A 56,476-nucleotide genomic window follows, 5' to 3' on the forward strand; every position below is an offset into this window, starting at 1 on the left:
TTTACTCTTAGACAGGGTCTATTCCTCCTCTAAATAAGAGCGTTAACTTAAGTCAATATCCTGGAATATTAAAACAAGAATTAAGAACACATAATTAATAACAAGTCAAATATTTATCATACAATTCAGATAATAATAACAAGACTTGTCTTAGGTTTCATTCCTCTTAGGTATTTATAGGGTTTTGTTCATATTTATGAAAGAAAAAATCTTAAAAGCATAAATATAACAAAACATAAGAAAGCCCAAAACTCCTGAAGGAACTTGAAGGGAGATCTCCAGTCTTGATGATGAATCCGGCTCTTAAGATGGATCAATCGGCTTTCCTTGAGTAATTCATTGCTTCCTACTTTGCGTCCCCGTCCTAAGTGCCTCCTCAAGTGTTTAAATAGGCTTTTGAATGCCTAAGAGCCCTAAAAATTGGCCTTTTCCGAATAGGACTAAACTTGGGCTCGGCAGGGACACGCCCATGTGCAATTACTCCAACCCGTGGTCAAGGCTGTTAAATAGGCACGGGCATGTGGTCTACCCGTGTAAGTCGTGCTTCGATCCTGCCAAATTGACACGACCATGTGACACGCCCGTGTGAGGAAGTCCAGGCCGTGTTGTTTTCCCATGTAGGTCCATTTTCTCTGTTTTCGGCCCGTTTCTCGCTCTTTTTACTCTCTTATGCTCACCTAAGTATAAAACATGAAATTAAAGGATTAGGAGCATCGAATTCACCAAATCTAAGGAGAAATCATCCGTAAATACGCTAAGTATGGGATAAAAATATGTATAAATTACGGTTTATCAGAGTGCACCGTCACCTTAGAAAATGTTACATTATAACTCAAGCTCCTAGTTCATGGTGATTATACTGTCACGAGTTCAAATTTCATGCCACCAAAAAAGGATGCTTTATAAACCCCATACTTAAGTTTGATATCATACTCATAGGGAAAAAATAGGCTTACCAGTATAATTGACTTATTTTTTTCTTTCCATCAAAGTAATATCTTAACCTAATTGTCCAAAACTTATGTCAGAGGTGGAGGCAAGAAGACTTTTAAGGAGGGAGTGACTGTAACAGTGGAGAAAAGCTAAAACACGACTCAGGGCGGCAACAGTTACTGTAATTAAATAGAGTAACCATTAAATCTCATTATCAAATAGAGTAATCAAGCCATTTAAATGACTCATTGCCACGTTTACTTATCACTTATCATGTAATACTGATAAGAAGATATCATTTACCCTTTAGTTGGCTTAAGAATTCCACTATTGTGGAATAATGCTACATACTGCAGAAGTCGTATACCCTTGTACCAGCTTTCAGTTCTTTCTATATTTGAACCGAGGCTTTCACTTACATCAAGGTATACAAGTCACACATACATAGTTCATCATCCAATCAGGATTAAGGTATATCACACTATGAACGTTACAAGTGAATAAATCCATAAACAGATTTAAGATTTCTAGTCTGAGGTACTGTCAGTCCAATTAATCACATCCATGTCTCTATCTTCCAAGGGTCATCTGCTTCGATACTCAAGACAAAGCATCTCCACAATTTATAAATGACATATTAGTCTTTTAATTGGTTTGCTTGTTTCCAATTATATAAAGGGCATGTTAAGGTCTACTAATACAAGTTGTCTTTTTTGTGTTACGATCCAACCACGTAATATCATTTAGTAAACAAATGAGTCAATATTTGCTTTCATTTTGCTTTGCGTGCAAAACTCATTAAGAACAATATACAAATAATATTAATGTAATCAATTAATATTTTATTAAACTAACTTGTTCGAAAAATACAAGTATACATTGACGAAAATATTACACTAAAAGCAATAGGTCCCAACATTAATGTAAATAATGAAATTTTATTAAATCAATATGTTCAAAAAATTATAAATACAAATGACAAATAAACTAAATTTAGGGCACTAGGTCTTAACAATGTTTCTCTAGATGAGATAGTTGTCTCAGCTAAATAGTTGCAATAGTATAATCAAAAGAAGAAAAGAAAGAGTTATTATGTAAGTGAACCAAATTCATCTAATTCACTTATCGATGTTGCCACATTTTTGGGGGATAATATTAGACAAGTTGACCTTAAATTAAATGAGAGCATTGACTCTGAAATGCTCGTTCAAGAAAAGGTACAAATAATATATATGGCTTTAGGTGAAACGGAAGGCTTAACAAAAAATGAACAAGATGTTGCATTTAACAAAATTCCTGATCATTCAACGTATATGCTTGTTTTCTTAAGTCTACCACCTCCTATACGATTAGCATGGGTGAGAAAATTTATTTCTACCCATTAAAGATTATGCTTGTGGTGGTAGGTTAATATAACTTTTTATATATGTAATCTTAGGAATACTATTACACTACTCATTTCATTCCACCCAATCAAACTATTGAAATATTCGTCCTATACAATTATAACTCTATTCCATTCTCACATTATAACATTCCATTATGACAAAGTAAACATACCGTAAGAGTCTTAATTCGAAGAATCTAAATTAAAGTAAACTTGTTGAAAGTTTGGGTTGAAGTAAAACTCTTTCATCAGAGTTTCAGTTAGAATAAAACTTTTCCACTAAAGTCTTAGTGGATTAGAACTGTTTATTCCCCAAATTTTAGTATTTAAATAGAACACAACCCGCATGAGCATGGTTAATCATTGGTTCTTATATTTAGTTCAAGCAGAAGCGTCGCTTCAGCACATCTCTTAACACACTTGTTAATGTGTTGCTTCTAAAACAACTTTATTTGCGTATAAGAAGAGATCGTTTCTTTTTGGGTGAGTTATAGGAGTTATGATTGTAGTTGTGCAATGCGGTTGCTTTTATAGGCAATGAAGCACATCTGAAAACATGAAAGCAAATTGTCTGGCATTTTCATTTTTGGGCTTCACTCAATCATGGGAGTGAAGGAAATGGATTTGTAAATAAGCGAAAACTCCAATCATATCATAATTTATTGGAAGAGAAAGCACAACAAACAGGATGGTTCTTAGTAGGAAAGACTTGGTAACAAAACAGCATAGGTTCATTTGCAAAGCTCAGCGGAGAGGGTATTAGCTAAGGAGGAAATGGTAGTTGCAGACACTCCCCTTGTTCCTCCTAAGTACCATTTCTTGATCATCTCGACCACATTCGCATTCTCTACTTTGATTTTTGCTTCCTCCTTTCCCTCCGTCGTGAATGCAATCTGTTTGAGCACATCCACACATACACAAAAACTATCATATTAAAACATGAATGAATGAATGGTTTTTCTTATGGACTCAAAATATACCTCAGCAGTGGCTGAATTTGCTGGAAAATGGTAAGTGATGACTGAATCCTTCTTGAAATATTTAGACTGGAAGAATTCAACAACTTTTTCCAAGGCTTCTTCCTCTTCCTCTTCGTATTTGTCGTCAGCTGCCAATCGGTCCCTCACAGCACTCTCTAGCTGCACTCCATATTGGGAACCTTTGATCTCCTTAATCACCACAACTCTCAGAAACTTCTCCACTGGAGCTGCAGGTTGTGATTATAGTTGTTTATAAATCACATTGTAACTATGATAGTTCTTACAACTTTGAAGAATGAATTATGGGAATTGGTTGTTTGTACCATTAATAAGAGCCTCGAAGAAGTCATCATCTTCAGCTAGCACGTTCCCAGGCTTCCCCTTCCATTGTTGCAAATGTCCTACAACTTCTGGTTCAAGGTAAACCCCAATTGCTGTGAACTTGATTTGCAAAAAGTGAATCTCAATGTCGGTAATTCCTGTCCCAGCCCCACAAAGTGAAATTAGATTTTAGGGTCTAAACGTAGTGATTGAAGGAAAAGAGACTAGGACTAGTTTTCACGTTAAGGATCATGAAAAACATATATAGTTGAAGTTTAACACAGTGAGTTTCGATCTAAAAACATAGAGTTTAACTCGATTAATTTGTGTAATTATACGAAACATAGAATGAAAAAAAAAAAAAAGCTTACCATGACCCAAAAGAGATAGTGGCTTGGTAGTTGTGATTTGTGGAGGAAAAGGGACTTCATCAACCATCACCATTTCAGTAGTCACTGAAACACCCAAAAAATACATTTGAATTAAGAAAAAATAGATGGTAAACTAAAAACCAAAGCACCATTAAAATTGAAAGATAAAACCACTTACTGGCTATGCTTGAAGGAGGTTTAAGGCAGGCAAGGAAGCAATGAAAGGGCAAAGATGGTTCAGTTTGTAAGTGAAATGAGAAATTAAAGAGTGGTGATGCCTTTTATATCAAAGCATAAATGGCATAGACATAGGACATCAGCATTTCAACATAGCACAAAGACTAAGACTTGGGGCCTCCTGGATGGGCAGATGGTGGTTGGTAGGTAAGTTAAGGGCTTGTCATTTGTGATTCATCTAATTTTCCCCCATTTGACTTGCAGGAAGATAGGATTTATGAATTCTGGGTGATTGCTTTGATTTGGTTTAAGCATAAACAGGTTTAGCAGACTTGTCTGTTTTGCTGCCTTTGTCATATTATTGGGTGGATTTGAGGCTTTGATATTGAGGGCATTAGTGAACCCACGTGATTGAAGTGCTAACAACCTTTCATTTTACCTACCCCCCTTATCTTACATTTACATTTTAGATCATCAAAGTAGGTCCAGCACAGGCAGCCTGTAAGAATCAATCACCCATCAAGAAAAAGCCTTTACCTTAGGCTTCTGTCTCATACCCCAATCACTAATATTCCTCTAATATTATTAATGTGAGTGTCTCTATGAGGAACTGTGTAGCACATGTTTTCTTTTAAGATTCAGGCCATCTTCAACTAATCGTTTACTTTTAGATTAATCTACTCTTTTCAGAATTGGATCGGTCGAAAAATATTGATTTGAAATAAAAGATTAGATCGGTTGACTTGTGAATTGGTTAGATTAGTTAAATTGGTAATCAAATCGGTTGAATTGATTTTTTCTATTTTCTTAGTATTTTTAATAATTTATTCAATCGAATTAGACGAACAAATCGAACTAATTGAATCAAAAATCGATGGTCTAATAAGTTCAATAGTCGATTTTTTTCTAAAAGGCTTAGATTAAACTATCAACTCCGGAGTATTTAAAATATGATTTTTTTCAACAAATGTATTTGTTAATTTTTGAATTTATTTATTTTATCTTTATAAGAGGAAGTTGCTATCACCTCAAACAAGGTTAAACATGTACTTAATTTCCGAACTCTTGTGATTTTTTTGTACATTTGAAATTTAGTCTCTTTATTTTTATTTTTAGGAGTTTAGTTATTTTACTTTTTATATTTCAAAATTGATTCAATAGTCAACACTGTTAAAATTTTTTATTAAATACATTGATATGACATTTTGAAATAAAACAAACTTTAATAGATAAATGTTAACAATATTGACCTAAATTTTAAAATTTAAAAAATAAAAGACTAAATTTCATAAAATATAAAAAAACTAAAATTTAAATGTACAAAAAAAATATAAAGACTTGAAACATATTTCAACAGTAAGGGTGAGTTTGGATGGGCGGTGCGTTTAACTGCGTTTAGTGTAAAAACAGCGGTGACGTTGAGATTAGATACTGTAGCAACATTATAGCGTGAAGCAAAAAGTAAAGTAAACACACCCACCTCCCAACCAAACTCACCCTAAAACAATAATTTGTTAGTGGGGTAAATGTTTTTGTCTCTTATAAAAGCTACCCACCGGGATATCTTAATCTGAATTGTGAATTCATGGAAGACCTCATTTATTTTTAAAAGATAATTTCATTTGCCTTTTGTGGAAAAGGAAAACTCCAAAAAATCCGTTAAATCACTATTTAGGATTTGAATTTTATAATAATTTTTATATTGGAGTTTGAGTTTTTGGGTTTAAGTTAATTTCTAAATTTGGTAAGTGTTTTCATATTGGAACCTGAGTTTTAGCCTTTTTAAGGAAATATTAAGGATTAACGTGGACTAAAAAAAGTTTAAACCCTAATTTAAAAATAATTGCCAAGTTCATGGAGTAACTTAAAAAAAAATTCAAGCTCCAATGTGGGAACAATTGCCGAATTCAGAGACTAACTTAGATAAAAAAAGTTCAAATTTTAATGTGCGAACAATTACCAAGTTTAGGTCCTAAAAAGTGATTTAACCCCAAAAAATGGAAAGAAAAAAAAAGGTATTTTTTTTTCTATTTGCCCTTGTACTTTACGAAAGTTGTGGATTTAGTCTTTATACTTAAATGGTCATTTTTAGTCCTTGTACTTTTTAAAGTTTAAAATTCCAGTACTCACCAAACGATAACTTTAAATTCATTAAGTTAGTTATGTTATTTTCAAAATCTAATGCGGCAAACATACTATCATATGTGTAATATCATCCCAACATATTATTTCCACATATTACTCACTAAAAATCAAATTAATGGATTAATGATTGTCATTTGTGTCAAGGTGGAAATTTCAAAATTCAAAAAGTATAGGGGCTTATAATGGTCCAATAGAGAATATGAACTAAATCTACAATTGTATATAAAGTACATGACTAGTAATTGAATTTAATCAAATGATTTAACTACTATTGTGTGGGTTAGGACTAAAATTTAAAATTTTAAAAAGTATAGGAACTAAAATAAATAGATTTAAAAATATAGAGACTAAAATGATTAAGTTAAAATACAAGGACTAAATTCATAGCTTTCACGAAATATAGAAACTAATAGCAAATTTAACCAAAAAGAAAAAATAGTATATTTGTGTGTTATTATTAAATTTTAATTCAATAAATGTATTTAAGGGATTATATATTTATATGATTTTTAAAATTTTAAAATTTATATTTTACATGTGGATGGGTGTGTGTCATTTTGGTGATATATGTATATATGTATCTATATATATAAAAATAAGTGGTACCTAAATTACTTTTTCTTTTAAATTAGTATCTTCGTTAATCAAACCGTTAAAAGTAGGGGGATACAGGAGGCTAGCAAAAGGAATTAACCAAATTTGCCCGATGTAGAGGCAATCAAGAAAGCCGCATAAACAAATCTATAACCTACAAAAAAGTGGGCTAATCCAACCAATCTTGCCTGCACAATAGAAACAGCCACTGGTTTATCTCTCCATCGAATCAAATTAGCTAAAGATGTGCGTTCATGAGCCCATGTTAAAGTTTCAATCAATTCTTGCCAATATCCGCGCCAAGAAATTAAGAACATAAATCCTGTAACCCAAACAATATGTCCAAATAAGAACATCCATGCCCAGACTGATAAACTATTCATACCAAATGGGTCCCTAGCCCCCCTAAAATGAAAAATTTCTATTTAGGCCCTTGAAAGTTTTTTAAAATTTTAAATTAGTAAAGGTAAAATTGTACTTTAGCCTCCCTAAAATTATAAAAATTCGATTTAATCCTTTAAAAATTATAAAGATATAGACTATAAAAAATTAAAATTTCATTCGGCCCCCCTAAAAATTTGTTCTGCCTTTGCCCCTGGTTAAAAATATATTTAAAAAGAAAAAACTTAACCCACAAATTCATACCTAAATTATACCATTTTTTTAAGTTGATACCAATTTTTTTTATCACAAGTGATACCTAAATTATTCTTTTATTACCATTTTACACCAAAATATTATATTCATTAAAATTCAACTGATTAAATTACCATATAAACTTTAAGAAACAATTTTTATTCTCTTATTTTCTTTTACGTCATTTCTCTCTCTCTCTCTCTCTCTATATATATATTTCTATTTTTTTTTCTTTTTCATTCTTCTTCATTTATAATGTCTAGCAATGCTTGAAATTGCTTACTGATTATTTTGATTATCAAAATTATGCTCACCCCAAGGTTAAGCCTTGTTTTGATTATTTTTCATATATTATACGTAATATAATCATGTTGTATAAGATTGACAGTGTTAAAATGATTTAGGCTTAATAAATTAAAATATAATTAAAATTTTAGAAAATTACAAAATAAATTAAAATTAAAATAAATGGAAAACAAATGGAAAAATTCAAAAAAATGGCTATTGACACTGACTGGTCAATTTTTGCTTTCTGAATTTCTAAGTTTTTTAAATTTTTAATTTTATGAATTTTCTTCTTTTTATTTTTTAATCTTAAATATATTTTATTTTATTACTTTTTCAAAATTGATTGGCCAAATATTTTGACCAGAATACATGACACCAAAGAAAATCCTCCAACTAGATTTAACAAGCATGGTCATCTTGTTTAAGCGAGCTTTACGCGGTCCAAGACCCCCACTCACTTTCGTACGACAGACTTATGAGAATAATCTGTTGACTCTCCCCAAAGAAAATTGCGATTGAGCCTACCCAATTCATCACAAACAGAAGCCGGAAGTAAGGTTGTTTGCATAGAGTACAAAGGAATAGAAGACGTCGAAGATAAAACCTTCCCTTTCAAATCGTCAAGACGTTTAACGGAGCACACAAGTCTTTATTAGCTCTTTGTGGATGATGGGAACCCCCAAATACATACCAAATCCTCAGTGAAGGGGATACCACATCGACTACTCAACATAACCGCCACACTACGGTGAATATTTGGTGACACAAACAGCTTTGACTTGTCTAAATTAGCAACCAACCAGGAGGCATCCCCAACCTCCTTAAGACAAGCTCGAACGTAATCAAGTTGACCAATAGACACATGCGCAAATAACATGGGGTCGTCGACAAACAGTAAATGAGTCAAAGTCGGGGCATTACGAGAAACCTTGAGAGGTTTCCAGAGTCCATTTCAAGGATCATATGAGAAAGCTTTTCCATAACTAAGATGAAAAGATAAGGCAAAAGCGGATCCGCTTACCTTAATCCTCCTTAGGGAGTAAATTCTTTAAGGACCTGACCATTCCAAAGAGGCAAAAGTTCGATTTTTAAAAGCATAGCCCCTTGTCTATCCTGCATCTTCATCATAGAATGCAACGCTTCTTGATTAACACAAATATCATTTGAGGTGTTACGCCCGGCTAGAAAGCTATTTTGGTAGTGAAAAAAAAAACTTAGTATTACGTTCACCATTAGCAATCCAATCAACGAGCAAGAACCCATTGATACTCTTTGAATAAATCCACATCTAATTGTTGAAGAAATAATGACACATGATACCACGAAGCCTCCGAAAAAGCTTCCGTTTCTTTCCATTCTTTGACTACTTTAGTAACCCCTCAATTGCCAACACCAAAGAAGTAGAATTATCCGACGATCTTGACTCATAGATACTAGATAACACGGCATCAGTCAACCTATTTGCCTCGGACAGAAAAGGTCGTTTATCCTTGGGGGGCACACATCCTGCGTAGGTGACAAAAAGAATAGGATTATGATCTGAATATAACCTAGGAAGATTAACAACATTCATCTCAGGAAAATAATGCATGACAGAAGCATTGATCAAAACAGAATCCATGCGTTCTTGCAAAACAATATATAACACCATGAACTCGTTGAACCCAGGTAAACTTGGAACCCGTGCACCCCACATCAAAAAAATTACAAAGATTCCAACGATCCTGAAACTTCATAATACGTTTAAAACAGTCACTATGACCACCACATCGTTCCTGCTAAAATGCAAAGTCATTAAAATCCCCAACAACTGTCCGCGATTGAGTAACATGACCCGCAAAAGTCGACATATTCTCCCAAAATCGATTTTTAGCATCTGGAGAAGGTTGAACATAAACAAAAGAAGCAATCCACCCTTTGTTATCCTTATTAACTTTGCAGTGAATCACTTGATCAGTAGCCTCAATAATTGTTAACTATAAACAACTCTTTTTCCACAAAAGAATTAAACCAACACGAAACCCCATAGTAGGCACCTCAAAAGAACCTTCAAATCCCAGTTTAAGACCAAGGAAACACCATGACCCACAGTCGTCTTTGTTTCTAACAAACAAATTACATTCGGCTTTTCTCTAATCAACATATCTCTACAATGCTGTAAAAAAAATTTGTTTCTTGTCCTCTGCAATTTCAAGTAATTGCACGCATAATTAAATATTGTTAATAGGTTTAGAAACACGGATAGCAGGCTCGTGCAAAGCGTCATCAAAGGCCAACTACTCCTGGTGTATTGTCGTCTCTTTCCATTCCAGCAAGGAGTTAGGAGGATCACCATGATGTTGAGGAAGAGGGATTATTCCAACAGGAACCGGGGATGAGATGGAAGGTTGAACCCAGGCCACATCCAACTCCATGGGGGGGCATTAACGTCCATTCAACCGGTGGGGATAAATGATGGAGCAAGGGAAGAAGATGCATGCTTTCTATCAAAAACTACTCTAGGTACCATCGACTCAGCACTGACTTCCACGTGAGTTTCATTACATGTATTGGCCTGCCCATATTCTCCATAATTCTTACGTTCTTTACCTCCAAAGGGTCAAAAATTGGGCCCACGAGAACCTTAACGGTTTGACTTTGTTGACTAGTAAATCCCTCCGCGGTTGTAAAAAAATCCAGTTCGATAACGATTTTATTATACAGCGGAAAAATAAAACTTTAAAAACTGAGTCAGTCGGTAATATTTTTAGTAATAAATTTTTTCCTAAAATTATACATGTGTTCTGGGTTAGACAGATCCTAAATATTTTTAACTTTCAATCGAACAATCTTCTCTATTATCTCCGTACCACAAACTGCTTCGAGTTTAGGTTTGAACACTTTCAAATCAAATATAGAATCAAAATTTATTTTCTTTACTTTCAATGGGAAAGTAAATTTTTCTCTCAAATAGAAATCAAAAGAATTGTAATTTCCAAAAATAGAATTTATTCTAAAAATAAATTTTATTATTTTCTAGCAAAATAACAATATTGAAAACTTATGAGAGACTTGTGTTTCTCTTATTTTTGAAGTGTGTTTTGAAGTCTACCAGTGCCATTTATTTATAATTACAGATTGAGGAATCCTTGTTGAACTATTAAACCCAAATAATATTTATTTAATAGAAAAAAATCTTAACTTCCTAATATTTTGGAGAGGGGCAATAACCCTAGGTAAAAATATTAGGATTTGTAGTCCTCTTGTTTTCATTAAGAGATAATTGAGTCTCTCTCGTACTGAGTCTAATTATATGTCCAATTATGAACTTTTAACCCCATCCTACCAGTCTGCTCATCTAGCACGTCTCTGTCTGCTTTCTCTGGCAGCTGTTAGGGTTTTATTGTTTTTAATAGTTTTGGTGTGACGGCTGTAATTTTCTTCAATTTTCTTGCTTTAGCAAATTGTTTCAAATGGCTACGTTACGCAATAATATGGAAGTAGATTTAGCGGGGTTAACACTTGATGAGGAGGAAGATGCAGTTCTTCGAGTACAAGTTGGAGTGAATACAGATAGAGAGGAGGGAGGATTTCAATTGGTGGGATGCTTCTTAACAGCATGTATTATTCACTTTCCAGTAATGAGAAGCACAATAGCGAATTTGTGGCATCTAGTACGAAGGGTTCAAATTAGAGATCTGGGGGAGAAAAGGTATTTATTTCAATTTTTTCATCCTATGGATTTAGAAAGGGTTATAAAGGGCTCACCATGGACTTTCAATAATCACTTGCTAGTGTTACATAAGTTGCAGTAGGGGGAGGACCCTTTGAAAATCCCATTAATTTATTCCCCTTTTTGGGTTCAATTACATGAGGTTCCTGTGGGTTTTTTCTCTAAAAGTCTGGCAATCCAAATGGGAAATTTTATAGGAAATTTCATGGAGTATGATGGTTCAAATCTGGGAAAAGAAAATAACAATTTTATGAGAATAAGAGTCCAAATTGACATACGACGACCTTTGAAAAGGAAAAAACAGATAATGTGTTATGGGAAGTGCTCATACGTTCGTTTTAAATATGAAAGATTATCCCTTTTTTGTTTCTATTTGTGGTCGGTTGGGCCATAGTGATTTTTTTTATGAGGCAAAGATGGATTTAGGAGTGGAAATTGCTGAGATGGGATGGGATTTATCACTCAGGGCACAATCCCGTCGAGCTCTAATGATGACTAGCGTGTGGTTGCGGGACGAAGGAGAGAGGAGGTGGGGAGGCAACAGTGGGGTAAGACAAAATTTGGGGAATAATTCATGGGATCTAGTGAAAAATTTGGGTAATTGGAATAACTTGGATCCTGTTTTGGGAATTAATTTGGAAGGGAGAGCATCTAATCCATGGAAAAAAAGAGGAAATTTAAGTCGAACTCAGGGGCATACCTTAATGGAACATGATCTCGAGGATGAAGTGCTTATTGGTGAGGATGGTAAAAAGAGAAATAGAACAGAGATTGAAGACGCCCTCGCCAGAGATGAGACTAGCACTTTGGCTGTAAGGAATAGGAAGGTAGAGGAGGTTAGTCATCAATCATCGGCAGCAGCCAAGAGGCTTGCCGACCGGGCACAATAAAAATCCTAAGGTTGAATGTCTGTAGATTGGGGAGTCCTCGGACAATTCGTAGACTTTGGCATGTGCTGAAGCTATATAATCCCCAAGTGGTCTTCTTTATGGAGACTAAAATTTGTAGTAGTCAGATAGAACAAGTTCGAAGAAGTTGTGGGTTTTTAAACGGCATCGATGTTGACTCAATTGGATCTAGAGGCGGGCTATGTCTGGCTTGGTGTGGAGATAAAAATTTACAGCTTCAAAAGTTTTCAAAAAGACATATTGACGTGATCATTAATGAAGTAGAAGAAGGACACAAATGAAGGTTTACTGGTTTTTATGGATCCCCTTACCCAAATGATAGAACTGATGCATGGAATCTATTACGTCATTTAATTACGGTTCGGGATCTACCATGGATAGTTTGTAGGGACTTTAATGAAATTTTATATGGTTTTGAGAAAAATAGTGGTTTACCTCGGGAAGAAGTACGAATGGAAGCTTTTCGTATGGTATTGGAGGAGTGTAACTTGTCAGATATGGGGTTTACTGGAAACTGGTTTACTTAGGAAAGAGGGAATTTACCCGAGACAAATATTCAAGAACGATTGGCCAATGGTATGGCGAATGAAGAATGGTTTCAATTATTTCTTAAATTTCAGCTTCAACATCTTCCACATACGTTTTCAGATCACTGCCCACTACTAGTTAAAACAGAGGATGAGAACAAAGAGAGAACTTATAAAAGTTTCAAATTTGAAGCATGGTGGGTATTAGAGGACTCGTTCTTTATTGAGGTCAAAAATATTTGGGAACACTCTGAGGGAGACTTATTAAGTAAGCTTGATAGTATGAAAAGGGGGTTGAAGCGATGGGCTAGTCAAATCCGATATACCAGAAAAGAAAGAAAAAAGATGTTGATTTCCAAGTTGGTTACGTTACTAGAAACTGAGAGAGATTATGAGAATTTAGCAGATCTTATTGATACAAAAATTTAACTCAATTTTGAGATTGATAAAGATAAGTGCTATTGGGAACAGAGGGCACGGGTTAACTGGTTGAAATTTGGGGATAAAAACACCGCTTTTTTCCACAAATAAGCAACACAGAAACGACAAAGAAATTTGATCCGTAAGTTGCAGCATGATGATGGGAGGGAGACAGATGAAATAAAGGAAATGGAGCTGATAGGCAAATCATACTTTCAGCAGCTATTTTCAGCTGGAAGAAGAGGAAATTATGAGCATATTTTATCAGGAGTTACTCGGAGTATTTCGGATGAAGATAATTTAAAGCTTAAGGAGATATATACAAATGAAGAGATTCAGAAGGCTTTGGCAGAATTGGGCCCCACAAAAGCACCATGAGAAGATAGATTTTCGACGTTATTTTATCAGAAGTGTTAGGCAATTATTGGGGAAGATGTCACTAATTTTTGCCTAGCTCATTTAAATAGAGGTATGGAAATAGGCTCAATCAATAAAACTAATATAGTGTTGATTTCGAAAATTTCAAATCCAGTGAATATAATGCACTTTAGGCCTATCAGTTTGTGTAATGTCATTTATAAATTGATGGCCAAAGTTTTGGCAAATCGCATCCGAAAGGTGTTAGACAAATGCATTAATCTTACACAAAGTGCTTTCGTCCCTGGGAGATTGATTTCAAATAACGTTATGCTTGCTTATGAAATACTCCACACATTGAGACATAATAGGACAGGGAAAAAAGGATTTATGGCAGTAAAGTTGGATATGAGTAAGGCATATGATAGGGTTGAATGGAATTTTGTGGAAGAAATAATGAAGAAACTGGGATTTGACTCTGATTGGGTGGCTTTAATAATGAACTGTGTTAATACAGTCTCTTACTCAGTGGTTTTAAATGGGTACAGCGGAGAAAACTTTTTTCCTTCTAGAGGATTATGACAGGGGACCCGTTGAGCCCGTTCTTATTTTTATTTTGTGGAGAGGAGCTTTCTAGTCTAATGAAGTTAGGAACGCAGGAGGAAAAAGTGAGAGGTGTCAAGGCAAGTAGAAGCGGGCCGCAGGTTTCACATTTACTTTTTGCAGATGATTGTATATTGTTTGGGGAAGCTACTGAGAGGAGCGCAATTTTTTTGAATCAGATACTGCACGAATATGAAGTATGCTCGGGCCAGAAAGTTAATTATTCAAAATCCACTATTTTTTTTAATAATAATACGCAGGAGAGAGAAAAAAGAACAATAGATAGAGTGCTTGGAGTACGAAGTTTAAGTGATCTGAAAAGATACCTAGGGCTACCTAACCTGGTGGGTAGAAAAAAGAAGGAAGCGTTCCAAATTTTGAAGGATAGGCTAAGGCAACGAATTGATAATTGGAGTATCAAATATCTCTCACAAGGTGGTAAGGAAGTGTTTATCAAAGCTGTTTTACAGTCTATACCAACTTATTCAATGACGTGCTTTTTTCTCCCTAAATCTTTAAGCATGGAAATGGAGGGTATAATTGTAAAGTTCTAGTGGCAGAAAAATAAGGGGAAAAAGGGGATTCATTGGTGTGCTTGGAAGGATGTGTGCTCGTTGAAAGAATGGGACGGTTTAGGTTTTCGTAGTTTGGATAAATTTAATATAGCATTGCTAGCGAAGCAGGGTTGGCGTCTTATTAATAATCCAAATTCTTTGTTAGCCCGTGTTTTAAAAGCTAAGTACTATCCAAAGACGAATTTATTAAATGCTCCTTTAAGTAACTCACCTTCACTTACTTGGAGGAGTATTTGGTCAGCAAAAAGACTATTGGAAGAAGGATTATGCTAGAGGGTTGGTAAAGGGGACCATATTTCAGTATGGATTGATCTCCGGGTGTCGGGAGCGACTGAAGACAGAATATAGAACAACAGCAGTAATGATAATATTAGATTAGTGTCTGACTTAATCGACGAAGATAATTGAACTTGGAAAAGCGGTTTGATAGTCCGTACATTTCCTATAGATATTGCTAGGAAAATACTGCAAATTTCGCTAACAAAGTCTACCCATGAAGACTTTCAGGTGTGGAGAGGAGAGCCATTTGGAACTTCTCAGTAAGAAGTGCCTATAAACTATTACAGGATTCTACAATGAATCCTAGTAATTATTTACAGGTAGAGACTAAAATTTTTTACAGGAAACTGTGGAGCCTATACATGCCTTTGAAAATCAAAATTACAATGTGGAAAATTTCATGGAATTACATGCCCACTTTTTCTAATCTAAAGCTGAGAAGAGTGATGGTCGAGGATCGATGCGTAAGATGCCATCAAGGAGAAGAAGATACCAACCACGTTTTCCGATTATGTCCTACAACGAAAGAAATATGGAATCAATTAAACTTCACCTGGGTTTTTAACAATAGCATTCCAGATCTTTGGAATTGGCTTACCTGGGTTTTCAATCAATGGACGAATGAGCAATGCAGAATTTTTTGTTGCGGACTTTGGCTCATCTGGGCAAATAGGAACAAGGTAATATATGAAGGCAAGTCAAGCACTAGTCACGATATCTCCAAACAAATTAATAGTTACATTTCAGAACTGGACGGTATAAAGAACAAGGCATTTATCTTGGAAACAAATGCGAGACCCAAACAGCAAGTACAAAGGGCGAACGTGGTTATATATTTCGACGCGGCTTTTGACTCACTAAACTTCCGATCAAGGTCAGGCTTAGTTGTTAAAGATGAGGGAGGCAGAACCATAGCAATAAAATCGATCCTTCATGTCAACGTTGCATCTCCGTTCGTGGCGGAAGCACATGCAGGATTCCAAGCAACAAAATTAGGGATTAATATGGGCTTTCATATACTGGACATATTAGGCGACTCGAAGACTGTTATCACAAAATGTCAAGATGTAAATCGCGACAGATCAACAATAGGAGCAATTATAAGTGATATTCAAAGCTTAAAGCCACACTTTCAAGAAATAAGTTTCTACTTCATCCCAAGGTTAGAAAACACAGAAGCCCATCGATTAGCAAAAGAAGCACTCAAGAATGGTGAGGAACAATACCTGGAGGGAGGAACTTCAAGGCCGTTTAGAGGAGAAATAGAGCAAAATCGTCTGGGATCTTCAAGTTAAAAGAAAAGATGAAATGAACAAGTCTATCGGCATGGAAGAGGGAAAATGAATTGTGACTTTTGAAATGAAAGAACTGGTGATGTTTGAAAAGAAGGCAGATAAGCAAAAGATTTTTCAGAAGATCTACTATAGCTTTATAGTGTATTACAAGAGATGAAACTACGAACTATTAATGAGGAACAAATTGCACTGTTTGATCGAGTAAAGATAAAATTTTAATTTCTGTTTGATTTCGTTTTTTGAATTTATGGGCCAATCTGCTGGTAGCCCGATTTCATTCTATTTTCTTAGGACCAATTAGTTGGGTTTAACCCAATGGATTTTTATGTGTTACAGTTTCTAAGTTATATTCCAGTCGAATTTTTCGAAAAAAAAATCTAATATTTTATAATTTAATCTAACCTAGTATATGTTTTTTTTATTTTCTTAAATAAACATTATTTACTAAATTAATTTAAATTAATTAATTTTCCAATTAAATAATTTTATTAACCCAATTCTAATTTTGTTAAAATCATTACAACTTTACCGTAAAAGAACTCACAATAATCAATTAACTTAAATCCAATTTCAAACATCAATTTATTAATAATTTGAAAAGTCACAAATTATTTTTCAGGTTCTTTCCATACTTAGTGAGAAACTACATACATTTCCGAATGTAACACATTTCTCTAACTTTATCATTTTCATCAATTTATGTACATTTGATTCAACATGCAATTCATTTATGGTTTCAATGAGCTAACAGAGGGACCGATTGAACATATGTGATTAGGGTTCAAATGATTTATAATTAAGTTTTAGCTTTTCACCTATTAATTATAAACTCATTATGTCATGAAGTCATTCCATTAAGTATCGTGATTGAGCTCTCCCTAATGATATATCATTATGAAAGCTACTCGATTAGTGCTCGTCTAATGACTGTCATAAGTCTGTTACCCTTATAGAATATCCTTAATCTCTTTGGGATAAATCCATTCTCCCAATACGATTCTATTTTATCTCAAGGTAACCATTACATTTTCCTTCATAAAAAGTCAACTACTATCAAATAGTAATTAAGTCATTCATCACAAAGACAAACGACTCGTGGCCACGTTTACTTTTCATCTACCATGTAATGTCAATGAGAGGATATCATTTACCCATGTATTGGGCTATGAATTTCACTATTATGAATGATGCTACATACTGCAAAAGTCGTACCCAATGCATTAGCTTTCAACTCATTATCTATTCAAATTCAGGCTTTTACTTACATCAAAGTTTACAAGTCACGTATAAATAATCCATCATTCACTCAGGATTAAGGTATGTCATATTATGAATGTCACAAGTGAATAAATCCATAAACAGATTCAAGATTTATTCTACTTGAGTCCTATTTGATGTATTGTCAGTCTAGTTGGTCACATGTATGTATTTACCTTTTGGGAGTCATCCATTCCAATGCCCAAGACTGTTGGAAAATTAGGTTTTGAAAAAGCAACGGAAAATAGGTTTTAAAGGAAAACTAAAGTTTTAATTTTTTTTTCCAAAAACAAATTTTTTTTTGTGTTATTTAAAGTAATAAACACTTAATCAAAATCGTGCATTTATGATCTATCTAAGATGAACGTTTCAACCGAGTAGTATTTTTCACTATCCTCAAATGCACGTCTGCTGAGTGTGGGCTCGTTTTGAATTAAAAAACATTTCACAAAATTTCCAATGGGGTAATTTCGTAATTTCATAATTTAGTAATTTCTTTAAAGTTCTAGGTTCAAGTGGTAAATAAGAAGAATATCTCTAGAAATTTTCTGAAATAATTTCTTTAGAGAATTTTCTTTCTACAACTTTTCTTTAATTCAAGTGTATGAGAATAATGACTCATACTCTCTTTAATATTAAATTAAGTTTAGAGACAGTTCAACTAATATTAGAATTAATCAAATTAATATTAAATTAATATAATTTTATCTAGATAAATATTAAATTAAATTTAATCTCATATTAATATTAAATTAATAAAATACTATTTAGATAAATTTTAAGTTAAATTTAATATCTCATATTAATATCTAGATAAATATTAAATTTAGGTTAATATTAATTCCATTAAAATAATATTATCTTTGGAAAGTTAATTTGAAATCAAGTTACCCAATAGAGTCCCACTAGGAGTCTAATTTTTCTCTTACTCTACATTCGAAGAACCATCGTCACCGACCATCCGTCGGCTGCCAGATCGTCGTCGTTGTAGCCGCTATGCCAACAATGCCATCGCTAGCACAACTCCCTTGGCACCTTGAACAGGCGGCGTTTTGCCCGAATGGGCTTGACTGGTTCAGTTGTTGTCAGTTCGGTTCAGGCTAGTGACGACCCAGTCGGTCCAGTCCAGCCAATGATTGGACTGTCGGCCCAGTTTCAAACATAGGGCCTAGTTCAACCAATTTTTGGGTTTTAGTCTTGAGTTTTGATTCTCGAGTTCAATTTTTAATCTCGGGTCCAATTTTCAAGTTAAATTATCCATTGGGCAATTGTCTGACTTGAAAATTAATTTTCAAAAATATCATAATTATTTTAATTAATTTGATTAATTTAATTTTACTTGATAAAATTATTTTTTTAAAAATCGCAAAGATTTTCCAAATTATTTTTTCAAGAAAATTCTTTAATCAAATTCTCTTAGTCCAACAAATTCTCACAATCGCCTAATTTAATTTCACATAAACTAAATCAACTTAATTAAGTTATTGCCAAAGTTGTAAAATTTTTTCTAATTCAAATGCAGTCCAATCTAACTTTTGTTGAGCTAGCGAAGGGACCAATCTGAAATTTACAATTAAGCTCAAGTAATTGCACTTATGTCCAAAAGTATCGTTCCGATAATTCGCAACTTACTTAATCATGAAGTCAATCCACAATAAGTATCATGATTGAAAACTCCTTATTATATACTATTTACAAAGCAATTCATCAAACTGCTTTGTCCAATGACCTCGTTATGTATGTGTTACCCTCATATGATATTCTTGATTCCTTTAAGTTAAATCCGTTCACTCAATACAATCCTATTTTATCTCATTGTCACAATTGTTTCTTCTTAATGACTAATTACTGTGATAAATTACTTGTTCGAGAACAAGCAACCCATGGCCACGTTCCATATTTCTCAATACACACAATGTCAATGCAAGGATATCATTAACTCTTTAATCAAAATATGAATTCCATTTTTGCTAGTAATTTCATGACATACATAAGCTATGTACCCAACATACCGGCTATCGATTCGATCATCTTTAGAGTATAAACCTTTACTTATATCAGACCACATGAGTTATATATGCATTGTCAGTGAATAACTCAGTATTTAGATAAGTCACACCATAAACGTCACAAGTGAATTAATTCACAAACGGATTCAGAATTATTTCAACTTGAATCCAGTCCAATTTATCATTCTTCCAATTAGTATATCTATGTCTCTACCCCTGGAGTCAATTGCTCCGATAGCCAATACTAGTCATCTCCCAAATTGAAATTGTAGAAGACATAATAATCCTTCTAAGTATTCGAATCAAATATTCACTTTGATTTTTTTGGGGAATTACGAACTCATTTGTATTATCTACTAAAGTAAGTTGTTTTTCTCGCAATGTAAGCATTTTTACAATACCACTTATCATCAATTTGAATATAGACAATTAATGAACTAACATTTGTTTGTCACAATTTCACCATATATGCAAAACATGAAAGTCAGAAAAGCAAAAGATATAATAGTGAGATACAAAATTAACTTTATTTATTTATTCATCATTCAAATACATAGAAAAAGTCATATTTTTACTACAATATGGGTAAATTTCCCAACAAAGACAAAGTATCTACCCAATTGGACTTGATAGATGACATATTAATCTTTCAATAGTTTGCTCATTTCTGATTGGACTAATGACATGTTTAGGTTCGTCTACTAATATGAGTTGTCTTTCCGTATTACGATCCGACCACGTTATATCACTTAGTATTAGTTAAACATTAAATAACTAGTAATCTAATATTTTTTTCTATTTTTCTTTACATAAAAAAACCATGTGAGGATAATATACAAAGGGTATTAGTGTAATTCATAAATAATTTATTAACCAATCTATTCGAAAAAATTAGAAGTATACAAACGAATATGCTACATTTAGGGCACCAAATCCAACAATACCAATCAAGGAATTTGAAGGATCATCCATCACCTTATCTCCCTCTATTACTTCCTTATTTAAAATATTAAATCTATTATCTCCCTAAATTACATTGAGAATTAGATTTGGTCCACAAAAATTTTGAACAACGCGAATTCGCTGTACCAACATCCACATATCGTAAGAAAAGTATTCTGCCACTGAAACTGACATCCCCTCTCCAGTATTCGTCTTCTTCACAGTCACAATGGAGCTTTCCTCTGCCATGGTTATTATTATTTTTTAAAGTAATGCATGCATCAGTCTGATGACCCACAACCCTACAAGAAAAACAGAATGTGTGCACTCCTTCATAGTTAATTTTCTGAACAAAGTTCCCCACTCTAACTTGAGAAATAAGCGGATTGTAGAGATCAAATTCATCGCAAATTTTATCGAATTTCCCCCTCGTTCAAAGGTCGTATTAAAGTCAACCTTAATCGACTTACCAACAAACTTCATAAATTGAGCCAAACAGTCCTCATTGAAGTATTCTAAAGGAAGCCTCGACAAATGAACCCAAACCACAGTAGAGAGAGCTAAGGCCAATTCTAAGTGAAAATTTTGTTGCCATTTTTTAACCGTAATGTAGTGATCCATAACTTTCTATAGTCTCTTGATCAAGACTTCAGCCCTATCCTCTTCATTATCAAACTTAACAACATAAAAGCTATTAGCTATATCAATACATTCAAAATTGCCCACCAAAGTACAAAGAATGGAGATTTGAGACAGTAGCATCTTGAAAGTTAAAGTTTTGCCTAAAATTTTGATTATGAGAGCCTTCCACCAAGGCTTTCTCAAATTCCTCTTCATTTTTTTTAATCCAAAACCATCGTAGGAGAACACCATCATAACAATCAAAATTTTAGCCCTGTCTTCTTCATTATTAAACTTAACGACATAGAAGTCATTACCCATATCATTGCATTCAAAATTGCCCATCAAAGTATAAAGAATGGAGATTCGAGACACTAGTATTCTGTAAGCTAAAGTTTTACCTAAAAGTTTGATGATGAAAGCCTTCCACCAAGGCTTTCTCAAATTCCTCTTCATTTTTTTTATCCAAAACCATCGTAGGAGAACACCATCGTAACAATAAAAACTTTAGCCCTGTCTTCTTCATTATTAAACTTAACGACATAGAAGTCATTACCCATACCAATGCATTCAAAATTACCCATCAAAGTATAAAGAATGGAGATTCGAGACACTAGTATTCTGTAAGCTAAAGTTTTACCTAAAAGTTTGGTGATGAAAGCCTTCCACCAAGGCTTTCTCAAATTCCTCTTCATTTTTTTTATCTAAAACCAACATAAGCATTGTACAAACACCATCATTACTATCTTTCAAGTCCTAATCAAACTCAACATCAGCCTCCTCCATTGTCGTCGAACCTTGAAAAAAGCCATTTAGGAAGGGAAAGTTTAACAATGACGACTTATACAAACGAGGAACCTTCTCTGTAATAGAGGTCACAACGACTTTTGAGGCCTTAATCTTTATAGTTCTTCATTTTAAATTATCAAGTTCTTCAAAGGAAATCAAGTTCTCTTTCCTCTCTAGTAAAAGAGTTGGAAAGTCTGTCTGACAATCTTATAACCATTCCATGCTTAGTTGATCCCAGCAGGAAATGATCCTATACAACTTTAGTATGGTGAGAGGAATACCCTAAAAAAGAGAATTAATCACGCTCCAATCACAATGTCATAGGACATCAACCAAACGTGAGATCCTATCTTTTTTACGCTAAAGGAAATAGAGGTACAAGCCTATAGAATAAATACTATTCAAGTAAAGTCATTTAAAAGAAAGGGGTGCAACACGAGGACTTCTTAAGAGGTCACCCATCTCAGTACTAGTCTTGTCCAAGAACACTTAACTATGAAGTTCTGATGGAATTTGGTGAATTAGTGTTCGTATGATTACACCCAAAATTTACATGTCTAGGGATTGAACTCGTGTTTAATGGAGTTATAAGCAAATTTTTTACCGCCACACCCATAAATAAGTTTTAGAATACTCTGATATCAAACCCAAATATCATATTTGAATACTTTGTATTTTGGTGCAATTTTGGATTTTGGAAAACATTAAAAAAATAAAATGGGAAATTTGTAAAAAAGCCCTTATGTTTGCCTATTGGAAAATATGGGTGTGGCCCATTCTACCACATATCAGCTTATTAAAGGTCCAAGTGTCAAAATGAGTAAGAATTTAATATCGTTTGGAAGGTGTACCGAAGTGGTGAATGGAAAAAAGTACATGTACTAAATTAAAAAAATTGAAAGCATATGTACCACATTGATAAATTTTGTAAAGTATAGGGGTAATTTATGCTATTATCCTTATTATCGATGCCTACTACGAAATGAAAATAAAGTCATTTCTCTTCAAAGTGACTATTTTTCATAGAGGTCGACTAGGGACTCATTATGATTTTTTTTTCATTTAATTTCTTTTAATTCACTAGCATATAAAATTAAAGAAATTTATTTGATACATTTTTATTTAATAAGGTAAAATTCAAACAACAAATATATTTAACACAACTTAAACACAAATCATATCATATCTGGAATGATAAATATCTTAATCATTAGGTCATGCGATCCCATGCTGCTCAAATTTTATTTTATTTATACGAATAATAAAAGCATACAACAAGCTGTCTAACTGTCTTAAGTCAGCACCCAACTAAACATAATTGCACATGACGCATCATATGAATTGTTTAGAGCCGATTTCATGTTGTGTCCATCACTATGCCCAATTGCATTTGTATTTGGACATACTTACATTTTCAATCTATAAATAACCAATTTTAAATCTGATTTTTTTTAAATTTTTTATTGAAAAAAAAACGGAATTTTAAAAGTCATTAAAAATGAAGTAAGCTGCCATGGTGTACAAAAAACCATTTAAATCTTTTAAATTTTAATAAATAATTATCTAATTAATAAATTTATTATATTAAAATATTTTCTTTCAAAATTTATTCAATAATAAATATAGGGAGTGCAGTAACAAACTTATATTTTAATATTATTGATCATGCGTTTGATTCTTTGATTTGTAATTTGTAATTATTTTATTTAAAAATGATATAAAAGTGTGAAAATATAAAAGTGTCATCATCATAATATTAATTATAACTTAAAAGAAGGGCTATTTTGTAATTTTATAACTGAATTAGTGATCTAGTAAAGTGCTAAAATAGTAGTACTAGGAATTCTATCACATGTGCATACTGTGAAAACTACGTGCTTAGAGCATAAAGGAATGTTTAAAATAATATAAAATAATAATTAAACATATAATTTGAAACTAAATAATAAAAGCATATAAAATATGTATGATATTAAAATGAAAAATAGATTAAATTGTGAGTAAAACGGATTTTAAACACGTAAATACAACAGGTTAAGAATACTAAATGCACTGCAATTGTTTATCATGATATTGTCACTAATAATTGGTGTCGAGTTAACTTATGAAACTAACTCAACCAACAACTTTTATCCATGTATACAATTAATGGAAGTAATAAAATTTGCATAATAAAAATAAAATGCATAGAATAATTTAAAATAAAACTTTGATTGAGTGGTAAAACTAAAGCAATGCAAATAGTATGAGTTTAAATCCCAACACGTGCAAAAAAATATATATATATATATATATATATATATATATTGGCCCTTTTTTAAAGAAAAAAGACTAAAGTCCTCTCAAATAATGTAACTTATTTAATTATGAAACAATATTTTTGTAATTTTCTAATTGAGTTGGAGCCCGATTGACTCGTGATACCAACTCGATCAGGGTTTAAATAATAGTATAGATAATCTATTACTTAAAAATACTATTTATTTATTTTTCTTTCATAACATAAAAAAGATAAATCTCAAAATTACACATGAACTTTAGTTCAATGTGCCAAGTTATACATTAAATTTGATTTTGTGCAATTTTATTAATGACATGTTGGTTTGATTTAATTTTTATAATTAACTAACATTATTATTAATATAATATCATTTTACATTTACATATTACATACATAAATAATTATATTTATCCAATATAAAAATAAATTGATGTATTCATTTTTAAATGTGTAAATTGAATCAAAATAAAAGTTCGTGTATATTCAAAATAAAAGTTCGTGTATACATTTGAATCATAATCAAAGTTTAATGTATATAATTGTACAAATCAAATTTTATGTATTGAATTATACATTGAATTAAAGTTCATGTATAAATTTAATATTTATCTAAGTATAATTTGAACTCTCGTGCAAAATTAATGTCATTAATTGTAATTTAACTTAAATTTGGTGATAGGTAGCATCTAAGGTGGGATATTATTACAGTGGAGATCCTTTTTAAATCAACTGTCATGGTTAAAAGGTAGAAATAAGGAAACTGTACTCATTTGATCAACCTACGTCGTAAATAAAAAAATTTGTGTTGTGACCTGGAACCTATTAAACCAATTACTTATCCATTACTTTCTTTTTTCTAAAAATTAATATCTCTCTTCATTTTTTTTTAGCGTTGAATCCGATTGAATTGATTAAAAATAAACTTACATTTCTAAATATTAATCTTACTTGACATAATAAAAAATGAATTAATATTTTTTCCATCTTATTTTAACTGTAAATTTAAAAATAATTTTAGGAAATCCAGATTTTTAAATAAATGTTAGATCTATTTATGGTTGGGATACCAGTTCAAGCATAAGGATTCACTCGAAATTTAGGAGGGTTTGGGTAAAAATATTAAGTCCAAAAAATAGGTTTGGACAAAAAAATTAGACTCATTTAAAATAAAGGTCGAGCTCGAGCTCGAACTTGAACCCGCAAGGCCCTAGCCCAACTCATTTTTAAGTTTATAATACTTTATATTATATTACTTTTATATATTATGTAATTTATAACACATTAAAAATAAACTTATACTAAATATATAATATTATTTTAATGTAATGTTTATATTAAAATAATATTAAGATGATCATATAAAAATTTTCAATAAATAAGAAATGTATAAAATTATTAAATACTAAATATTAAAATAAAATAAAATAAAATAAATATTTTTTAATTTAAAAATAATATGAGTAAATCTAAAATGAGTTTGAGTTAATCTTTTACAAATATAAGAAGTTTGGATAAAAGTTTAGACTAATATTTTTGTTAGACTAAACTTGAATAAATATAAAATATATCAACATCATTTAAACCCGACTCGATACATGAGAGGATAATTAAAAAACCTTTCAAATATTTTCTTACTACTTAATCAGATAAAATTTAAAACACATTATTTTGTTTACTTCATAATTATTGCACATTTTAAATATTTTGGGTGTTGAAAAGGATATTTGCTGACATGGAAGTCATGTGACAAACGTTTAAGAAAACGGTTGGTAAGAGGGCGGTGCGTGTGCCTGCCTATACTCTGCATGCATTGTAAGCGTGTAACCACGTGCCATCACCAACTGTCGCATTCTCCACTTTTCAACCGTCCGATCACACTTCAACAATCTTGATTCTCCCACAGTCATATGCGACCAGTCCTCGTGGAGAACGCCTTCATCACACAACAGGACCCGCTTCTCTTGTACCTCCTCCACTTGGGTATTTTTCCTCTACTTTTCGCCTATCTTCTACTCTCTTGCTATCAACCAATAGATAATTATTTTTCAAAAAATTTAGCCCATTTATCATTCCATTTAGATTGGGTGTTTTTAATCTTATCCCAAATCAATAGGTTGCACGAATTGCCCGTAAGGATTGGGAGTAGAGAATCAAAGGTTGGGTTGGAATTTCGTGGAAGCCAAACAGCCTTGAAGTGAAGAAAACATCTTTAACCCAACACGCCTTTTCTGATTCTCCGCATAATAACTCTACTCTCTTTATATATATATATATAATCATACCCCATTCCTCCAATCTAAAATCCCAGGTTCTTTTTAATAATTGTTTCCTTGGTCGAACTTGAATCTATTTCACAGGGGAACAAGGGGATCAACAATGGCGGTATTGGGCGGTGTTGGTTGTGGTGGAAACGTTTGTCTTCGACGCCAACAATCGCCCGGTCTTTTCAACTTCCATAACCCAAATGGACGCCCATGTTCTTTTATGGCTTCAAATCCACAATCGTCGAAACCAAGAACGTCGACGAAGAAGATCTCGACGTCTAAGGTAAACCTTCAACCATTGCCGAAACAACAAGAGAAGAAACGGAACGAATTGGTGTACGAGAAAATAGACGAGTGGATGAGAGATTCGGTGGTCGAGATCGTCAAGAAGCTGCCGGAATCGCCGCTTTTGGTCCACGTCTACTCGGACGACAACACGACGAGAACCCGGACGGAAAAAGCCGATGAAAACAACTGGGTCTCGGTGAAGCAAAAATGGGAGAAAGGTGAGACTCCAATGCCTGATGGGGTGATATTTGTTGAACAAATAGAAGGAGATGATGAAGAAAGCGATGAAAAGGAAGAGGTATCGAGGGCATGGGGGATTGTGGTGCAGGGCCAAGGGTGTGGGCTGGCACCAGCTTGTTATTTGTTGAAGACTTCTAAAGTGAGTTCAGGGTTAGGGTTAAAGTGCACCCATTTTTGTTTAGTGAAGGTTAAGAGTTTCAGGGAAACTGCTCTTTCGCAGCTCAAGAATTGTTGGCTGTTGCAGGGGAATTGAACAACAGGGATGATTTGATTTTTTTAATAAATATTTTTTTGTTGATAATGTATTGTTAGCAATCTGTAAATTGGGTCTCTTGATTAAGATCAGATTCTTATAGAAATGGTGGTATTCAACCATTATTGTGAAGCACTTAGAATACAAGTATGTTTGGATCAAGAGAAAGCTGTAACTGATGATTTCATTTTCAATTCCTATAATTTGCAAGCACTTTTCACATGGAAATCAGGTAGCATTTCATTAGAACCAGTTTCCAGGCAAACTAAAAAATTCTGATATAGGATGACGCCAGTGTGCCTTCCAATGCGGACTTCAACGGAAGAAGAGGTGGTTGTGGTCAATCAGGCATGGCAGTCAGTCTTAATGACTTATTCTATACACTGAAGCTATAAGCTCTATCCCTACTAATGTTGACCAGGCACTTCACAAGCGAAGCGACGGCGTCGGCGCCTCACTTGGCTCTTGAAAATGATGATGGGTGGAGGGTAACAAATTTCATGTTTTCAGTTATGGAATAAACAAAAATATTTTTATAATAATATTAATTATTTTTAAATAAATATTAATGTTGAGTTGACTTGTTATATTGATTTATAATAATATTAATTATTTTTTAAATAATATTAATGTTGAGTTGACTTGATATTCATTGACTTAGTCAATTATTTTTTATTTTTAATAAAATTAAAAAGTATAAATGTTAAATTAAAGTTTTACTAATACAACAATTGGTTCGGGTTCATATCTTACCTAAACTTGCTTATGGGTAGAGTCACCTATCCAGACCTAAAGATCCGTTCAAAAAAAGAAAGGATTTGGACAAAAGATGAAGGTCAAAAAATAGGTTTCAATAAAATTTAAGGCTCATTTTCTATGTAAGTCTGGCCTGAGGCACAAAATCTTTTACCCAAGCCTAATCTGAATATATATGTTAATTATATATATGTTAAATTATAATAATTATATATATTTATATTTATATTAAATCACTAATTCAATAATAATTAAACTCGTTGCTCAAAATTTAAAATAAAATTACCCAATTAAATAACCCAACTCAACATATAAAATTTTAAAATTATATTTAATACAATAAAATATTTAATATATTTATTTGTGTTTTTAATATAATAAAAAATTATTACATTTATGGTACTATTTTTAATATAAATACTTTTTAATGGAATTTTAATGTGTTATAAAATTTTATTTTAACATTTTTTAGTGCATTTAAAATTAATCTAAAAAAATAAAATATGTGCAAGTTGGGTCAAATTTGAGTTTATTTTTTTAACTTAGGTCAGAATGGGCAAAATAGTAATCCCATTTTTCAGTTGGGCCGAGCTTGAAAAGTTAGTCTAAATATCTTGTATGGGCTTTACTTGAAATTGGCTCAATTCAACTCATGAGCACCTTTAATTCTAATATATTCATATTTTTTATTTGTTTTTTAATTAAAAGTATTAAAATATCTTAAATAATATAACTTATTTTAATTACAAAAAAGCATGTCCATAATTTCTCTAACCGAGTTGTTACTCAATTAAAACTTAAATAATAATATAGATAAAGAAAAGATAAATAAAACCGAAAATAAATTACTGATAAAAGGAAAGAGAGAAAGGAATATAATTTGTTTATTTTAATTTTAGCCTTAAAACAAAAAGAATATAATAAAAATAAAATAAAATTATAAATTATAAGAAAAATCAATATTCTTAGAAAAATCGTAATTAAATACTAAATTATAAAAAAAATGAATATTCTTGGTAAAAGTATAATTATCATTACGTTTGGTTGGAGTATTATTCGATATACATCAATATAAATGTGGTACATGTGTGGAGCTAGTATTTATTTTAACACATTTTTCAGGTTTTATTCTATTTTTCGATAAAGAGTGTAAAAAATGATAAATAGATGAGAAGTTATTTATCACTTTTTTTTTGTCACACGTGATACTTCAGCTATTTATTTTTTAAGTTAATACATCATTAGTCAAACTGTTAAATATACTTTAAAAAATGCTTAACCCATAATTTGGTACTTAAACTATATAATTTTCTTTTCCATTTTGATACTTAAACAGTTTTTAGTCACAAGCAATACCCAAGTTATTCTTCAGTTACCCTTTTTACACGAAAATATTATATCTTTAAAAAATAATTGCAACCAATAATAATTTTCCGCGCATATAAACTTTTAAAAATATATTTTTTAATTCTTTCATTTTTTTCTCTTACATTATTTCTCTCTCTTTATTTTTTTTTTCTATTTTCCTTTTTTTTATTTCTTCTTTTGTAATGAATGATAATATAAATGATGCTTGCAATTCATCCTCCTAAGATTGAGATGCTAGCAATTAATTCTGTTTTCAAACTTCATTACTTGCTTGCTTGACCTAACGAGATAAAAAATGTTATTTCCTTGATCAACCAGTGTTTTCAAAACCAAGTCAGAATGCCCAATCGGACCAATTGGGGTATTGATTCGGAGATAGAAGTTGAATCGATTGACTTGCAAATTGATACAGGCCAATTAAACCAAGCTGAAAAACAATCGAACTAATTTTCTCTATTTTTTAAATATTTTTTATTTTTATGAATTTTTAATAAATTATTTGATCGAAGTGGAAGAACTAATCAAATTAAGAATTAGTAGCCTGATCTTATTCTAAAGAAAGAAAAAAATAAAAGCAATATATATAAAAGATGAGATAATACTTTTTGTCTTTTTTTTTTTGTCACATGTCAATTTTTAGTGGTTTTTTTAAAAATAGAATTAACAATTTAACTAACGATTGAATTAACAGAGGTATCAATTTGGAGAAAAAGAAAAAGTTTAGGTACCACTTGTAAGAAAAAATGTTTAGGTACCAAAATGAGAAAAATGCATAGTTTAGGTACCAATTTATGAATTAACCTTCTTTTTTAGATACACTTAAAGGTTTGACTAATAGAAGAAGTACTTGTACAAAGACAGAATATGAGAGGTTATTTATCATACACTACATACAAGGAATTTACTATTACATCACTATATTATTTGAGAATTTAGAGTAGTGGAATACGCAGTTGACGAAACCATCACTCCAAAGACTGTACTCATAGAGACAATTTCAAGAAGACCTAAATCGAGTATTTGTACCTGCCATGTGAGTTGTTCCTCCAACAAACGCAGTAGATTCAAAACCTAGCAAATGTAAAGTCTGCTGATGTTGTTCCCGAGTGAACATAGGTGCAAATACAGGTGTATTCACTGTTGTAGCAAGTGCAATTCCATCATCACCACTATTAGCTATAGCATTATTGACCATGTTGGGATGCCCAAACTTCTTCTTGGTAAATTAAAGTCAACCGTATACCTTACCAACTTGTAACAACTCTCTCTCTCTCTCTCTCTCTTTTGTGACATTGAATTTTACAATGATCGCATATGCCATTGAACTGCTTTTGTTGAGAACTTTGTTGTTAATCGGAAGAATATAAAGCTGTTGGCTCAGAAGGATAAGTCACTCCAGAATGTTGCCACTAAGCTTCCTCTTGAATAAGCATAGAGTATGCTTGATTGACTAAAGGTAATGGCTACATTAACAATACTTGACTATGAACAACAACATATGACTTATTTAATCCCATCAAGAATTGAAACAACCGTTGCTGCTGAATGTGTTGCAGGTTCTTTCGAGCATTTTCACAAGCACAAGATGAAAAAGGGACCAGAGTATCGTATTCATCCCACAGGAGTTTCATTCGTGTGAAATAAACTAAGATCGAGGAAGTACCTTGATTATGAGAAGCAATCTCACGATAAATAAAAAGCACATGTGACCCATCAACACTATCAAATTGTTCTTACAAATCTTTCCAAACTAAGGCAACATATCTGATACTGGGGATTGTTTGAGAGTGCAACCGTCTAGGGCCCCAAAAATTTTTTTTTTTAGCTTTTAAAGTGATTTTCCAAACAAAAATAAATTAATTAAATGTCTAGGGCTTTTAATTTTTTCCCATAAATGCTTAATCTCTTAGGGCCCAAAAAGTTTTCAACTTTTATTATATTACATTTTATAATTTTTTTTTAAAAGGGGTCCAATTTATTGTTTTGCTTAGGGCTCTAAAATTTCAATAATGGACTTGAAGGATAACACTTGATGTAAAAACAATTCTAACATATAGTTCTTGACGAATGGTATTTAAAATCCAAGAGAGCACAAAGGCAATACATTGTTCCCATTGTGAATGAAGAGTTGATGATAAAGACTCCTTCTCGCAAGTACCATCGACAAAATCAAGTTTATTTTTTGACAACAAAGCAATCTTCATTGACTTGCTCTAAACATTATAATTTTTCAATTGAACTAATTGATGTGAAACAAAGTTCCTAGAGTATCGAAAGGATGAAGATATAATGGATGGTTGAAGCCAATGGTTGTTAACTGATCCAAATTAACCATAATGGACTTCTAATCAAATTGGGAAGGAAAAAACGTAAGAAAACAATCACCAAACCTTACCCCTATAATAGAGACAAAGAATTGACCGTGATTGAAGAGCTCAAATGGCCAATGAATTTGGCTCCAATACCATGTTAAAATGAGCACTGAAGTTAATGAACTATAGATAAGAAGCTTGAACATAAGTTGAAAGTGACGAATAATTCAATTCATCAATCTCAATAAGATTACAGATATTCTTTATATAATATTACTTCTAACTGACAAAATTAATTGTTTACTTAACTACTACTAACAACAACAACTATTCATCTAACTGAATAACTACTTTCTACATAGTGTCAGAGAAGAAGATGGCGATGGGGGTGATGCTGTTGGTTTCAACTCACGTTGAAGAATCGGTGAAGAATGGTGATGATGAACAAATGATGATGAAACAGAGAAAGGTAATTTTTAAAATATTATTATTTAAGAGAAACTTCCATTCCACTTTTAATCATTTTAAAAGGAATGACCAAATTGATCAAATTATGTAACGTGAGTGCTTAAATTGTAAATTTTTTTTGTTTTTGGGTGCTTAAAATAAAATGTTTTACAGTTGGGTAACTATCTATTTAGTTTACCCTATTGTTTTTTGTCTTTTTTATATTTGATCTAAAGCCTAATAGTTCCAACTTAGATCAATACATACCGGAATTTGAATACAAGTCATTATAATTCTTAAAACCTCAAGTTTACCCACCTAATTAAAATCTCATTTATTTTAATATAATTTTTTATAAATATATTTATTGTACAATTTTAATTATTATCAAAGTGATATCCTAAAATTTGAAAATGTTGAATTCTAAGCCTTAAATGTAATTTTGGACATATAAAAAATTAAATAGACGAATATACTATATATATAATTTATTAGCTCGATTGGCATGGTTATTATTGTCAATGCAAGAATACGTTAGATAACTTTAAGTATTATATCAAAAATAGTAGATATAATCATAATATACTAATGAGATAAAATAATAAATAGAATTAATATCCAAAATTTTAATGGATGGGCAGTCGGGGTTAAATAAATCTCCCTCCATTAAACCTTGTATTTGAATTTGAACAACCACTAAACTCATGCAACTCCTCTTTCAAACACAGCAAAAATCCCCCTTTTTTGTTTAAATTAAATTGAAAAAGAGTTTCAATTTAGTTGCGTATAAAAATCCCATTCCCAGACAAGATCGTTTGTTAATCATATAAAGGAGCTCTCCCTCTCTCTCTCTCCTTTCTCCCTCTCTTTCCTACAAATTCAAATCCAAAATTTTTGAACTAACATTCAAATATAACCCGGCAGATCTGTCCTTGGTAAACCCTTCAATCTCTCTTCCTCTTTGATTTTCCATTCAGTTTTACATAATCTCAAATACCCTTTCCTGCAAAATCTCTGTTTGTTCCAAAGTTGGGAGCTTTTCTTGATTCTTGTCAAGTTTTGAAATTTGAAATTTGAAATTTGGGTTTTTTTAAAGAAATGGAAGACCAAGCTGATTCTGCCATGGTTTCTAAAGGCTTGCTTTTGATGCCTGGATCTGATTCCAAGGTTGGGTTTGTGTTTCCTCTTTCCTTATTTTTTTTTCTGGGTTTTAAAATTTATTATTAATTTTCATGGTTTTGGATTGTTTTTTAGTCTGTGGGTGTGAAGAGAAGCATTGATGAATTGGAAGGAAAACATGATGTTTCACTTAATGGAATCAAAATGAGAGATCTTGATTCTGTCATCCGCTCTGAGGGTAAATTTTCATGCTTTTTTGTGTGTGTAGGCGGGGAATTGTCATTTATTTGAATTATTGGTCAATTTATCTTCTTAAAACATTTGAACTGATTATTGCTTTGTTAGCTTCATTTTATACCTTTTTCTTTTTCTGATTGAATTTGGAGGGGAAAAATTGTAATGTTATACAAGAATGAAAGTGTTTTTGTTTGTTACCATGCAACTTTGCATCTTTGAAAAGATTGTTTTTTTCCCCCTTTCATTGAATACTGCAGAACTCAATGGCCACAATTCCAAATCTATGAAAAGAAAAGATTCTAGTCGGCAATTGCAGTTTAGTGGAGTAGTATCTCAAGTTAATGAGGTTCCAGTAACTTTCAACTTTGGTTCTCAAGTCAAAAGAACTGCTGAAGGGGAAAAATTATCTCCAATCTGTCTGCCTCTTGATCTTAACACTGACATTCCAACTGCTATAACCGAATCCTGTGATAACAACCCGGAATATGAAGAAAAGTTTGAAAGACCATGTTCACAAGAGAGTAATTGTCTAACCTCGAAAGGCTTTCGCTTGGATCTGAATGCGAAAGATGTTTCTAGCTCGGTAAACCATGATTTAACTCGTCACAAACATGTCAAAAATATGAAGCCAAAGGATGTTTCAGAGTGTGGAAGTTCTATTGGTCCAGTGGAGGAGAAAGACTCGTTAAGAGTTTGGAAAGAGATGAAGCAAAATGGGTTCCTTTCATCTGCTCATGGGGGTATATCAATGCAAAGTGGTCTATTCTCATCATCCCATGCAGGCGTATCTATGCAAAATGGTGTACTATCATCATCTCATGGGGGAATACCGATGCCCAAGCAACGTGGGAGGAAAAGTAAGAATGATGTGCTCAAGAAGAAGATGGAGCTTGCAAAGAAAGAACAGGTAGACAGGTTCACAAAAATTGCTGCCCCAAGTGGACTGCTCAATGGATTAAACCCTGGGATTATAAATCATGTTAGAAATCGGAAACAGGTCCATTCCATAATAGAGGCCTTAGTGAAGTCTGAAAAACTTGAAAATTTGCATTCAGAAAGCAAGCAGGCAAGTCATGTCAAAAGTGGAACCAGAGATGATGATGTTAAGATGGATCATGGAAATATGGATGACTCAGGTTTTCATCATCTCAGTTGCTACCATGAAGATGGGCCTCCAAATGCTACAACTATGGACAAGAGAGCAAGAGGTTATCTAGTGCCAATGCATCAGCCGATTTCTTCAAATTCAGAGGAAATAAGTGGAGATGGTGATTCAAGCATGGTAGACCAAGTCAGTGAGGATGATGCACTAGCACTGAAGTTGTCATCATCCACTAAGGCATCTGAGAATGCTAGCTCTTTGTCAAATGAGGAATCAACGAACTTTAACAGTGCCTCTTCTCTTTCCATAAAAGGTGAGAATTTGTATTTTTTATAAAGATGATCCATGTTTTTATGGTGACCGTGATGAAGAAAAGAATGCCCTAACTGAAATAAATGGCACGTTGATGTTTCAGCTGCCACTGTTGCTTCTCAATGGTTGGAACTTCTTCATCAAGATATTAAAGGACGTCTTTCAGGTATTTTTCCATCAGTCAAACTGTTCTTAGATAGGATATGAGTATTTCCCGTTTTGTGTATTCTGCTTTGTGTTTGCAGCATTGCGACGTAGCAAGAAGAAAGTGCGAGCTGTAATTACTACAGAATTACCTTTTTTAATATCAAAAGAATTCTCCTCTAACAAAGGGGGTGATCATAATACCGCCAGAACTTCTGCTGATGGGTTTTCGCAAGATGCTGCTGCTGATATGCATATAGCAAGATGGAGTTCACTGTTTGATCAGATGGATAAAGCTCTCTCTGAAGAAGAGAAACAGCTTGTAAGTTGCAGACAACTTGACATGTTTATCGTTATTTAAACCTAGAAGATTACTATGCTAACTTTCTCTATTACTAGTTTAGTAGTTGAGTGTCCGATTTAAACCTAGATATTCTTTTATCAATAATCCCTTGTAAATAGGAGAGTTGGATGATATGCTCATACCTTTTATTACAGCCAAGCACCTTTGGTGTTGTTTGAAAATAGGTCATTCATCGGTCGGTATGCTACTTAATTGAATTTTACCTCTTCAAGTTTTGTTTTCTTCTCAATCTGTTCACTCTTTAAGTAGAACCTTCATGTATTCATGATGCTTCTTATTTTCCCACTTAAATTCCAGGAAATCTGGTCCAACCAAATAAAAGGGATGCAACTGCATTGTGACCAGGGCTTGCAACATATGCACTGGAACGTGCTTTACAGTTTACCGCAACAAGGAGCACCGGCAAATAATATCAGGTTTCAGTGAAGTTTTATTCTTATTTTCTTTATTACGATGATCGGGTATGCCTATAGATTTTTATATCCATTGGAACCTCCCATGACTAATAATTTCTTTATGAAATATAAAAATGTTGGAACTGGGTGTCCAAAAGTAGTTTGTTGCTTGCTCATCATTCAAGTCCTCAAAATTTTGCTTCCCTGCTAAGTTTTAAAGCATTTTTGCACTTTCATTCACAGTACATGACATCAATCCTTGGCCTCAGATACATATCAACCCTTAGCCTTTATATTTGGCCGATTGCAAACCCCCAAGAAGGACATTCTATATATGCTAATATATAGCTTAATATAGCTTAGGTTACTATCAATCACTAAACACAAAATCCACCAAGGCATCTGAGAATGCTAGCTCCATTATATTCTTCTGCATGTTCCTGCATTTTGTGTTTAGTGATGGATATTGATATTCATGAATCATTTTACATGATAGAGATGAATATGTTGTGATGCAGATCAGGGAGTGGGGACAGCTTTGACAGGGAATTGGCTGTCAGGGCAGCTGCTGCTTCCATATATTCGACATGTGATTTCATGTTGTCAAAGGAGAATGTAGCATGTTCGCTAATCTGATTTAACTTTGGCTCCTACTCTAAATTGATCTTTCTTACTGCTATCTATAGTCTTATCCTACAAACATCTATGTTCATTATGGAAACTAGTTATTAGATTGATTTTGGCCTTTAAGGGTTGTGAATTCTAACACCAGAACTGGGGCCATTTTTTTTTTTCAATTTTTATTTGTAAGCCTTTGGGCTTTATGAGCATAGGGGCAGAACTTGATTTTAGGATTGTAATTGATGCAGTCTGAGGTTCTTTAATACACTTTTGCTGAATCTGAAAATAAAAATAAAATTTTGTTTCAACTGTTCGTGCCATTTTCAAATACACTTATGCATGGTTTTAAGTTTAATAGTTAGAGGTTGATACAATATTTAAAATTGTTTATAATTTATTTTAATCTTTAAATAAGAAGATAAACGTATTTTAGCATGCTAGGATAATAATGTTGCAAGTTTTAAACCGAAAGTACACACATAATTTATTTAAAATATATAAAACTTATTTTGAGCGTAATTTCTCATAATTGAATAATGAGAAATAAAAAAATTGTTGGAATCATCTATATGCATTTAAATCATTTTTGTCGTTTTTAATTTTTATACATTTTTTATTTTCACTTTTTAAAACTTTTTTGAAACTATCAACCAAATAGTTCATTTTAGTATTTTCTGTTTTTCAAAAGAATTAAAACAAAATCACATCTATTTGCTGAAATTTATTTTAATAATACTGAAAAATTGACAGCACATTTGGTTTTTTTTTACTTAAAAGTTGTAAAATTTTTATTATTTATTATAATAATTTTTCAAAAATTATTTCCTAAATATGTTTTTTAAGGATGTCTCAATGATATAGGGTTTTATCAAATCATTACAATACTTAAATGCTTGCATGTTATTGCATGTTAGAAGGGAAATACTGTAAAGTACAATCAGCGATACCTCAACAAGCATAAGTGTTGAATTTAGGGATTTGAAATTTAACTAGGAAATTTATTTCTTGCTGTCCCAACCAACTTATTTAGTAAGTGAAAATAAAAAACCATGGTAGTTGACTTCCCCAATATAAGTACCCCACTCAATTTTGAACTTCTTTTCTTGAGGAAAAATGGTCGCATCAAAGTTTCAGGAAGGACATATTGCAAATTATGTTGTTAATATGGTAAAATTTTTAACTCTATTTTTTTTTGTTGCAATTTTTGTAAAAATATTTTTAAGATTTTGCTTTTGGTAAATTCTTTTGTGATTTTTTTTATTGTAAGAAGATTGAAAATTTCAAGCTCAGCATAATTTAAAGTTTCTAAAGGTCGGTGGACATATCGTAGAACTCTTGAAGAGTGTTGATTTATATGTAGCATCTACGATGACAATGTTCACTATGATACTGGAATTGTTTGTCACCTTGTTGGAGAGATGAGGGTTGGAAACACATACATTCCTTTTTTTCATACGGGAAACAACTATAATACTAACAGATTTTGCTTTAATAATCGACTTTCCAATTGTTAAGGAGATGGTAATCGAATTTAGTAATGTCGATGTGACATCCGAGTAAAGATAAAACAAAGAAGGAATTAGATGGGAATCGAGTAAAGCGCACATGGTTTAGACAAACTTGTCCAACGGGCTCCCCTACATGCAATTGTGAAGGAAATGAATCGATATGCTCCAAATGGTAGGGGAATGTTGTTGCCAAACTTTTCTGACAACAGGGTCCATTGCATGTATCTTCTTCTACTGAATTCTTTTAAGGAAGTTGGTTGATTCAATCAAGGTTTTGCAACTCTAGTGCACCTATACAGGGCGCCTTGTAAAGTGATGCAAGAATCAATTAACAAAAAAAAAAGTTATTGCTTTCTTCTACAAACCTAAACATCAATCATAGGAGTTCTCTCTTAAAGGAAGGAAAAATATAATCGTATATAATATTTTGAAATGTATTCAACTATCAAGATTTATAATCCATTATTGTGTTGAATATTTAAACAAATTTAAAGGTCCTTTGGATAATATGTGTTACGGAAGGGATTTGATTTGGATGCAATAAGAAATCAATCGACGAGTTGATAAAGATGTAGATTGATGTTGTATCCGCATTCATTACAATTCAATATTCCTATTAATGAATATAATTGAACTTGTATATGTTATTCCAATAGGGTCAGAAGCGTGTAAATTATTATACTAAAAAATCACACAAAGTTCAATTCCCAGGGAAGAGAGGTGGATCACAAGGATCTCTTAAATACCAAGTCTTTCCTTAGTCAGAATATCCCTTCTATAGTAATTTAATAGCACAATTAAATACTACTATTATACCCTCAAATATTGAAAGAAAAATAGGACAAGAAAGAACACAAGAGTTTTAACGAGGTTCGGTAAATTATACCTACGTCCCTCGGGCACAACACCGACGATAACTTTACTATCTCCAAAATATTACAAACAAATAGAATTCCTTAAGAATTCTCAAATGGGAGAAGAGAGAAAACTAAGAGAGAAAGATTGGTTGGGATGGTTGTAATGAAAAATGAAAAGGCCTATTTATAGTTGAAGTTCAGGGACTAACTTGTAAATGGCCTAAAGAATTAGGGACCAAAATTGCAATTATCCCATTCAACTTTTCAACATTCGGTGTAACTTGTTTCACCTTTTTAACAAGTTGCTTCCTACCTTTGTTGACTTTTCAACAATTTCCACCTTGAAGATTTGATTAGGATAATCACATCTTCACACACTTCCTTCAACTCCCCAAATTCGATAAAGCTATCTTTTGTAGTACCTACAAATGCGCTCTCGAGCGCCATACACCTGAAGGTGCTCAAATTCTCAGGATGTTAATCAAGTTCAAACAATGATTAAACTTGATTGTTGTTACCACCTTGGTCATCATATCTGCGGGATTATCTGCTGTCGGAATCTTCTGAAGTAGAATTTTTCTTTTTTCAAAGACTTCCCGCACAAAGTGATATCTTACGTCAATATGCTTGGTTCTTGAATGATAGACTTGATTTTTCGCTAAATGAATAGCACTCTGACTGTCACAATATAGACTAATGTGACTTTGAATAACTCCCAAGTCTTTCAACAATCCATTAAGCCAAATAGCCTCCTTAATGACTTCAGAATCGCCATATATTCTGCTGTAGTAGACACGCCATCAGATCGTAAGGTAGACTTCCAACTCACTCGGGCTTTCGCAAAAGTAAACAAATACTCCGTAGTTGAACGACGTTTATCTAAATCACCAGAAAGTCGGAATCAACATATCCAACTACAAACCGACCAAGTGCTTCATCCTGTTCAAAATTAAACCAACATCTACGGTTTTTCAAGATACCGTAGAATCCATTTTCTGACTTGCCAATGTCCTTTTCGAGATCATGCATATACCGCTCACAACTCTAACAGCTTGTGAAATGTCGTGCCTCACACACCATCGCATGCATCAAACTCCCAACGCATTAGCATATGGGACTTTCGCCATATATTCTCTTTCATCTTGGTCTTGGAGATAATTGAGCACCGAGTTTCAAATGAGAAGCAAGTGGGGTACTTACATGTTTTGTGTTTTCATTTACACCAAAACATTGTAATACCTTTTCGATATTGCTTCGATTTAAACAAAGCTTGCCTCTCTGTCTATCTCTACTTATCTCCATGCCGAGAATCTTCTTGGCCTCACCTAGATCTTTCATCTCGAACTCTTGATTTAACTGAGCCTTCAGCTTATCTATCTCTTTTTGGCTCTTCGAAGCGATTAACATATCATCAACATACAAGAGTAGATAATGAAAGATCCGTCATGCAGCTTCTGTAAATACACACAATTGTCATATTTGCTTCTTGTGTACTTCTGCCTTCTCATAAAGCTATCAAATCGCTTGTACCACTTCCTCGAGGATTGCTTCAATCCATATTGCGATTTGTTCAGCTTAAAAACCCAATTTCTACTACCAGCATCTGTGTATCCTTCGGGCTGAGTCATATAGATCTCTTCTTCTAACTCACCATGCAAAAAAGTCGTCTTAACATCAAGTTGAGCTAGCTCCAAATTCAACTGTGCTACCAAGGCCAACAAAATTCTAATGGAGGAATGCTTCACAACAGGGGAAAATACATTATTGTAGTCAATTCCCTCCTTCTAAGCGTAGCCTTTAGCTACCAATCTTGCCTTGTAGCGAACATCTTTCTTGCTAGGAGATCCATCTTTCTTTGCAAATACCCACTTGCATCCGATTGCCCTTTTACCTTTCGGTAATTGCGCCAACTCCCAAGTATTGTTCTTCCGGGGAGACTGCATTTCTTCATCCATGGCGCATTTCCATTTATCACTTTCTAAGCTTTGCATTGCTTCTTGATAAGTGATAGGAATATCATCATCAACAACGGGAAGGGCGTAGGCCACCATATCAGTAAATCGAGTAGGTTTACAAATTTCTCTCCGTGGCCTTGCATCTGCAACTGGTTTTGGTGTACTTAATGGTTCTTGGGTCAGAACCTCTTCAACCTCTAATTCCTCCATTTTGGTTGGAGAATTAGACTTATTAACTGGGCAAATCCTCATCTGCTCAAACTCCACCTGTTTTGGAGTACACTCCACCTGCTGTGGAGTATCGCTTGTCTGAATATCTTCATCTGCTACCTTTTTTAATGTGGCAGATTCATCAAAGGTAACATCTCTGCTATAGATCATTTTCTTTGTGCTTAAGCACCAAAGACGGAATCCCTTCACTCCAGAAGTGATTCCCATAAAGAGAGCTTTCTTTGCCCTCGGATCTAACTTTGACTCCTTCACATGGTAATATGCAGTGGATCCAAACACATGTAAGGAATCATAATCTGTAGCCGATTTTCCAGACCATACCTCCATAGGAGTTTTTCTTTCTAATGCAGATGATGGCAAACGATTAACAAGATGGCCAGCGTATGTCACAGCCTTAGCCCAAAATTGCTTGCCCAACCCAGCATTGGACAACATACATCGAACTTTCTCCAGCAATGTTCGATTCATACGCTCTGCCACTCCATTCTGCTGCGGTGTATCTCTAACTGTGAAGTGTCGAACAATACCATACTCTTGGCACACATCGAAGAACGGATCACTTTTATATTCCCCTCCATTGTCCATCCTAAGCCGCTTGATTTTCTTGCCAGTCTGGTTTTCGATCATAGTTTTCCATTTAAGAAAAACTCCAAGCATTTCATCCTTAGTTCTCATGGTATACACCCAAACTCTTCTGGAAAAGTCATCAACAAAAGTAACAAAGTAGTGTTTTCCTCCCAATGAAGGTGTTTTGGAAGGCCCCCACACATCTGAGTGAACATATTCCAAAATACCTTTTGTATTATGGATAGCGAGTCTTCAATTTCACTCTCTTTTGCTTTCCCGAACACAATGCTCGCAAAATTTTAATTTGCAAGCCTTTGCACCTTTCAACAATCTTTGCTTTGTCAGAATTTGTAAGGATTTTTCGCTGGCATGTCCCAACTTCATATGCCACAACTGCATTGAGTCCAATTCTTTGTTATCGGAAGCTGCAGCGACTGCTCCAATAACTGTACTACCTTGGTAGTAATACAAGTTATTTTTCCTAATGCCTTTCAATATCACAAGTGCGCCAGATGTCACTTTCAAAATCCCATCTCTCATAGTAACAACTGAACCATTGGATTCCAAGGCTCCCAATGAGATGCGATTTTTCTTCAAACTAGGCACGTACCGAACATCAGTCAGAACTCTGGTTGATCCATCTTGATTCTTTAATTGGATTGAACCTATCTCAACAATTTTACAGGCATTGTTATTGCCCATATAAACAACTTCTTCATTTAGTTCTACTAAATCAGAGAACCACTCCCAATTAGGGGACATATGATAGGTATAACCCGAATCCAATATCCACTCATCTGAATGGAACGATAATAATGATGCAACCAGTGATAGTTCAGAGTCACTGGTATCATGCTTTGCAACACAAGCATCTACAGCAGCTTTTCCCTTATTTTTCAGCTTTGGACAATTTTTTTTCCAGTGGCCTTTCTCATGACAAAAGGCACATTCATCTTTCCCAAGTCTGGACTTTGACTTTGATCTCCCTTTCTGAGTTTTCTTCCGAGTGTATGAACGACCTCGGACTACTAAAGCTTCAGATCTCGATTGAGTTTTTCTGTTTGTCCTTCTTTCTCTGTTCATAATCGTATAAGGCCGCATGAGACTTCGCTCGAGATATATCACTCTGCCATGAAGTAGAGTAGTTTCTAGAACTCAAACTCCTCGTGAAGTGACCCCAACAACATCAAAGCCAAATCTTCATCTTTGAATGTCTCGTCCATATTTAGCAAATCGGTGACTAAGCGATTAAATTTGGTGATGTGATCATTCATTGTGGTACTTGGGACGTAAGTGAAGCGAAACAGTCTTTTCTTCAAGTGGAGCTTATTTTGACTGTTTTTCTTCAAAAAATTTTCTTCAAGTGCCACCCACAATTTATCTGCAGAAGTCTCCTTTGAAAAAGCAAACCTCTGCTCTCGAGAAATGCATGATCGAATTGTGCCACATGCCAACCGATTGATCGCCTTCCAATCTTTCTCCTGTACATCATCTGGTTTCTCTTCATCAATGGCAATGTCTAGACCCTGCTGAAAAAGGGCATCTAGAACCTCACTTTGCCACATACCAAAATGGCCCGTGCCATCAAAGATCTCCACGGCCAATCTTGCATTTGCAATTGTCGGTCTTGTCCACATAGACGATGTTGAAGCTCTTACACCGACCGTTTTCTCCATAATCTTTCAATATACCTAAGAAAATCTTTTCTGATGTGGAAGATCAGTTTAAACTACAACTACAGAGCATACTACGATTAACCTTCGGCTCTGATACCACTTGTTATTCCAATAGGGCCGGAAGCGTGTAAATTATTGTACTAAAAAATCACACAAAGTTCAATTCCCAGGGAAGAGAGGTGGATCACAAGGATCTCTTAAATACCAAGTCTTTCCTTAGTCAGGATATCCCTTCTATAGTAATTTAATAGCACAATTAAATACTACTATTATACCCTTAAATATTGAAAGAAAAATAGGACAAGAAAGAACACAAGAGTTTTAACGAGGTTCGGTAAATTATACCTACGTCCTCGGGCACTAACACCAGATGATAACTTTACTATCTCCAAAATATTACAAACAAATAGAATTCCTTAAGAATTCTCAAATGGGAGAAGAGAGAAAACTAAGAGAGAAAGATTGGTTGGGATGGTTGAAATGAAAAATGAAAAGGCCTATTTATAGTTGAAGTTCAGGGACTAACTTATAAATGGCCTAAAAAATTAGGGACCAAAATTGCAATTATCCCATTCAACTTTTCAACATTCGGTGCAACTTGCTTCACCTTTTTAACAAGTTGCTTCCTACCTTTGTTGACTTTTCAACAGTATATATATATGCAGTTTTGGTGGATGTTGTACCTAGACAACTGATGCGTTGCAAATTGATAAAGTAAATTAGGCTGTTTTTACACTTAAGGAACTTGTTCTCGAGTCATTTTGCATATCTAATACGAGTTGTAGTAGAATTCACTTTTTTTGGATGTTTTTATATGTATTTTGAGTAATTGCATTCTATGCACTTTAATTATGAATTTACTTTATGTGAAAATGACATTGTAGGTCAAAACAAATGACTGACATTATAAGGGATTCAAGTGGCTTGAAAATTATACAAGAAAAGTCCTTGTCGCAAGGAAAGCTTTGTTGCGACAAGGATGTTACTGACTCAACCATGGAGTTTTTGTTTCCAATCACTGTCGTGCGACCACAAAGAATGTCTTGTTGCGACAAGATGCTTATTGATTTAGCTATGAAGTTTGCATGTTCATTGATTTAGCTGACTTAGTTTTATACTTTGATTTACTACAATTTATAATGGGCAATGAAATTGGAATGGAGATCAAGCTGGGCTTCAATGGATGTTTATCATGGAGGAAGTTCTTCTTGAATGAGCAATTTCTAAACTTAATATTATTTTTATTTACTTCAGTTTCTAAAATCTGGATATGGAGATCATGTTTATGGATATGCTTGATATAATCATGAGCTAAATCCATTAAGTGATTGATTATTTGGACTATGTTTATGTGATTATTTCATGAAATTTGTGTTGATGCTTTGTGTTAATAAGTTGGACTTGAGAAATCTATCTAAAAATTTAGATAGATGAGACTGAAAAAAGAGATTTTATTGAGTAAAATTAAATTAGCTGAGCCAAATGTTTAAGACCGAGAGGTCCAGCGTTACTCGAGTGAAATCAAGAGGAAATATCATTTAAGGGAAAGATATAGCATTAATATCAATTTATTGTGACGCCATTGACAATCAAAAGAATAACCAGTCACTGCTAAGATCTCGTGAGAAGTTATTAATTAGAGTAACTCATAGTTTTAGTATTTCGTAATAAAATTTAATAATCTAGATTGTTAACACTCATATCTTAGTATGAACCGCTTCAATAACTTGAATTTCTATTAGATTGATAGACTTTTGCATCATATAGGAACCCTTTAGTGTCATTGTCAACATCCATTCTTCTTTGTGTATGATTCTTGAAATATTTACCTGTGTTTCATTGCAAAAAAACAAAAAAAAAACAAAAAATACAAAAACAAAAACTGTACTCGTAGTACTGCTTGCAGTAGAGATCCCATGCATGTTTGTTGTTGAAATTTTGTTGTTATTTGCATGCTTTTGTAAAGCACGGTAATGCCTCGTCAATGATGCAATGTTTGCCATCTTATCAAAGATAACTTTCAAGCAATATGCATTATTCGAGGCATGGGTGCCCATCATTTGTTACCATATCATGGAAAGGCAACACCCTAATTAGGTGAAACAACAGTCTTAATTCGTCCTAGATATTTCAAAACACCCACAAAATATCGAATAACTTTGAAGGATAGATCTAAAGGGGCAAGAAAATCAACCGACACAGCATGCATCATAGGTTGAGCTCTAAGACCATTGAACTCAATAGTGCATACATAGAGAAATTATCCTGTGACACCCTACATTCGACTTGATCGTTGGATCCAAATGCAATACATTGCATTCACTACCAGAACAACTCAAACTAAAATATACTTTAAATACAATAAAAAATCAATGAAGAATCCTTTATATAAAATTTTTCAAATATTTTAAATTATTATTAAGTCTTTAAAATCAATTTAAAAACACTATGGAGGTGGTTGAGACCGAGTATGGCTCCTCGAGAGTCAAAACTCAAAACAAAAGAGAGATCCTTGTCTGGCATAGATGCATCAGTACAAAGTGGGGACTTGTAACGATACAAGCCCTTGCTACTATTTATTTTTTATTACTATCTTACTTGTTGCGATACAACTTAACCTATGTACCAATATAGTATGCCAAAACCCAAAAATCATCTCAAACTTACTTATTTTGGCCCTAAACATTACCAAACTGAAACCATGAGTTGAAACTCTTCAAAACCAAATTTAGAACATAAACTCACAGACTAACACTTCCAAAGCATAAGATCCACACACCTACAATCAAAACTACCATGTTTAATCACCAATCAATTTTACTTGGCAATCAAGCGACCAGCCAAACATGATTTTATTCATCATTTATCATACTAATTCTCCTTTTAAAGCATTAATTACAACTTAAAACAAGCACACACACTTAATGACTTACTTGACATAGGTTACACAATCATAACAATATCCACAAGAGCAACATGGCATAATAGACTTAATGACCACGTAGTAGCTTAGGTACATGCCAACACGTCTATTACTCAAAATGAACAATACAAACATTGGATGAGTTGAGCTGAGAGGACCTTGGATGCTGTTGCTAGATCATGAACTCAATGAACCTATTCTATAATTAACCCAAAGTGGAAAACCATACTAGTACAATATAAAACAAAAATGATTACATATGTTCAAGTATTGTATGTAAGGTACAAAGTGATAGAAGCGTTTGGGTAATTTACAGGGATTATACCACACTGTAGGTTCGGTTTCATGAAACACTAATAATAATAGCACAGATAAACATTTGAAGTTAGATTACTGGCAAGACCCCCATTTAACAATGTGCAGCATAGGTGATCTACAACCAGTTCGGTCCCATCTTGCTTGACATTGGCTTTGATGACAATGTCTCACCTGCAACTTTGGCAAGCGAGCGATACTGCAGTTTAACACTCTCTGCATTGTCCAACGTCTTCACCACATACCTGTAAATCAAAATTTTGTAATAAGGCCACAAGGTTGGTTTCGGCGTTGGATTTGAGCCGAAGCAGATATTCAGGGCAATGTCACGTTAACTCTACTTTCCAACCAATTGATTAGTATCTCGGAAGAGGATTCAAGATTTTGTAACCAATACTAGAAAGTGCGTTTGTGTGTGCCAGAGAGAGATCCCGTGTTTCAAAAGTAAATGATGTAAATGCAGAATCCAATATACATTGATAACATGTCACGTGAAGAGGGAAGGAAGGCTGGTACTTACCATCCATTCAAGCATTGTGTAGTTACAATAGCTTCACGTCCAACAAAGCGTTGTGGTGTCCTCTTGTTACCCTGTATCAATCTATCTCCACTCACCAAATTCGACCATCTAAAACAGGCATTACAAGCAGAGAAAAAGTTGACAAGAAAAAGATTTCAGAAGATATACCTTTATGATAACCCGGTCTGTCACAGCAAATGGAAACTGGACACCCCTACCCCTTGGCGGATCCATGATATTTGATTCGCCATAGCTACTCTTATCCTATATGAACAGACAAGTAAAAGAAAGTGTCAGCAATGATACGACAGGACTGGTATAAGCAATGGCAGGAAATTAAAACGCATAAAGCACCAATAAGGGTTATCGAATTCAGAAAGGGAGTTTTGAAAGCTATTGATACCAAAAGGAGGTATAAAAAAGAGACACCTGTTCAAATCTTTCTCTCCTCCTTTTAGGTGAGCGGTAGAACTGTAACTCTTCTTCCCGACGAAATGCCTGCACCGCAGCTCGGAGAGCTGCTCATGAACATTAACAAAATAGAAAATAACTAAATATCTCCAAAGAACAGAAATAATGTATACATGTAGCATAGAACACGGATAGCTTATGCATATTAAAATGTTTAATAGCCTTCCTGACATAATAATTTCACCATGTATTTGCTCCTCCTTTAAAGTGTATCAAAATTCACCCATATCTTGTAGACGATCACCTAACATTCAGGAAACCTAGGTTTTGTTGCCGAAACTGTTCCTATAATATGTAAGAGCAAGGGATAAACATAGACATCCAAGAAAAATATGTGCCCAGTGCCTCAACTGACAACCTGGGAAATAATGTGCCAGACACAAAGATGGGGTGCTTAACATCAATAAGATACTAATCTATGCATCTTATCCTTGCTGGAAAATTGTGCAAATTACAATAGTTCACAAACTACGACTGAAATTCCACAAAGGAGAAGAGATTTTCCTTTGAAGCCAAAGAATATTACTTACAAAGATTGGGAGCCACCAACTCCTCTGAAACTGAATGTGAACAAGTGTAGCAAGCTTTCTGATAAAGCATTCATAATATCAAAATTATTATGCAGTTATAATCATTGTTAACAAATGACTCAGACAGACCACAAAGTTTCAACCCAACAGCTAGTTAAGTAATCAAGGAAAACAAGATAAATGTTAATACATATAAAGGAGAAAAAAAATACATATCATTCAACAGTGATTCAATGAAATAATATGCAAAGCCACCTCATAAATCATGTCTATCATCAGCTTGCATAAACACTTGAATCAATGCACAGTAAGTCGCTCTAGATGGCTTGCAACATGTTCTGCCGCATAAACTTTGCCTATAAGTCAATACAAATAAACACACAAAACAGATAAGGAATAAACCCTTGAATTCACATTGAACAAAGGATAATGGTATTATTATCAATGCCCCAGATGGTCTGACAATGTCAGTGAATTTCGAGGCATTTACGAGTTATTGATTCTTTTATTATCAATCTTGAACCTATGTCAATCTGTCACATTAAAACATCAGTACTGACATCTGACATCTGACTGAAACTAAGATTAAATCCTCTCTGCAATCTCTACCAAAGCTGAACATGAAATGGTAGCACCAATGCAGCCCTTGCTCCATCTCCAAATCCTTTCAAAAGACCTTTACTGAGGGCCTGAGGCTCCTTCAACTTACCATTTCAGTTCCCTTTCTTACCTAATTGCTCTTACAGCTACTCTTCTAACTTCACTATCCCTCAGCAGCAAGACTATAAGTGACCTCACTGTTTACAGCTAAAGTTTAATACCCACAACTACTTTTCACCTCCTCTTAACTTTGAACCACTCCACAAACTCCCTCCACACCAAAAAAAACCATAAAAACTTGAATGTTTCCCCTGTAAATTTCACCTACTTACATTGCCATAACCATGTAGATAAAGAATGTAGTGTTCCAAAATTCTCTCATATGGAAAGTCATTCCAGAAAATTATGAGAAAGGTGCTTGATTGACCTCAAAATAGGTACCTGGTTAGTTCAATAATGTGCCTTTTAAGGGACTGGCACAGTACAGGAAAGTACAGAATTGAGTTAGACAAGATATGATCACTTAATATTTAAAGGTGGTGGGACTTCTTTTCCAAATGGAGTAAAGGGTTAAATTGAGGAGATTTAGATAGTTTTACCTTTGAAATTTACGGTATCAGGACAAACCTTGATGCTGGATGGGGTAATAGAACTTTTCTTTCTTTAACATTTTAGTTTTTGATTGGAACTGGTTTAGCCTTCATCTTAAAATACACTAATAGTAGTATTTAAACAGGAAAATTAAGGAATAAAAAATACATTATTCTGACAGATATTCTAAAAGATAAGGCTGTAATAACTGAAGAAAGACATAAGTGTTTTCTCAATCATTTACAGTTTTTTCTTTGAAGATCTCATTAGACTTCCATTCTATTGTGTCAAATCCAATTCTATCTTGTATTGTTAATGGTAGGAAGTGTCTTTTCTTGTGATGTAGGAATTATCTTAAATATTGCAAATTGTAATCATTCCATATTCTTTAGTGTCTTTTTCCCAAATGAAAGGCCTATTAGTAAGGTGGAAACTAATTTGGACATCTATGATATTTGAAAGAAGAGAATGCAAGCAATTTAGGCTACAAATACTTGTTTATATTAATTAATTAGTTTATCTGATAATTGAATGAAATTCTTTGCGCATACCATGTCTCTGGCTACTTACAAATCACGGCTCTTCTTTGTTTGTTGTTAAATGTGTAAATTAATTACTTTATGTAATAACTGAATAAAATTAAGCAAAACATTATCACGACTGGCTCCTATCAAACTAAGGTGACTATAAACATACTTACACGATCATATACTTTTATTATGAATTAATACGTCCTCTGGTACCCGAGTTTAACATTTTTTTCTAATGTGGTACCTACATTTTTCTTGTCCAATGTGGTACTTGTATTTGGAAAAAGTTATACATTTAGTACCTAAAGGTAACGGTGTTAATTTTTTAGTGTTCAATTCAGGTTTTAAGGTTGATTTGATGACAATTAATAGCTAATATACTTTTTTGAATTTTCATGATTTTGTGAACAGAATAATTTAGTGTTAGTTGTACATTTGTTTAATTTTATGTTTAATTTGTTAAATATAATCTGATGGCTGTGATTTTTTTCGGGTTTTAAAGTTGATTTGATGAAAGTTAATTGTTAATATTATTAGTTAATTATGAATTTTCAGCAAATCAATCCTAAAACTCGAATTAAACATTAAAAATTGCTGCCGTTACCTTCAGATACCAAAATGTACAACTTTTGTTGAACACAAGTACCTTATAGGACCAAAAGAAAAGCAACAACAATACCAAAAGAAAAGCAACAACAATAGGTACTTGGGTACCAAATGATGTATTAAGCCTTTTATTATTCAAGGTAAATTTACTTCACTTTCACCACTTGTACCTTTTTTCTCTCCATCTCTAAACAGCGATATTGTAGATTGCTGTCTTTACTTTTATTTCTAGTGATGTTAATAAGATTGTACCTAATATAGTAACCATGAGCACTTAATCACTCTGAAATGGCACAAAACAGGGCATTCATATCTGTAACAACCTAGAACCCATATATAAATGGCCTATTTTATACTTTTATCCATAATTTGTACTGATTCAAACCATCCCTTGGCCAATCAAAGATAATTCTTTGAAGCATGGCACAAACTTCATCCGCAACTAAGCATCATACTAATTACAGAGTAGAAGAAATAGGTTTTATCAAGAACTCACCATTCTAAGAACATGCTGTATTCCAGCAGCACCAAAGGAATGTCCACAAGGTAATATCATCGCATCATCCATGAGAGCTCCCCTGAAATTTTAAATGAAAGGAAACAAATGATTGAAACATCAATCTAACCTTTTTTTCTTTTCTGTATGTACATCAACTCCTTGATAAGTAGTGACTAAAAATCAATGGATCAATTAAAAATATATGTGCAGAAAGAGCAAAGACATTTTCTTTTTAACAAAGGCGACAAGCCTAGGGATGGGAAGAGGGTTATAAATACTAGGATTTAAACCTGAAATCAGCTAGTGCCACCTCTAAAGGATGACTGCATGAACCAAATGAGTAAAACTCCTAGTTCAAAGACATTATCTTTTACCGGTAAACATATCTAAATGATCTCAGATAAAAGAAAGCATGTTTTTCCACAGTCCTAATAGTTCACTAGCCTTGTAGCACTCCATACATGACTAGCTACAATAACTTGTACTGCACTACTGCTAATAAATTTTCCTGCATCTCATAATCTCAGCTGAAGCTCACTAGTAGAGGGACTTGTAAAATTCACAACTACATGAACTGTAAATTAACATTACACATTAACACATTAAACCAAACTATAATTAACCAACAAAGCACGGCTGCTATAAAACCATAGCCAGATTCAACATCAGGGAGCAGAAATCTATCAAAAGCACTTATTTTTCCTTCAACTTCTTAAAATCATCACTTACGTGACAGGGTCGGATAAAATGGCCCGCAAGGACTCACCAGACTCAGTAAAAAATGGAACATCTTTCGTCCCACTAAACCCATATCCACCACAATTCTCCACCAAGATATCCTTCTGAGCGTTACCACCACCACTAGCAGCAGACCCTTCTCCCCCTTGTAAAAACTGCGTGTAATAAATATCCCCATCAGGATCGGCAATCGTCACCGCATTCTGATAATTATTACCCTCTCTCACACCTTGCCCAATCCCTCCTTCCTTCACGACCGATTCCCTGCAGCTCCCTCCAACTTTCCAACAGTAATTATAAAAAGAAACAAAAATAAATCAATAAAGTTCCTTCTTTTATATATAAAAAACAATAAAATTTCTCAAAAATAGAAACGATAGAAAAGAAGAGAAAACTAACCGAAGGAAGGCTTTGCTTTTCCGTTTCCCATTTTTTCGGGGTTTCCACTTCCTGCATTATTAACAGTCTCATTTCCACTATTACTTTTATTATTTATGTTTATACTATTATTGTGGTTATTATCATTTTGGTCGCCATCTCCTCCGTCGTGGCCGTCATCATCCTCGTCTTCCTCATCATCCACATCATCTTCGTCAGATTCGTCGTCGCCGCTGTTTGTCGAGCAACCACCGGCGCTTCTCTCCCAATTCCGATGGTGGTGGTTTGGAGGGTCTCGGCTGTCAGCGGAAGCAGCAGCAGCAGCGGCGGCGGCGGCGGAGAAGATGTTAGAGGAGCGAAACTCGGAGGGTTGGGAAGGAGGGAAGGAGAACATCTTGTCGTCGATGAAGCCGGTGAGTTCTCGGGTTTTGGAGCCGGGTCGAGTAGCAGATTGGGGTCCGCAATTAAAGGCCCGTATAGGGTCGGCCTGGAAAACGTTGAGCCCGTTCTGGAGGCTGATTTCCTCGGAAGACATGGTAATTAAAGGAAATTTAGCATCTTTTTAAGGGTAAGATTGGGAATTTGAGGTACCAAATTTACTGATTTCCCACAGAGCGGAGCAGTAGGGTTTTAGATTTCTCTTCGGATTCAGGTGGAATAGAAGGCGAAGGAAAGGGAAACTAGCGGAATTCCAATTAGACCTAAACGACGTCACTTTCATCATGATTTTTTATTTTTTCATGGTTCGGTGTTCGGGTTCGGATTCAGTGTAAAAAAATAATTAACCGGTTTGGTTATTAACCGCATTGATATGATTGACGAAAGCTACTCAAAGCTGTCAGCCAAGGCCCGTTCGGCTATGCTTATTTGATGGGCTTTTGTCAAAAAAGTCCTTTTCCTTTTTTGTTAAAAATATTAAAGAACAACTCCCATTTTTGCCACTTTTTCAGCTTAAAATAATCACTTTTTCACATATGAAAAAGCAGCAATTTTACCACTTTTTCTCAATCAAGAGTACTTTTATCATTATATTACTTTTTTAACCTTTCTTTTTCTTCTTTCCAAATGCACGGCAGACCTCTTTGTTTCCCTATTTTTTTGTTTACTTAATAAATAATTAATATTAATTACTTAAAATATTTAAAATTAATATTATATATTAAAATATTAACAATAAGTTATAATAAATTATTTTTTATATTATTACTAAAATATCATAATATTAATTAATTTGAACATTATTTAAATATATATTTGTTATTTTATAATATCATGTCTAAAATAGATATTTTACTTCTCAAAAGTACTTTTTAACAAAGAATACCAAACACTCAAATTTTAAACTAAACTTTTCAAAAGCACTCTTCCATAACACTTTCAAAAGAATTTTTCAAAAATATTGTCAAACTAGCCCTAAGTAGTATCTTGACATATTGCATCAATAAAAATATTTTAAAAGTATTATTTTTAAAAAATTAATAAAATTGTGCATATAGAATAAATATTGACAAATTATTATTTTATTCAAAACAAAATTTTTAAATATATATATAATATACTAAAATAATTTTTAACACACTAAAAATGCATTAAAAATATTTATATTAAAAAACAAAGCTATGAATATAATAAATAATTTATTGTATTAAATATAATTTTTATATTTTTATATTTTGGATTGGGTTATTTAGTTGGATAAAATTTTTTAGGTAATGAGTAATGGGTTTAATTGTTATTGAGTTAGTGATTTAATATAAATATAAATATAAATATATATAATTATTATTTAACATATATAATTAATATAATAGTTTTATAACATAATATATTTTGAGCCAGTATTTGGGCTCGAGTCAAAAAACTTGTCCAATACTCTACCCATATAGAAAACATGTCTTAAATTTTACCCAAGCTCATTTTTTGGGCATCATAATTTTGTCTAAACATTTCCATTTTTTGAGTGGACCTTGAATATGGACAAGTGACTCAACTCATGAACAAGTCTAATCTGAACAACCATTTATTTAAATTCTTTCTAAATGGATGCAAAACTTAAAAAAAAACTTAGAGTATTATAAAAATTAATAATTATTAAAAATGTTAATATATATATATATATAAATTCAAGTATGTAAAAAGTCAAAAAGAAAATTTACTATTAATTCTAATGTGTATATAGTTTACTTTTAATTCAATTTATGTTTTAACTTTACATGATTTAGCATTTACAAATTAGTGTATCTTAATTGGTTACTGATTTTTAGAACGTTTTCATTTTGGTCACTCAAAATGAAATCTTTATAATTTTGTTACCTAACTTTTAAGGCACTTTCATTTTAGTTACCCAAACATTAAATCTCTAACATCATTGACTATATACACCACATCCTGTTTAAACTTTCATTTAGGTCACTTAACTTCTAGGTTGCTTTCATTTTGGTCAACCAAAACTTATTCTTTTTTCTAATAATTGATCAAGGAAAATAAAAATTAAGGATTAAAGTGAAAAAGAGGTAGAAACTAAAATAATACATTAAGAAAATTGTTAAACTGTGATTGTTTATCCTAGGCCAAAAATCTTAAATTTCTTTTTTTTTAATAATGAATTTTAAATTACAAAACATCAAAATCAATTAAATAAATTACTGAAAATTTTTATCCCTTGATAATGTCAACCGATGTGTTACTATAATATTAAAATTAATTAATTTAATATCCTTCTAAAATTTAAAATTTTATTTTATGTTTCTAGATTTCTCTTGATGTAATTAACTCAAACAACCCATATTTAATAATTATGTACAAAACTTAAATTTCTTTTGATTACATAATCTCAACTCTTCCATGATACGTTAAAAGCAAAAAAAAAGGCTTAATATATACATTAGCCCCTGAACTTGACAACTTTTCTCATATTGGCCCTTGGAATTTTTTTGGATTACATTAGTCCCTGAGGTTGGCATTTGTTACACAGATTGGTCGCCACACTAACGCCATTTTTTTTTTTGAAAAAATTGTAATGCAGACAATCACGGGACTGACACGTGGACAAATAATGAGATGACATATTGATTCATCTTTAACCATTCTTAAATTTTTTAACAAAAACCTTAAAATTTAAAAAAAATATTGAAATTTGTTAAAAATAAAAACAATATACATAAATTGAAAATGAAAATAAATTTTAAAAATTAAATAAATTTGGTTACATTTTTAAAAAATGATTTGTAAAAATATAAAATTATATAAAAAATTAAAAAATTAAAAATTAAAAAATTCATCAGTTGATGTTGATCAACTCCTGTTAGTGTGATCAATGCTAGTCAAGCCGGTCAACTTCAGTCAATGTCTAATCAAATTTTCATTTTTTCATTTTTGTAAATTTCTAAAAATTGAATTTTTTATTTTTATATTTTAATATTATTTGTTATATATTTTAGAATTTTAAAATTATTTTTATTTTGTTAAAGTTGATTATTTAAAGAGTAAGTTTTAATTGTTAAATTTTAACTTATTTTTATTTTCATATTTTATTGTTTTATATATATTCAATTTTTTCTTTCTTATAATTTATGACATCTCTTAAAAAGTTTATAAATTTTTGATTTTTTTTCAATTTTAAGTTTTTTTAAAAATTTTAAGAATGATTAAATATGAATTCATGTGTTTTCCCTTATTTCTTCAAATGTAGCCCCATACTTGTCCAAATTAGCATATTCTTCAAAAACAAACATGTCAATGTAGGACCAATCTGTATAACAAATGCCAACCTCAAGGACCAATATGATAAAAAAAGGTTTAGGGTCCAATGTGAGAAAATTTGTCAAGTTCTAGGGCCAATCTATATATTAAGCCAAGAAAAAAAATTATTACAATTAATTAAATTAATTGTTTGTTTTTCATTTAGGGTAAAGAAGTGATGAAAGAAATTTGAGTTTTGTTTGGCATGGAAGATAAAATTAATTAATTTAATATTTGCAATGATTTTTCTTTACTTTTACCTTAGTATGAAATATTCAAGATCATATAATCAAAAGAAATGTGGGCTTCGTAAACAATTATTAAAGATGGGTTATTTGAGTTTATTTTAATTTAGAAATATAAAATAACATTTTAAATTTTGAAAGGAGGTTAAATTAATTAAATTAATTAATTTTAATATTATACTAACAAATATGTTGATACTATCAAGGGATAAAATTTTGTCAACAGTTTATTTAATTAATTTTGATGTTTTGAAATTTTAAATTTTAATATTGAAAAAGTAGAGCTTTTGACAATGTAGTAAACAAGTAAAATTTCACAATTTTTTAATACATTATTTTAGTTTCTACTGCTTTATTACTTCAATC

At 32.8% G+C, this 56,476-nt stretch overlaps 5 protein-coding genes, 1 non-coding gene and 1 pseudogene across 8 annotated transcripts; 3 read left to right on the plus strand and 4 right to left on the minus strand.

The window, feature by feature from the left end:
- Nucleotides 1-2,951: 2,951 nt before the first annotated feature.
- On the minus strand, nucleotides 2,952-4,531 carry LOC108457753 (chalcone isomerase-like protein 2). Its single transcript, XM_017756881.2, has 5 exons — nucleotides 4,171-4,531; nucleotides 3,993-4,076; nucleotides 3,624-3,779; nucleotides 3,301-3,527; nucleotides 2,952-3,213 (listed from the first exon to the last, which is right to left on the minus strand). Coding segments are annotated over exons 1-5 (630 nt in total). The 5' UTR covers nucleotides 4,172-4,531; the 3' UTR covers nucleotides 2,952-3,051.
- Nucleotides 4,532-15,599: 11,068 nt separating this feature from the next.
- LOC108458982 (uncharacterized) lies at nucleotides 15,600-16,508 on the plus strand. Its single transcript, XM_017758360.1, has one exon. The coding sequence runs from the start codon at nucleotides 15,600-15,602 to the stop codon at nucleotides 16,506-16,508; it is 909 nt and encodes a 302-aa protein (XP_017613849.1).
- A 5,809-nt stretch (nucleotides 16,509-22,317) lies between these two features.
- LOC128292088 (small nucleolar RNA U3) lies at nucleotides 22,318-22,541 on the minus strand. Its single transcript, XR_008282073.1, has one exon. It is a non-coding gene; the product is annotated as a small nucleolar RNA U3 (small nucleolar RNA).
- Nucleotides 22,542-22,551: 10 nt separating this feature from the next.
- On the minus strand, nucleotides 22,552-22,670 carry LOC128291908 (5S ribosomal RNA; annotated as a pseudogene).
- A 3,679-nt stretch (nucleotides 22,671-26,349) lies between these two features.
- Nucleotides 26,350-27,680, plus strand: LOC108458271 (uncharacterized). The gene is made up of 2 exons (XM_017757603.2): nucleotides 26,350-26,387; nucleotides 26,521-27,680. The coding sequence occupies exon 2, from the start codon at nucleotides 26,784-26,786 to the stop codon at nucleotides 27,450-27,452; it is 669 nt and encodes a 222-aa protein (XP_017613092.1). The 5' UTR covers nucleotides 26,350-26,387; nucleotides 26,521-26,783; the 3' UTR covers nucleotides 27,453-27,680.
- Nucleotides 27,681-33,022: 5,342 nt separating this feature from the next.
- Nucleotides 33,023-36,937, plus strand: LOC108457901 (uncharacterized). Of its 2 annotated transcripts, XM_017757107.2 has the most exons (8): nucleotides 33,023-33,270; nucleotides 33,432-33,502; nucleotides 33,590-33,692; nucleotides 33,949-35,106; nucleotides 35,209-35,271; nucleotides 35,351-35,571; nucleotides 35,911-36,029; nucleotides 36,527-36,937. In XM_017757107.2, the coding sequence occupies exons 2-8, from the start codon at nucleotides 33,434-33,436 to the stop codon at nucleotides 36,642-36,644; spliced, it is 1,851 nt and encodes a 616-aa protein (XP_017612596.1). In that variant the 5' UTR covers nucleotides 33,023-33,270; nucleotides 33,432-33,433; the 3' UTR covers nucleotides 36,645-36,937. The 2 variants fall into 2 exon arrangements, with proteins under 2 accessions (XP_017612596.1, XP_017612595.1); XM_017757106.2 differs by having other exon boundaries at nucleotides 33,023-33,502.
- Nucleotides 36,938-46,528: 9,591 nt separating this feature from the next.
- LOC108460696 (U-box domain-containing protein 62-like) lies at nucleotides 46,529-52,900 on the minus strand. 2 transcript variants are annotated; one of them, XM_017760292.2, is made up of 8 exons: nucleotides 52,146-52,895; nucleotides 51,738-52,026; nucleotides 51,006-51,087; nucleotides 48,183-48,240; nucleotides 47,611-47,699; nucleotides 47,350-47,445; nucleotides 47,182-47,252; nucleotides 46,529-46,906 (listed from the first exon to the last, which is right to left on the minus strand). In XM_017760292.2, the coding sequence occupies exons 1-8, from the start codon at nucleotides 52,657-52,659 to the stop codon at nucleotides 46,780-46,782; spliced, it is 1,326 nt and encodes a 441-aa protein (XP_017615781.1). In that variant the 5' UTR covers nucleotides 52,660-52,895; the 3' UTR covers nucleotides 46,529-46,779. The 2 variants fall into 2 exon arrangements, 1 of the variants encoding a protein (XP_017615781.1); XR_001867629.2 differs by having other exon boundaries at nucleotides 46,832-46,906; nucleotides 47,182-47,262; nucleotides 52,146-52,900.
- Nucleotides 52,901-56,476: the final 3,576 nt, after the last annotated feature.

This window comes from Gossypium arboreum, chromosome 4, assembly GCF_025698485.1.
Source record: "Gossypium arboreum isolate Shixiya-1 chromosome 4, ASM2569848v2, whole genome shotgun sequence".
Taxonomy (NCBI): Eukaryota; Viridiplantae; Streptophyta; class Magnoliopsida; order Malvales; family Malvaceae; genus Gossypium; species Gossypium arboreum.

Coding starts and splice junctions, on each gene's coding strand:
- LOC108460696 (XM_017760292.2), bottom strand. CDS start 52,659: ATGTCTTCCGAGGAAATCAGCCTCCAGAACGGGCTCAACGTTTTCCAG. Junction 48,241..51,005: donor TACAGCATGTTCTTAGAATG/GTGAGTTCTTGA, acceptor ATGCTTTATCAG/AAAGCTTGCTACACTTGTTC. Junction 47,253..47,349: donor CAGACCGGGTTATCATAAAG/GTATATCTTCTG, acceptor AGATTGATACAG/GGTAACAAGAGGACACCACA.
- LOC108458982 (XM_017758360.1), top strand. CDS start 15,600: ATGTGGAAAATTTCATGGAATTACATGCCCACTTTTTCTAATCTAAAG.
- LOC108457901 (XM_017757106.2), top strand. CDS start 33,434: ATGGAAGACCAAGCTGATTCTGCCATGGTTTCTAAAGGCTTGCTTTTG. Junction 35,272..35,350: donor TATTAAAGGACGTCTTTCAG/GTATTTTTCCAT, acceptor TTGTGTTTGCAG/CATTGCGACGTAGCAAGAAG. Junction 36,030..36,526: donor GCACCGGCAAATAATATCAG/GTTTCAGTGAAG, acceptor GTTGTGATGCAG/ATCAGGGAGTGGGGACAGCT.
- LOC108458271 (XM_017757603.2), top strand. CDS start 26,784: ATGGCGGTATTGGGCGGTGTTGGTTGTGGTGGAAACGTTTGTCTTCGA.
- LOC108457753 (XM_017756881.2), bottom strand. Junction 3,780..3,992: donor ACTATCTCTTTTGGGTCATG/GTAAGCTTTTTT, acceptor GGGCTGGGACAG/GAATTACCGACATTGAGATT. Junction 3,528..3,623: donor CTTCGAGGCTCTTATTAATG/GTACAAACAACC, acceptor CACAACCTGCAG/CTCCAGTGGAGAAGTTTCTG.